The 72,089-nt window shown below is 38.5% G+C and overlaps 3 protein-coding genes across 7 annotated transcripts; 1 reads left to right on the top strand and 2 right to left on the bottom strand.

Moving 5' to 3' along the window:
* Positions 1-19,866: 19,866 nt before the first annotated feature.
* On the bottom strand, positions 19,867-20,832 carry LOC110284169 (olfactory receptor 14J1-like). The gene has a single exon (XM_021149856.1). It carries the CDS (start codon positions 20,830-20,832, stop codon positions 19,867-19,869), a length of 966 nt encoding a protein of 321 aa, XP_021005515.1.
* Positions 20,833-45,551: 24,719 nt separating this feature from the next.
* Positions 45,552-49,573, bottom strand: LOC110284077 (olfactory receptor 2G3-like). 4 transcript variants are annotated; one of them, XM_085832598.1, is made up of 4 exons: positions 49,302-49,573; positions 48,051-48,175; positions 46,922-46,968; positions 45,552-46,628 (listed from the first exon to the last, which is right to left on the bottom strand). In XM_085832598.1, the coding sequence occupies exon 4, from the start codon at positions 46,622-46,624 to the stop codon at positions 45,671-45,673; it is 954 nt and encodes a 317-aa protein (XP_085688724.1). In that variant the 5' UTR covers positions 46,625-46,628; positions 46,922-46,968; positions 48,051-48,175; positions 49,302-49,573; the 3' UTR covers positions 45,552-45,670. The 4 variants fall into 4 exon arrangements, with proteins under 4 accessions (XP_085688724.1, XP_085688726.1, XP_085688727.1 ...); XM_085832600.1 differs by lacking the exon at positions 49,302-49,573 and adding an exon at positions 48,974-49,184; XM_085832601.1 differs by lacking the exons at positions 48,051-48,175; positions 49,302-49,573 and having other exon boundaries at positions 46,922-47,603.
* Positions 49,574-58,462: 8,889 nt separating this feature from the next.
* On the top strand, positions 58,463-59,455 carry LOC110284166 (olfactory receptor 10C1-like). 2 transcript variants are annotated; one of them, XM_029471595.1, is made up of 2 exons: positions 58,490-58,829; positions 59,250-59,455. In XM_029471595.1, exons 1-2 carry the CDS (start codon positions 58,490-58,492, stop codon positions 59,453-59,455), a joined length of 546 nt encoding a protein of 181 aa, XP_029327455.1. The 2 variants fall into 2 exon arrangements, with proteins under 2 accessions (XP_021005513.1, XP_029327455.1); XM_021149854.1 differs by having other exon boundaries at positions 58,463-59,455.
* The last annotated feature ends 12,634 nt before the right edge of the window (positions 59,456-72,089 follow it).

The following is a 72,089-nucleotide window of genomic DNA, read 5'->3' as shown; positions in this document are numbered from 1 at the left end:
GACAAATTTCTAGATGGATACCAGGTACCAAAGTTAAATCAGGATCAGATTAATGTCCTAAAGAGTCTCATATCCTCTAATAGTCTGTCAAAAAAAAAAAAAAAAAAAAAAAAAAAAAAAAAAAAAGCCCAAGACCATATGGGTTTAGTACAGAGTTCTATCAGACCTACAAAGAAGACCTAATTACAATTCTCTTCAAACTATTCCACAAAATAGAAACAGAAGGTACTCTACTCAATTCATTTTATGGAGCCAGAGTTACTCTGATTCCTAAACCACATAAAGACCCAACAAAGATAGAAAACTTCAGACCAGTTTCCCTCATGAATATCGATGCAAAAATACTCAATTAAATTCTCTCAAACCAAATCCAAGGACACATCAAAATGATCATTCATCATGATCAAGTAGGCTTCATTCCAGGGATGAAGGGATGGTTTAATATATGGAAATACATCAATGTAATCCACTATATAAACAAACTCAAAGACAAAAAAAAAAAAAAACCAAAAACCACATAATCATCTCCTTAGATGCTGAGAAATCATTGGACAAAATCCAACACCACTTCATGATAAAAGTATTGGAAAGTTCAGGAATTCAAGGCCCATAATAAACATAATATAAGCAATATACAGCAAAGTAGTAGCCACCATAAAAATAAATGGAGAGAAACTCGAAGCAATCCCACTAAAATCAGGAACTAGGCAAGGCTGCCCACTTTCTCCCTACCTATTCAATATTGTACTTGAAGTTCTAGCCAGAACAATTAGAAAACAAAAAGGAGGTCACGGGTATACAAATTGGAAAGGAAGAAGTCAAAATATCATTATTTGCAGATGATATGATAATATATATGTGATCCTAAAAATTCCACCAGAGAACTCCTAAAGCTGATAAAAAGCTTCAGTGCAGTAACTAGATAAAAAATTAATTCAAACAAATAATTGGCCTTTCTCTACACAAAGGATAAACTGAGAAAGAAATTAAGGAAACAACACCCCTCACAATAGTCACAAATTATATAAAATACCTTGGTGTGACTCTAACTAAGGAAGTGAAAGATCTGTATGATAAGAACTTTAAGTCTCAGAAGAAAGAAATTGAAGAAGATCTCAGAAGATTGGAAGATCTCCCATGCTCATGGATTGGCAGGATCAATATATCCAAAATGGCTATCATGCCGAAAGTGATCTACAGATTCAATGCAAATCCCATCAAAATTCCAACTCAATTCTTCACTGAGTTAATAAGGACAATTTGAAAATTCATCTGGAATAATAAAAAACCTAGGATAGTGAAAACTATTTTCAGCAATAAAAGAACCTCTGGTGGAATCACAATGCCTGACCTCAAGCTGTACTACAAGGGAATTGTGATAAAATCTGCATGGTACTGGTACAATGACAGACACTATTCTATTGGAATAGAATTGAAGACCCATAAATGAATCCACACACCTATGATCACTTGATCTTTGACAAGGGAACTAAAACCATCAGGTGGAAAAAAAAGACAGCATTTTCAAAAAATGGTGCTGGCACAACTGGCAGTCATCATGTAGAAGAAAGCGAATTGATCCCTTCTTATCTCCTTTTTTTTATACAATTGTTTTATTAATTAAAAATAGTTACAAATTTGTCACAATCATTAATAATAATTAAAAAATTGTGTTGAATTATTTTTTAGAGTCTATAAAAATCAGGCCCCTAAGCCAAGGCATCAGGAGCTCTGTATGTAGCATCAAAGATTGCCAGAGGGGCTATTTCTTCTTTTTTTTCTAATTCTTTTTTTTAATTGGGTATTTATTTCATTTACATTTCCAATGCTATCCAAAAGTCCCCCACACACTCCCCCACACATTCCCCTACCCACCCACTCCCACTTCTTGGCCCTGGCATTCCCCTGTACTGAGGCATATAAAGTTTGCACGACCAATGGGCGTCTCTTTCCACTGATGGCCAAATTGGTCATCTTCTGATTCATATGCAGCTAGATACTCAAGCTCCGGGTGTGGGGGGGTATTGGTTAGTTCATATTGTTGTTGCACCTATAGGATTGCAGATCCCTTCAGCTCCTTGGGTACTTTCTCTAGATCCTCCATTGGGGCCCCTGTGATCCATCCAATAGGGGAGTGTGAGCATCCACTTCTGTGTTTGCCAGGCCCCGGCATAGTCTCACAAGAGACAGCCATATCTGGTTCTTTTCAGCAAAATCTTGCTAGTGTATACAATGGAGTCAGCGTTTGGAAGCTGATTATGGGATGGATCCCCGGATATGGCAGTCTCTAGATGGTGCATCCTTTCGTCTCAGCTCCAAATATTGTCTCTGTAACTCATTCTATGGGTGTTTTGTTCCCAATTCTAAGAAGGGGCAAAGTGTCCACACTTTGGTCTTCGTTTTTCTTGAGTTTACTGCGTTTAGCAAACTTTATCTTATATCTTGGGTATTCTAAAATTCTGGGCCAATAACCACTTATCAGTGAGTACATATTGTGCGAGTTCTTTTGTGATTGGGTTACCTCACTCAGGATGATGCCCTCCAGGTCCATCCATTTGCCTAGGAATTTCATAAATTCATTTTTTTAATAGCTGAGTAGTACTCCATTCTGTAAATGTACCACATTTTCTGTATCCATTACTCCATTGAGGGGCATCTGGGTACTTTCCAGCTACTGGCTATTATAAATAAGCCTGCTATGAACATAGTGGAGCATGTGTCCTTCTTACAGGTTGGAACATGTTCTGGATATATGCCCAGGAGAGGTATTGCTAGATCTTCTAGTAGTACAATATCCAGTTTTCTGAGGAACCGGCAGACTGATGTCCAGTGTGGTTGTACAAGCTTGAAATCCCACCAACAATGGAGGAATGTTCCTCTTTCTCCACATCCTCTCCAGCATCTGCTGTCACCTGAATTTTTGATCTTAGCCATTCTGACTGGTGTGAGGTGGAATCTCAAGGTTGTTTTGATTTGCATTTTCCTGAAGATTAAGGATGTTGAACATTTTTTCAGGTGTTTCTCTGCCATTCGGTATTCCTCAGGTGAGAATTCTTTGTTCAGCTCTGAGCCCCATTTTTTAATGGGGTTATTTGATTTTCTGGAGTCTACCTTCTTGAGTTCTTTATATATATTGGATATTAGTTCCCCATCTGATTTAGGATAGGAAAAGATCCTTTCCCAATCTGTTGGTGGCCTTTTTGTCTTATTGACTATGTCTTTTGCCTTACAGAAGCTTTACAATTTTATGAGGTCCCATTTGTTGATTCTCGATCTTACAGCATAAGCCAATGCTGTTCTATTCAGGAATTTTTCCCCTGTGCCCATATCTTTGAGGCTTTTCCCTACTTTCTCCTCTATATATTTCAGTGTCTCTGGTTTTATGTGGAGTTCCTTAATCCACTTAGATTTGACCTTAGTAAAGGAGATAGGAATGGATCAATTTGCATTCTTCTACATGGTAACCACCAGTTGTGCCAAAACCATTTGTGAAAATGCTGTCTTTTTCCACTGGATTGTTTTTGCTTGCTTGTCGAAGATCAAGTGACCATAGGTGTGTGGGTTCATCTCTGGGTCTTCAAATCTTTTCCATTGGTCTACTTGTCTGTCCCTATACAAGTACCATGCAGTTTTTATCACAATTGCTCTGTAGTACAGCTTTAAGTCAGGCATAGTGATTCCACCAGACCTTCTTTTATCCTTGAGAGGCATTTTTGCTATCCTAGGTTTTTAGTTATTCCAGATGAATTTGCAGATTGCTCTTTCTTTTTTTTTAATTTATGTTTGTATTCATTTCTATAAGATATTTTAATATACCAGTTATGCTTTATACACATAAAATATACCCAAAATATAAATTAAAATGGATAAGATGATGCTTTTAAGTAATTATTTCTGTATTGATGAAATCTTAATTAATTAATTAATTTATTAATTTATTAATATTTTTAATTAGGTATTTTCCTCATTTACATTTCCAATGCTATCCCAAAAGTCCCCCATACCCTCCCCCCCCCCACTTCGCTACCCACCCACTCCCACTTTTTGGCCCTGGCATTCCTCTGTATTGGGGCATATAAAGTTTGCAAGTCCAATGGGCCTCTCTTTCCAGTGATGGCCGTCTAAGCCATCTTTTGATACATATGCAGCTAGAGTCAAGAGCTCCGGGGTACTGGTTAGTTCATAATGTTGTTCCACCTATAGCGTTGCAGATCCCTTTAGCTCCTTGGGTACTTTCTCTAGCTTCTCCATTGGGAGCCCTGTGATCCATCCAATAGCTGACTGTGAGCATCCACTCCTGTGTTTGCTAGGCCCCGGCACAGTCTCACAAGAGATAGCTATATCTGGGTCCTTTCAGCAAAATCTTGCTAGTGTATGCAATGGTGTCAGCATTTGGAAGTTGATTATGGGGTGGATCCCTGGATATGGCAGTCTCTAGATGGTCCATCCTTTCATCAAATCTCCAAACTTTGTCTCTGTAACTCCTTCCATGGGTGTTTTGTTCCCAATTCTGAGAAGGGGCACAGTGTCCACACTTTGGTCTTCATTCTTCTTGAGTTTCATTCGTTTAGAAAATTGTATCTTATATCTTGGGTATCCTAAGTCTTGGGCTAATATCCACTTATCAGTGAGTACATATTGTGTGAGTTCCTTTGTGATTGTGTTATGTCACTCAGGATGATGCCCTCCAGGTCCATCCATTTGCCTAGGAATTTCATAAATTCATTCTTTTTAATAGCTGAATAGTATTCCATTATGTAAACGTACCACTTTTTCTATATCCATTCCTCTGTTGAGGGGCATCTTGGTTCTTTCCAGCTTCTGGCTATTATGAATAAGGCTGCTATGAACATAATGGAGCATGTGTCCTTCTTACTGGTTAGAACATCTTCTGGATATATACCCAGAAGAGGTATTGCGGGATCCTCTGGTAATACTATTTGAAATTTTCTGAGGAACCACCAAGCTGATTTCCAGAGTGGTAGTACAAGCTTGCAATCCCACCAAAAATGGAGGAGTGTTCCTCTTTCTCCACAAACTCACCAGCATTTATTGTCACCTGAATTTTTGATCTGAGCCATTCTGACTGGTGTGAGGTGGAATCTCAGGGTTGTTTTGAGTTGCATTTCCCTGATGATTAAGGATGTTGAACATTTTTTCAGGTGGTTCTCTGCCATTAGTTAATCCTCAGGTGAGAATTCTTTGTTCAACTCTGAGCCCCATTTTTAATGGGGTTATTTGATTTTCTGGAGTCCACCTTCTTGATTTCTTTATATATTTTGAATATTAGTCCCCTATCTGATTTAGGATAGGTAAAGATCCTTTCCCAATCTGTTGGTGGTCTTTTTGTCTTATTGACTGTGTCTTTTGCCTTGCAGTAGCTTTGTAATTTTATGAGGTCCCATTTATCTATTCTCGATCTTACAGCACAAGCCATGTTCTTACAGTAAAAGCTTTTCTATGCAGCAATTTTCCCCCTGTGCCCATATCTTCAAGGCTTTTCCCCACTTTCTCCTCTATAAGTTTCAGTGTCTCTGGTTTTATGTGGAGTTCTTTGATCCACTAAGATTTGACCTTAGTATAAGGTGATAGGAATGGATCAATTTGCATTCTTCTACATGATAACCTCCAGTGTGCCAGCACCATTTGTTCAAAATGCTGTTTTTTTTCCACTGGATGGTTTTAGCTCCTTTGTTAAAGATCAAGTAACTATAGGTGTGTGGGTTCATCTCTAGGTCTTCAATTCTGTTCCATTGGTCTACTTGTCAGTTGCTATACCAGTACCATGCATTTTTATCACAATTGCTCTGTAGTACAGCTTTAGGTCAGGCATGGTGATTCCACCAGACCTTCTTTTATCCTTGAGAAGAGTTATTGCTATCCTAGGTTTTTTGTTATTCCATATGAATCTGCAGATCACCCTTTCTAATTCTTTGAAGAATTGATTTGGAATTTTGATGGGGATTGCATTGAACATGTAGATTACTTTTGGCAATATAGCCATTTTTACACTATTGATCCTGCCAATCCATGAGCATGGTAGATCTTTCCATTTTCTGAGATCTTTAATTTCTTTCTTCAGAGACTTGAAATTTTTATCATACAGATCCTTCACTTCCTTAGTGTCATGCCAAGGTTTTTTATATTATTTGTGACTATTGAGAAGGCTGTTCTTTCCCTAATTTTTATCTCAGCCTGTTTATCCTTTGTGTACAGAAAGGCCATTGACTTGTTTGAGTTAATTTTATATCCAGCTACTTCAATGAAGCTGTTTATCAGGCTTAGGAGTTATCTGATGGAATTTTTAGGGTCACTTATATATACTATCATATCATCTGCAAAAAAGTGATATTTTGACTTCTTCCTTTCCAAATTGTATCCCTTGATCTCCTTTTGTTGTCTAATTGCTCTGGCTAGGACTTCAAGTACAATGATGAATAGGTAGGGAGAGAGTGGCAGCCTTGTCTAGTCCCTGATTTTAGTGGAATTGATTACAGCTTCTCACCATTTACTTTGATGTTGGCTACGGGTTTGCTGTAGATTGCTTTTATTATGTTTAGGTATGGACCTCAAATACCTGATCTTTCCAAGACTTTTATCATGAATTGGTTTTGGATTTTGTCAAAGGCTTTCTCCACATGTAACGGAATGATCATGTGGTTTTTGTCTTTGAGTTTGTTTATATAATGGATTACGTTGATGGATTTCCGTATATTGAACCATCCCTGCATCCCTGGCATGAAACCTACTTGGTCAGGATGGATGATTGTTTAGATGCGTTCTTGGATTCAGTTAGCGAGAACTTTATTGAGGATTTTTGCATTGATATTCATAAGGGAAATTGGTCTGAAGTTCTCAATCTTTTTTGGGACTCTTTGTGTTTTACATATCAGAGTAATTGTGGCTTCATAGAATGAGTTGGGTAGAGTACCTTCTTTTTCTATTTTGTGGAGTAGTTTGTGAAGAACTGGGATTAGATCTTCTTTGAAGGTCTGATAGAACTCTGCTGTTGGGAGCTATTAAGACAATAGTATTGTCCTGATCTCTGAATTGGGCCTTTCCCCCCAAGAAGAAAAGGGGGTCAAAAGTGGGCCAACGATGCACCATTCCGAGAAAAACCACAGAATGTTCCAGCCCTAAGTCAGCGCCAGATGTCCTGACCACACCCTGATACCACCAAGTTCCTGCTTCCCTGTGTAGCTACCAAAAGAATAATTTCCACTGCTCCACCCCTCTCGCTGATAAGTACTTGTTTTTTAAAAATTTTTAATATTTTTTATTACGTATTTTCCTCAATTACACTTCCAATGCTATCCCAAAAGTCCCCCATACCCTCCCCCCACACTCCCCTACCCACCCACTCCCACTTTTTGGCCTTGGAATTCCTATGTACTGGGGCATATAAAGTTTGTAAGTCCAATGGGCCTCTCTTTCCAGTGATGGCCGACTAAGCCATCTTTTGATACATATGCAGCTAGAGTCAAGAGCTCCGGGGTACTGGTTAGTTCATAATGTTGTTCCACCTATAGCGTTGCAGATCCCTTTAGCTCCTTGGGTACTTTCTCTAGCTTCTCCATTGGGAGCCCTGTGATCCATCCAATAGCTGACTGTGAGCATCCACTTCTGTGTTTGCTAGGCCCCGGCATAGTCTCACAAGAGACAGCTATATCTGGGTCCTTTCAGCAAAATCTTGCTAGTGTATGCAATGGTGTCAGCATTTGGAAGTTGATTATGGGGTGGATCCCTGGATATGGCAGTCTCTAGATGGTCCATCCTTTCATCAAATCTCCAAACTTTGTCTCTGTAACTCCTTCCATGGGTGTTTTGTTCCCAATTCTGAGAAGGGGCACAGTGTCCACACTTTGGTTTTCATTCCTCTTGAGTTTCATGCGTTTAGCAAATTGTATCTTATATCTTGGGTATCCTAAATTTTGGGCTAATATCCACTTATCAGTAAGTACATATTGTGTGAGTTCCTTTGTGATTGTGTTAGGTCACTCAGGATGATGCCCTCCAGGTCCATCCATTTGCCTAGGAATTTCGTAAATTCATTCTTTTTAATAGCTGAATAGTATTCCATTGTGTAAACGTACCACTTTTTCTATATCCATTCCTCTGTTGAGGGGCATCTTGGTTTTTTCCAGCTTCTGGCTATTATAAATAAGGCTGCTATGAACATAATGGAGCATGTGTCTTTCTTACCGGTTGAAACATCTTCTGGATATATGCCCAGGAGAGGTATTGCTGGATCCTCTGGTAGTATTATGTCCAATTTTCTGAGGAACTGCCAAACTGATTTCCAGAGTTGTTGTACAAGCTTGCAATCCCACCAACAATGGAGGAGTGTCCCTCTTTCTCCACATCCTCGCCAGCATCTGCTGTCACCTGAATTTTTGATCTTAGCTATTCTGACTGGTGTGAGGTGGAATCTCAGGATTGTTTGGATTTGCATTTCAGTGATGATTAAGGATGTTGAACATTTTTTTCAGGTGGTTCTCTGCCATTCGGTATTCCTCTGGTGAGAATTCTTTGTTCAACTCTGAGCCCCATTTTTAATGGGGTTTTCTGATTTTCTGGAGTCCACCTTCTTGATTTCTTTATATATGTTGGATATTAGTCCCCTATCTTATTTAGGATAGGTAAAGATCCTTTCCCAATCTGTTGGTGGTCTTTTTGTCTTATTGATGGTGTCTTTTGCCTTGCAGAAGCTTTGCAGTTTAATGAGGTCCCATTTGCCAATTCTAGATCTTACAGCCCAAGCCATTGTTGTTCTATTCAGGAAGTTTTCCCCTGTGCCCATAACTTCAAGGCTATTCCCCACTTTCTCCTCTATAAGTTTCAGTGTCTCTGGTTTTATGTGAATTTCCTTGATCCACTTAGATTTGACCTTAGTAAAAGGAGATAAGAATCGATGGATTTGCATTCTTCTACATGTTAACAACCAGTTGTGCCAGCACCATTTGTTGAAAATGTTGTCTTTTTTCCACTGGATGGTTTTAGCTTCCTTGTCGAAGATCAAGTGACCATAGTTGTGTAGGTTCATTTCTGGGTCTTCAATTCTATTCCATTGGTCTACTTGTCTGTCACTATACCAGTACCATGCAGTTTTTAATCACAATTGCTCTGTAGTAAACCTTTAGGACGGGCATGGTGATTCCACCAGAGGTTCTTTTATCCTTGAGAGGATGAATTTGCAGATTGCTTTTTCTTATTCTTTGAAGAATTGAGTTGGAATTTTGATGGGGATTGTATTGAATCTGTAGATTGGTTTTGGCAAGATAGCCATTTTTACAATGTTGATCTTGCCAATCCATGAGTATGGGAGATCTTTCCAACTTCTGAGATCATCTTTAATTTCTTTCTTCAGAGACTTGAAGTTTTTACCATACAGATCTTTCACTTCCTTAGTTAGAGTCAAGCCAAGATATTTTATATTATTTGTGACTTTTGAGAAGGGTGTTGTTTCACTTATTTCTTTCTCACTCTGTTTATTCTTTGTGTAGAGAAATGCCATTGACGTGTTTGAATTAATTTTATATCCAGCTACTTCACTGAAGCTGTTTATCAGGTTTAGGAGTTCTCTGGTGGAATTTTTAGGGTCACTTATATATACTATCATATCATCTGCAAAAAGTGATATTTTGACTTCATCTTTTCCAATTTGTATCCCCTTGATCTCCTTTTGTTGTCGAATTGCTCTGGCTAGGACTTCAAGTACAATGTTGAATAGGTATGGAGAGACTGGACAGCCTTGTCTAGTCCCTGATTTTAGTTGGATTGCTTCAACTTCTCACCATTTATTTTGATGTTGGCTACTGGTTGGCTGTAGATTGCTTTTATCATGTTTAGGTATGGGCCTTGAATTCCTGATCTTTCCAAGACTTTTATCATGAATGGGTGTTGGATATTCATGAATGCTTTTTCTGCATCTAGGAGATAATCATGTGGTTTTTGTCTTTGAGTTTGTTTATATAATGGATTACGTTGATGGATTTCCGTATATTAAACCATCCTTGTATCCCTGGAATAAAACCTACTTGGTCTGGATGGATGATTGCTTTAATGTGTTCTTGGATTCTGTTAGCGAGAATTTTATTGAGGATTTTTGCATCAATATTCATAAGGGAAGTTGGTCTGAAGTTCTTTATCTTTGTTGGATCTTTCTGTGGTTTAGGTATCAGAGTAATTGTGGCTTCATAGAATGAGTTGGTTAGAGTTCCTTCTACTTTTATTTTGTGGAACAGTTTGTGCAGAACTGGAATTAGATCTTCTTTGAAGGTCTGGTAGAACTCTGCATTAAACCCATCTGGTCCTGGGCTTTTTTGGCTAGGAGACTATTAATGACTGCTTCTATTCTTTAGGGGATATGGGACTGTTAGATCGTTAACTTGATCCTGATTTAACTTTGGTACCTGGTATCTGTCTAGAAATTTGTCCATTTCATCCAGGTTTTCCAGTTTTGTAGAGTACAGCCTTTTGTAGAAGGATCTGAAGGTGTTTTGGATTTCTTCAGGATCTGTTGTTATGTCTCCCTTTTCATTTCTGATTTTGTTAATTAGGATGTTGTCCCTGTGCCCTCTATTGAGTCTAGCTAAGGGTTTATCTATCTTGTTGATTTTCTCAAAGAACCAACTCCGCATTTGGTTAATTCTTTGAATAGTTCGTCTTGTTTCCACTTGGTTGATTTCATCCCCGAATTTGATTATTTCCTGCTGTCTACTCCTCTTGGGTGAATTTGCTTCCCTTTGTTCTAGAGCTTTTAGGTTTGTTCTCAAGCTGCTAGTGTGTGCTCTCTCCAGTTTCTTTCTGGAGGCACTATTTGGAGTTCTGTAGGCTTCTTGTATGTTCATGGGCCTTTCTTTCTTTAGGTTTGGGAAGTTTTCTTCTATAATTTTGTTGAAGATATTAGCTGGCCCTTTGAGTTGAAAATCTTCATTCTCATCTACTCCTATTATCAGTAGGTTTGCTGTTCTCTGTGTCCTAGATTTACTGGATGTTTTGAGTTAGGATCTTTTTGCATTTTCCATTGTCTTTGATTGTTGTGCCGATGTTCTCTAAGGAATTTTCTGCACCTGAGATTCTCTCTTCCATCTCTTGTATTCTGTTGCTGATGCTCGCATCTCTGGTTCCAGATTTCTTTCCTAGGGTTTCTATCTCCAGTGTTGCCTCACTTTGTGTTTTCTTTATTGTGTCTACTTCCCTTATTAGGTCTTGGATGATTTTATTCAATTCCATCACCTCTTTGGTCATGTTTTCCTGCAATTCTTCAAGGGATTTTTGTGCTTCCTCTTTAAGGTCTTCTACCTGTTTAGTAGTGTTCGCCTGTATTTCTTTGAGTGAGTTATTAAAGTCCTTCTTGATGTCCTCTACCATCATCTTGAGATATGATTTTAAATCTGGGTCTAGCTTTTCAGGTGTGTTGGGGTGCCCTGGACTGGGCAAGGTGGGCGTGCTGGGTTCTGATGATGGTGAGTGGTCTTGGTTTCTGTTATTAAGATTCTTAAGTTTACCTTTCGCCATCTGATAATCTCTGGAGTTAGTTGTTTTAGTTGTCTCTGGTTAGAGATTGTTTCTCTCATGTTTCTGTTAGCCTCTATCAGCAGACTTTGGAGACTAGCTCTCTCCTCTGAGTTTTAGTGGTCAGAGCACTCTCTGCAGGCAAACTCTCCTCTTACAGGGAAGGTGAACAGATATCTGGTGTTCAGACCTCCCTCCTGGCCGAAGATTAAGGCCCAAAACAGGACCTGTCACAGAAGCTGTTAGCTTCTGTAGCCCACACTCTCATACTCTTGGTGGAGTCCCGGAACCAAGATGTCTTCTCCTGATGCTGAGGCAAAGCGCTCCTGGGCTTCTTATTTCCTGTACAAAGCTCAAGTCTAAGAGGATCAAGGAACTCCACATAAAACCAGAGACATTGAAACTTATAGAGGGGAAATTGTGGGAAATCTTTGATGATATGGGCACAGGGGAAGAATTCCTAAACAGAATAGCAATGGCTTGTGCTGTAAGATTGGGAATCATTAAATGGGACCTCATAAAATTGCAAAGCTTCTGTAAGGTAAAAGACACTGTCAATAAGACCAAAAGGCCATCAACATATTGGGAAAGGATCTTTACCAATCCTAAATCCCATAGGAGACTAATGTCCAACATAAACAAAGAACTCAAGAAGCTGGACTCCATAAAATCAAATAACACGATTAAGAAATGGGGTACAGAGCTAAATAAGGACTTTTCAACTGAGGAATACCTAATGACTGAGAAGCACCTGAAAAAAGGTTTAACATCCTTAATCCTCAGAGAAATGCAAATCAAAACAACCCTGAGATTCTACCTCACAGCAGTCAGAATGGCTAAGATCAAAAATTCAGGTAATGGTAGATGCTGGCAAGGATGTGGTAAAGGAGGAACACTTCTTCATTCTTGGTGGGATTGCAAGCTTTTACGACGACTCTGGAAATCAGTTTGACAGTTCCTCAGAAAATTGGACATAGTACTACTGGAGGATCCAGGAATACCTCTTCTGGTCATATACCCAGAAGATGTTCCAACTGGTAATAAGAACACATGCTCCACTATGTTCATAGCAGCATTATTTATAATGGCCAGAAGCTGGAAAGAACCCAGATGTCCCTCAGCAGATGAATGGATACAGAAAATGTGGTACATTTACACAATGGAGTACTTATCAGCTATTAAAAACAATGAACTCATGAAATTCTTAGACAAATGAATCTGAAGGATATCATCCTGAGTGAGGTAACCCAATCACAAAAGAACACACATGATATGCACTCACTGATAAGTGGATATTAACCCAGAAACTTAAAATATCCAAAATACAATTAACAAAACATATGAAACTCAAGAAGAAAGGAAGACCAAAGTGTGGATACTTTTTTCCTTCTTAGAATGGGGAACAAAATACCCATGGAAGGATTTACAGAGACAAAGTTCAGAGCAGAACCTGAAGGAAGGACCATCCATAGACTGCCCCACCCAGAGATCCATCCCATATACAACCACCAAACCCAGACACTATTTCATATGCCAGCAAGATTTTGCTGAAAGGACCCAAAGATAGCTGTCTCTTGTGAGGCTATGCCAATGCCTGGCAAATACAGAAGTCTATGCTTACAGTCACCTATTGTATGAACACAGGGCCACCAGTGAAGGAGCTAGAGAAAGTACCTAAGGAGCTGAAGGGATCTGCAACCCTATAGGAGGAACAACAAGATGAACTAACCAGTAGCCCCCCTTCACCAGAGCTGTGTCTCTAGTTGCACATTTAGCAGAGCATGGCCTAGTTGGCCAACTATTGGAGGAATGGCCCTTGGTCATGTGAAGATCATATGCCCCAGTACTGGGAAATACCAGGGCTTGGACCTGGGAGTGAGTGGTTTGGGAAGGAGGTTGGGTGGAGGTTATAGGGTGATTTGTGGATAACATGTAAATGGAGAAAATATCTAATAAAAAAATTGGTTTGATCCTTAAAAACTAACTATTCCTTTCCACAGAACACAAAGCATTACTTTGTTTTGCTTCAAATAAAATCTCATGACTTCTTGAATGTCTCCAACAGAAATGCAAATACAGAATATTGTCAAAAGCTTTCCCAACATCTGATGGGTTGAATTGTGTAGAGCTTTGCCTAACTTGAAGCATCAGTTAGTTGTAGATGGGTGATAACTAAATCCTTTTCTGAAAACACTGGAATTGAGAGACAAAATGGATCATGATGTTGCTTTTTCTATTACTATTTTTTCCATTGTTGGAGAAGAAGTCTTGCTGTGCTACCAAGAAATAACTCTACAGCCATTCACATTTAGATTTCTACACTGATAAGTGAACCAGGTAGGTGATCTTCACTGTTCTGCCACACCTCCATTTCCAGTTCTCCAATCTTGTCCCCATTGTGCTGCAGGTAGCATGCAGAGGTCTCTCTACCCTCTCTACTTCCCTATGAACTCCACAAATCCTTGGGGCAGACCCAGTTTTCCTCCCTCCTACAGATTTTCTCACCCCCACTCTCCTAGCCTATCCCCATTCATTTTTGTCAGCTCCTAACACCTAGAATATCTTCTCTCTGGGAATCTACAGTGTCCCCATGTTGCAGGGACACAGCTATACTTTATATCAGGCCACCCACAGTCATCACATACTCCTAAAATCCAGTGAAGGCAACAGAAAGTAAGGAGTGAAAAACCCGCCCTACAAAGACAAGACAAGATATAAACACCTAGAATCATAATCAGCTCTAATTTACATGCTTACACATTAGAATAAAACCAGTCAAACAGCCAGCACTAACTGTCATAGCGAGCCTAGCAACCCTATTAGCATAGGTTCTGAGAAATATAACTAAAGCAGAATAAAGGCAGTTTACAGGAAGCACATAGTCAAGATCAATTTAAATGAAGAGAATCTCAAAGAAATTTCATTAAAAAGACAAGGTTTATCATTCTCTCCAGATTTTTTCATTATAGTTTTGGGAGTCTTAGAAAGAACAATAAGACAACTGCAGATGATCAAGGGGAGACAAAATAGAAAGAGAACAAGTCAAAGTTTATTTTAAAATGATATAATTGTATATACAGGTGACCTTAAAAGTTTCACCAGGGAACTCTTAAAGCTGATAAATATTTTCAGAGAAGTAGCAGGGCACAAAACTAAGACATAAAGATTATATCCTATATACAAATGAAAAGCGGACTAAGAATCTAATATATTATTATGATTTCCCGTTTCTCAAAGCCTCCAAGTTCCTTCTCACTTCCCCTCCAATCCAGTTCCACAATCTGTCTCTCATTAGAACAAAATGCCAGACACCGAAATAATAATAATAAAATATAGTATAAAACAAAACAAAAGGAACAGGGGACACACACACACATACACACACACACACAAACTAAAAGCAGAAGAAATACAGACAAAGAACACTCATGTAAAAAACAAGTATATGAAGAGATACACATATTCATCCATTACACCCAGGGATTCCATAAAGAAATCAAAACCAGAAGGAATAATACACATGCAAAGGACCTGTAAGGTTAAAAAAAAATGCCCTGACAAAACCTAAAACAACCTCCAAAGCTGCCATTGTGGGGGTTTTCTCCTTTATTAATTCATATTTTCACTTTATACCCTGATCACAGTCCCCCTCCCTCCTCTCTTTCTAGTCCCATACTCCAATTCCCCTTTCCCTATTTTATCTTCCCTTTCTCTTTAGAAAAGTAGAAGCCCCCTGCCTGCCCCCCCCATGGTACCCACTTTAGCCTACCAGGTTGCCTCAGGGCTAAGTGCATCCTTTCCCATTGAGGCCAGACAAGGCAACCCAGCTAGAGGAATGGAATCCTAAGGCAGCCAACAGAGTCTGAGAGACAGCCCCTGATCCAGTTGTTATGGGACCGCTATGAAGACCAATATATGTGGGAACTAAAAGGGGGGCATGGTTTTAGAGCTTTATTGTAGAAAAACAGGGAGAAAGAGAAAAGGTAAAATAGAGACTGGCCATGGCCAAGAGGAGAGAAGGGGAAAAGGGAGAGAGAGAGAGAAGAAAGGCTAGAGAGTAAGAGAGAGAGAGAGGAAGAGAGAGAAGAGAGAAAAGGAGAAAAGAGTGAAAGGGGAGTAAGAGCAAGAGAGCAAGAGAATGAGGAGGGGCCAAATAGCCTTTCTTACAGTGTGGTGTTGCTAGGTAACTGGGGATGAGTTTAGCCTGAAGGTCAGAAGCTTGGGACATTGCCTACTTGACTACTAGCCACACACTTCTCCTGTGGGGGCTGAAGGGACAGTAACTTCGACAGGAGCCAGGGTCCAGGAAACATGAGAGAACTCCTTCTACCCCATGATTTATCACCACTGGGTCTTGGGGTTCAAAATCTAGCCTCAACTGGAAACCAGGCTGCCTGCACATAGCCCAATGCCCCACAAAGCTTCACATGTGTAGGGGTCCTAGTTCCAGACCATGAATGCTTTGGGTTTGGTGGTACAGACTCTTTGAGCTTTCATCAGCCCAGGTTAGTTGACTTTGTAGGTCTTCTTGCAGTGTCCTTGACACCTCTGGCTCCCTCAATCCTTCTGAGTCTTCCACAAGACTCCCTGAGCCCTGACAAATGTTTGGCTGTGGGTCACCTACATGTTTCCTTCAGCTGTTGGATGAAGATTCTCAGATGACAATTATAATAGGTTCCTACCTGCTAGCATAGCTGAGTATCATTAAGAGTATCAGTGGGGTTCTGTTTGTTTGAAAATTTTTTTGTTTGTTTTCTTGGTTGTTATTATTTGTTTTTAGAGTGAGACTCTGATGGGGGAAAACTAACTTTACATTTGCATATTTATTTCTAGGTTAGGGATGGGAACTGTGTCCACTTTTTTTCTCAGTTCTGGGACCTCATCTGGTGCTCTTGTGTAGGCCCTGTGCATCCTACCACAGTCTCTGGGAGTTCACAAGTACTTTAGTACTCCTGTGTTTAGGATTCACTTCTTTAGTGGCCTCCCTCCCCTCTGACTTTTATACTCTTTCATCCCCTCTGCCTCCTACATTCTTTTTGCCTCCTGTTTTGCGGGATTCTTTGATCTCTGACTGGACAAAATTGATAGAGATAACCCATTTAGGAGTAAGCGAGCGTGTCTAAGTTTTTCATTCTCTGCACACTAATCCACTGTGAATCTTTGTATTTGTTCCAATATACTGCATGTGTGAGCTTCTCTGAAGATGCTGAGCAAGGCACTAGTCTACAAATATTGCAAAATGCTCCAAGGAGTTATTTTATTTCTATATCATCTTAGCAGTACTGAGTATTTATCTATATCATTAATCTAACTAGTCTCAGGTTCTTGGTCATCCAACAGTGTCAGGGATGGGTTCCATTTAGTGGGATGGTTGGTTACTCCCACAACTTATGTGCCACCATTGTATCAATGTATCTTACATATATTTCACCATTGTAGATAGAAAGGTTTGTGTTTGGGTTACCATTTGCTTTTATTCTCTGGAAACTCTTCAGTGTGCTTTATAGTACCACAAACATCAGTCTACAGGGGTGAAATACCATTAAATTAAGCCATTGCTGGTAGTGGAAGGACCATTTGGGGATGAGAGATTAGTTCTGTCTCATCTGTTATTTGCCATTTTTATTGATTGCCTTCATATGTGCATATATTTTATGAAGCTTCTACTACATTAGGTTTCCATCCCACCCCTCAAATGATGAAGAGATTTATCAGTCCTCTTCCCTTTCTCTCTGTGTTTGATATTCCTGTCTCAGTGCCTGCCATATACACCTATAACTATCTATTGTATTTTCCATTCTTAGGTAGATACACCTCCTAGTCTTGTACTATATATCTAACTTCTCTAGCTATTTAGACTGTAGCTGGATTATCAATGACTTAACAGGTAGCATCCAAATACAAGTGAATATACACCATAACAAATTTATCTTTTTGTGTCTGGATTATATTACTCAGGATGAATTTTCCTAACTCCACCCAGATACCAGTGAGTTTCATTATTTAATTTTTTTCAATGACTGAGAAATATTCTATTATGTTAATGTACAACATTTTCTTCATTGATTCATCCACTGACAATTATCCAGGCAGTTTCAAATTTCTGACTAGTATGATAGAGCTTCAGTGATCATATGTGAGTAACAATCTCTGTAGTAGGATTTTTAATCCTTTGTGTATGCCCAAGAGTTGTATAGTTGGATCCTGAGATATATCTATTCCAAACTTCCTGAAACACCCCCACATTGATTTTTGTAGTAGCTGTAAATTTGTACTCCTATAAACAGTGGATTGATGGTTCCCTTTACTCCCAAAGCACAAGCTGTCAGGTCGAGACCCTGTACATATTTGCATTTCAATATATCCTCATTAGGAACAGCAACAGATTAAAAACTAATCATGGAACAATAAAGACACACGGAATTAAGTTATCAGTACTGCATGCTTGTTATTTGTAGACACTGTTAAAGAAAAGAAAGTGTGCTTGAAACAAGTATAGCAGTAATGCTACAATGGGTGTAATAATCATAAGATTGCCAGATAACTGATGTAAAAGTACTTCACATATCTGATATTCAGTTTAATAATTAATATTCCTGTCAGGAAGTGAGATTGTGCAAAATTTACCTCTCACAAAAGTGTACAGCCTAAGACTTGTGACATTTATATAATCACCCAAAAAAGAGGACCAAATCATTACTCAATGTTTCAGGAAAAGTACAGTACACACTAATTCTCTTGCGTTCAGAGTGTCATGAAAGAGCCATGCCCAAGTGTTTGTCCAAGGCAGTGTTTGTGCATGTTCATGTTCTCTGTAGGAAAACCTTCACTCAAAAGTAAAGTTTCTTTAAGTAGGAAAAAATTAAGAAGAGAATAAGGTGTCCTCAAAGCAACAAATGAACAAAACAAAAACCATAAACTTGGAAAATTTAAGACAATTTAAAAAACTAAGAGAGCAGTATGCAGAATGCAGAGGGAAAGAGGAAAAGAGAAGCTGCAGAGAGGGCAGAAGGAACAGGCAGGTTTCTCCTTACCATGGGACAGAACAGGTCTTTTCCTAAGAGCAAGGTAAGTTCAGTCTTATTAAACAGTACAAAGCTTTCTTTTTCCAAACTTGGATTTAATTCATTTAGCATTAATAGGGTAGAAATTTTTTCTTTCTCTATGCAATAAAGATTGGAGACCATTTTTCATCCAGAATGAATGAGTTCTTTCTGCATTGATGCTTGGTCTTTTGCTCTAAATGCATATGTAAGTTTGGATATGTTTGTAATTATATAATTATGAGAATGCATGTAAGCTGGGCCCAGAATGGAGATTAAGAAATTTTTATGCATGATTCTATATATGAATTTATGTGAGTTTAGTCCATATTTGCTTGTATACAATGTTTTTCCCTTGTGCAAGCATGATCCTTTTCTCCTTGTTCAATAGAAATTTACTGCTCCAAACTTCCCCCTAGCCTGACAAGGAAGAGGCATTTGGATAAAAGGGAAAAGTCTGTAACAATTAATCCATTACTTCTTCTCCCACTCTTATGCTACATGTATTAATCACTTAAGGCAGTGGCTTTTAACCCTCAGAAAGAGCCAGAAAGTTTTTAGGACTTTTTAGAAATTATCAACAAGTATTTAGTATAGTTAGCAAGCTTGAGCTTCTGGAGAAAATGAGTCTTTAAAGCTACATTTGAGTCTGACTCTGTGTCTCCTTTCAACACACTACAGGCTGGAATGTTCCAGGCATACTTTGATTAATAAACCTATTTTTTTAGAATTATATAGACAAAACTTGAATTTTTATTATTACTTATAATACTATTGACTATATTTATAAAGGCAAAAGACAGTAAATATATGCAGATAAATTGAAAACAGTACTTTAGGAAAATTATAACAATGTAAGTTTACCTAGTGATATACATTTATATCAATATGTATCTTGATAGTTAAAAATAAATTTAACATAAAAGTTGAAAGATAAAGAGTTGACTTAAAAATTGTGAATTGGTATGTGGAAAAGGAGCTAATCATATTACTTTTATTATTTTTATTATTGTAATATTCCCTCTGCAAAAGTCTTAAGAAATATAATGAGAATGTCAGTGTGTGTGTGTGTGTGTGTCTTTCTGTGTAGATGCATTAGGATGTAAGTAGTGGATCTCTATTTCAAAGCTTTTAATAGTTTTATTAATTTGAAGGAACAATAGCTTTTATATTAAAATGCAAAGTAATAAGACATTGTACTTTTGTAAGGACAATTGTTACATAATGTAGTTTACAGAAAAAAACCAATACATTGTCTTTCATTAACATTAGAATTTGAAAGAATTCTATTCTTGTGTATAATTGATCAATCAGTAGCAACAGGGCAAATAATTCTAACAGTGAATTTTGAACTCAACAGTAACTTCCTTACAACACTCTTTATCGTCTCATTTCTCAGACTGTAAATAACAGGGTTGAGAGTTGGAGGTAGTACTGTGTAAAAGATAGAGAACAAGAACTCTAAAGCAGTTGGAGAGTCTGAGGTTGGGTTTAGATATGCACAGGAGCCTGTAGAAATAAATAATGAGACAACAAAAAGGTGGGGCAGGCAAGTAGAGAAGACCTTAGACCTGCTTTCAGCAGAGGGCATTCTGAGAACTGTGGAGAATATGTGGACATAGGAGATGACAATCCCAACGAAGCAGGCAAAGGCCACTGCAGTCATGAAACCAACCATTCCTATTACTACAAGGTGATCATTAGAGCAGGACAGCTTGAGCAACTGGGGAACATCACAGAATAATTGGTGAATTATTTTGGCCCTACAGAATCTAATAGAGAATATGGGTGCTATATACAGGGTTCCTGTAATTACACTGCTTAGCCATACACTTGTCACTGCCCACTTACACTTTCTGGGACTCATGATGACCTCATAGTGGAGTGGAAGGCAAATAGCTACATAACGATCATATGACATCACTGTGAGAATAGCCACCTCACCCCAGGCAAAAGCTGCAAAGAAAAAAATCTGCAGCATGCACTGTCCATATGAAATGTAGCCACTTCCTGCCAATGAACTGTCAACATACTGGGGAACTGTGACAGAGAGGGATGAGAGGTCCAGAATGGAAAGGTGCTTCAGAAAGTAATACATTGGAGACTGGAGCTGTGGGTCCAGTGTTGTGATGGTGATAATGATGAAGTTCCCTGCTGAGCCGAATAGGTATGTCACCAAGAAGAGCAAAGCATGCAAGATCTGCAGCTCACGGTTGTCAGAGAATCCCATGAGGAGAAATCCGCTCATTGTGGTTATATTTTTTACAGTCATTTTAGTAATAAAAATTATGGTAGGAGCTGGAGAATAAAATAATATATTAAATGTAATAATATTTAACCTTGCAGCATTATTTGTTTATCAATAATTATTTTAATAATTACTCCATCTTCTATCGAGATCTATCACCTATTTATCTATGCATTTTTCTATCATCTATCGATTCTCTATTTATTGAAAATCATAAGTGAGAGCACATTTTTCTCACCTGCATATGCCTCACACTATCTACTCATAAAGCAGTAGCTACAGGTACATGTACATGTGGCCCATCACTGGTCCTCTCAAGGTATGTGGTTGTGTTTGCTCCATGAAAACGTTCTATTCCACTGCCACAGTTAAAACCTGTTAATTTTCTTTAAGTCCTTAATAAACATGCTGTGATAGACTATGGGTGAGGAGTTTTTGAACATTGGATTAAATACCATTGTGACAAATGAAATAGATACTATAAGAAATATACCAGGAATTAAAATATATTTGGGTGTCCACTCAAAACAGCTATTCTCTTAGTGAACAATACTGTTGTTACTGCAAGAGGTTATTGGTCATTGTAGAATGAAGTATAAAAATGATAGTTTTATTAACCTTAAATTACCACACAGGTATTATTAAAATGAAGAACAAAATCACTTGTGCAAGGGCAACACTCACATCCCATTCTCAATTTACATACCCTATTTAATTTTAAGGAGTGTTTTAGAGGTCAAATAGTTTCTCTTTGAATTCTGTTTTTATTTCACTGCAGCCTATACTACTAACCTCAAGTGTAGCCATCAAACAGTTATTAGCACTTACCACAAGCAAAGACTACTGCAAAGACAGATGTTCATTTCTTGAGGTAGTTTAAGATGTGGAGGAAAATGGCCAATAACCAATAAGAGACTGGAAATGTAAAGTCATTTATGTTTCAGATAGAAGTCATGTTTTAGTTCATCATCCTTTGTTTTGATATTTGATGGATTAAACATAATCCATCATTCTTCCCTTGCAAGATGAATGTTAGTGTTTGATGCCTGATGAGAATGGAGTGTCAACTTCCTGCATTTTTTTTTCCATTAGTGAGTTTTGTGCAATGAAAGAAAATATGCTCTGTTGGTCTTTTGAAATTTTAAGTCCTGTGAAATATTATCAGATACATTTTGTGCCTATCTAAAAATTGTGTCCTTAAAAAATGTAATTGCAGAATAAAATTTAGGTCATCCTTTTCAATCTTGAGGCATCATACATTAAGTGGCATCTCTCTTGTGACAGAACAAATTCACTCTACCTCCTTCATAACTCTTTTGCAAGAATGAACTTAATCCAAATATTTCCAAACATGCATCCAATTACTTGCTAGGACATTGTAATTTGATTGTAATTAAAGTGATCTTAGAGCCAACCATGACATGAGAAAATGAGTCCCAGGATCTGTGGCAGCAGCATGCCAAATTCCAACCAGTGTGAACTCCACAGGAAGATCCTCCATCCATAGGAAAACAAAACACTGTTAAATAAACTAAATAACTTTTGTATCATCTGGTACAACTTTTGTGTTTGAAAGTCTTTTGTCTCCTGCTCTATATACCTCAGTCATAACTTGAATCTTTCTAGAATATCCTCTTACCATCTGATTTCTTTAATACCTGATATACACAAAAGAAATCAGAGCAAATCAAAGTTCTCCCTTATGTTTCTCAGAGTTTTCCTTAAAATTCTCACAGAATTTCCATAAAATACTAATATTTCCTCATTCAAGTTTGCCAGACTTACTCCAGAATGTCTTGTTGTGTGTGTAGCTCTTCAAGATGATCTGCATTTCCTAATAGTTCTTGTTTACAATTGCATATTTAAAAACCTTATTATGTCCCTAGAGTACAATCGTGGTGAGCTATCTTCTTGTGGAGAGTGGATGGTCTTGGAGGAATACTTTCTTTTGAAATGGAAGTTTGGACTTAGACCAAGTTACTTCATTTACTTTGACCCTGCGTCACCCGAGACTTGGAATCATTAACATTTCCACGCAGCTGTTGAAGGATTTTTTGAGCTTTAGGTTTGGTTGTCCCAGCTCAGTGTTTTTTAGTTCTTATTAAACCTGTGAATCTCCCAGAGATCCGCGTACAGTTCAGAATTCTGGGAACCACACTGAGTGTTTCTGACTTAGCCACTGCAGGAGGGGCAGCTGAAAACTGTTCATTTCTGGCAGGCCAAAATAATATATAAATTACAATAGAAAAATAATGTAGGAATTTATACATTTGTCTGCCATTGTTCTTTCTAACAGGTAATATCAAAGGATTTATAATTTATCAGTTAGAACAATGGTTGAAATTTATATACAGAAATATTTCTTCTATGTGAAGTTTAGAGTTTGTGTTAAGGAATCATCAGACACAGAAGAGTGTTGAGTGTGGCCAAGTCATAGGTGATGTTATGCCAGGAACCATGACCTCAGCAATGGCATTGTGTATATTTTCTAGCTTACATAAACAATCCTGACAGAACATTCATGATAATAACAGTAAGAATGTTTATGGGTAAAAAGGACAGTGTGATCATTGGTTCCAGGAGCTGAAGATTGACACCTGAATTTCAGAGAGCCCCCGGGCTCTTCCCCCTCCCTTGGAGCCTCCTCTTGCTTATGCTTATATTGCCATTCTTGACTAAAGTTTTTCAGAGCTTGATCAGTATGATTGACTTGCTCTCATTCTTTTTTTTATTTTTATTTTATTAGATATTTTCTTTATTTACATTTCAAATGCTATCACAAAAGTTCCCTATAACTTCCCCTGCCCTGCTCCCCTACCCACTCACTCCCACTTCTTGGCTCTGGTGTTCCCCTGTACTGGGGCATATAAAGTTTGCTAGACCAAGGGGCCTCTCTTCCCAAAGATGGCTGACTAGGACATCTTCTGCTACATATGCAGCTAGAGACATGAACTCTGGGAGTACTGATTAGTTCATATTGTTGTTTCACCTATAGGGTTGCAGACCCCTTCAGCTCTTGGATATTTTCCCTAGCTCCTACATTGGGGGCCCTGTGTTCCATCCTATAGATGACTGTGAGCATCCACTTCTGTATTTGCCAGGCATTGGCAAAGCCTCACAGGAGACAGCTATATCAGGGTCCTTCCAGCAAAATCTTGCTGGTGTATGAAATAGTGTCTGGGTTTGGTGACTGATTATGGGATGGACCCCTGGGTGGGGCAGTCTCTGGATGGTCCATCCTTTCATCTTAGCTCCAAACTTTGTCTCTGCAACTCCTTCCATATATATTTTATTCCCTATTCTAGGGAGGAATGAAGTATCCATATGTTTGTCTTCCTTCTTGATTTTCTTGTTTTGGAAATTGTATCTTGGGTATTCTAGGTTTCTGGGCTAATATCCACTTATCAGTGAGTGCTTATTAAGTGACTTCTTTTGTGATTGGGTTATCTCACTCAGGATGATATCCTCCAGATACATCCATTTGCCCAAGAATTTCATAAATTCATTGTTTTTAATAGCTGAGTAGTGCTCCATTGTGTAAATGTACCACATTTTCTGTATCCATTTCTTTGCTGAGGGGCATCTGGGTTCTTTCCAGCTTCTGGTTATTATAAATAGGGCTGCTATGAACATAGTGGAGCATGTGTCCTTATTACCATTTGGAACATCTTCTGGGTATATGCCCAGGAGAGGTATTGCTGGATATACGGGAAGTACTATGTCCACTCTCTCACTCCCTTGCCCTGGGTCCCTGCTGATTCAGGTTGGTGCAAACTGGAGCCCTGCATGTGGCTCTGGGTTTGGGATCTGAGAGAGACCACTCCTCTCATTGGGTCACTGCTTCATTGAAAGGTGAGTGAAGACCCACACTCAACCACTGCTTAATTAGGAAGTGAGTGAAGGTTCGCATTGGACCACAGCTTCCTCAAGAAGTGTGTGAAGGTTCACACTGAACCACCACTTCATCAGGAAGGGAGTGAAGGTTCACACTGAGTCGTCCCTTTGTCAAGAGGTGAGTGAATACCAGCACTGGATTGCTGCTTCATTAGGAAGTGAGTGAAGATCCACACAGAGATCTCTGCAGTGTATCCTGCACTGTGAGACCTATCCAAGAAAGGTCGGAAGAGTGGCTAGACTATGGGACAAGCATTAAGTAAACATGAATTGTTTTTAAAGGGATCTAAAGGAATTCCTCAAGACACGAGGAATATGGGTTAAGAAAATTTATTCACAGCCAAGAGCTGCTCCAGGTGGGAGGAATAGGGTTTAAAATAAAATAAAGTAAATAAAAAGAGTAAAAAATAAAACTACAAAAACAAAATAACAGATGTTAGAAAAAAATTGTAACTCAAGTACATTTATGTTGTTCTTAATTACCAGAAGTAGGAATGGTAAATATATAAATGAAAGAATTTGACAAGTTAAGGAGTAATAAGGAAAGTTAGAAAACCAGGGCACTGAGGAACAACTATCAGTAGCTACCACTGTGCCTCCTCTCCCTTCTCTGGCAGAATTCCCAGAAGAAGGAGATAAAGAATTAGACTTTGAACATGAGAGGGAGAAAGAGAGAGAGAGAATAGGTTTCAGAAAAGCAGTTATCCCCTGTTCGGGACCTTTTAGCAAAAGAGAAGGAAAATAGAAATAAGCTATTTCAGAGCTCTCCTAGGGACAGGAGGAAATCCGGAAATGTCCTGCTTCCTCTCTGGCTCCTATGGAGATATTCTTAGCTCTGGTTAGGATATCTGGGTTGCTTTGAGACATCAAGCTCTATTCCCTCTGTCTATTGTCTGTCCTTGGTGTACCATTTGTCCGTATGTCTGTCTATTTATATTTGGTTTTGTTTTGTTGTTTGAATGATTGTTGTTCTGTGTTTCATTTTGAAAGAAAAAAAATGGTAAAGTTTTATCTGTTGGCTGTTCATCCTTTGATTTAGTTTAACTTGTTTAAAAGGCATTGTCAATTTGCACAGTAGAAACTGATAAGTTACACTGCATTGTGTCCGGGAGTAAAGTACAGCTGGAAAAGCACAGCCAGAGGCTGATTATCTACACAAGCAGCTCTTGAAGGGGCCAACAGATTTTTGCTTGTAACAGAAAGTTAGCTTAAAATTGGTAACTCAGGGTTGGAGTCATTCTAGACAACATGTGGCATGAGCCAACCCAGGAAAACCGGTCTTTAATGATACTTCTAATTTTGGATAATATTTTGTGTAATTCTTATTCTAGAAACTAGATTTATAAGGATAGAATTTAAAACAATGTCTCTTCAATGAGGTATTAAAAGCTGCACTGTCATGCATTCATATATAAGAGCTGGCAGCCAAACTTTGTAACATGAAACTGATGATTTTGTTATTGATTTTAAAGAGAATAGATTGTTTAAAATTGAGTTTTGCTTTCCAAAAGTTATGGATATATTATAATATTGCAAAAGAAACTTAAAAATTTTGGTTAAAATTGACAGTGTTCCATTGACTGCAGTTTGCAATTTGATCACAATCTCAGGATTTTTAACTCACCCATATATTGTAATTAGGGTGATTATAAGAGTTTATCTTATGAGATCAGTAACGGGGCTCCCTGCAGCCATCTGGTCATATAAAGCAAAGTCACACTTCTTTAGATATGTTCATCTTTGTGCAGAAATTGGACCCTCACACAATCAGTTTGGCTATGGCTGCTGCCTTGCAGGGAGCTACAGTACTAAGGTTATCGGGAATGTTTTAAGTATAAATCTTCTGAGGAAAGACTGTCTAAAAATTAGAGGCATAGACAGTGGTAGAATTGTTTCTGTGGAATCTGTCCACACTGCAGAAGGGATAATATTTGAGCCAGGACTCTGGCAGTATGCTCAGATCATATTTGAGTTAATGCAAACCTCATAGCAGACTCAATGAGCATTGTGTGGCATTTCTTTTTTTTTTTTACTCTTTTTTATTAATTAATTAATTAATTAATTTATTTTTTATTACGTATTTTCCTCAATTACATTTCCAATGCTATCCCAAAAGTCCCCCACCCCCACCCCCCACTTTCCTACACACCCATTCCCATTCTTTTGGCCCAGGCATTCCCCTGTATTGAGGCATATAAAGTTTGCAAGTCCAATGGGCCTCAATTTCCAGTGATGGCCGACTAGGCCATCTTTCAATACATATGAAGCTAGAGACAAGAGCTCCGGGGTACTGGTTAGTTCATCATGTTGTTCCAACTATAGAGTTGCAGATCCCTTTAGCTCCTTGGGTATTTTCTCTAGCTTCTCCATTGGGAGCCCTGTGATCCATCCAATAGCTGACTGTGAGCATCCACTTCTGTGTTTGATAGGCCCCAGCATAGTCTCAAAATAGACAGCTATATTTGGGTCCTTTCAGCAAAATCTTGCTAGTGTATGCAATGGTGTCAGCGTTTGGAAGCTGATTATGGGATGGATCCCTGCATATGGCAGTCTCTAGATGGTCCATCCTTTCATCACAGCTCCAAACTTTGTCTCTGTAACTCCTTCCATGGGTGTTTTGTTCCCAATTCTAAGAAGGGGCACAGTGTCCACACTTTGGTCTTCATTCTTCTTGAGTTTCATTCGTTTAGAAAATTGTATCTTATATCTTGGGTATCCTAAGTTTTGGACTAATATCCACTTATCAGTGAATGCATATTGTGTGAGTTCCTTTGTGATTGTGTTACCTCACTCAAGATGATGCCCTCCAGGTCCATCCATTTGGCTAGGAATTTCATAAATTCATTCTTTTTAATAGCTGAGTAGTACTCCATTGTGTAAATGTACCATATTTTCTGTATCCATTCCTCTGTTGAGGGGCATCTGGGTTCTTTCCAGCTTCTGGCTATTATAAATAATGCTGCTATGAACATAGTGGAGCATATGTCCTTCTTCCCGGTTTGAAAATCTTCTGGATATATGCCCAGGAGAGGTATTGCTGGATCCTCTGGTTGTACTATGTCCAATTTTCTGAGGAACCGCCAGACTGATTTCCACAGTGATTGTACAAGCTTTCAATCGAACCATCAATGGAGGAGTGTTCCTCTTTCTCCACATCCTCGCCAGCATCTGCTGTCACCTGAATTTTTGATCTTACCCATTCTGACTGGTGTGAGGTAGAATCTCAGGGTTGTTTTGATTTGCATTTCCCTAATGATTAAGGATGTTGAACATTTTTTCAAGTGCTTCTCTGCCATTTGGTATTCCTCAGGTGAGAATTCTTTGTTCAACTCTGAGCCTCATTTTTTAATGGGGTTATTTGATTTTCTGGAGTCCACCTTCTTGAGTTCTTTATATATATTGAATATTAGTCCCTTATCTGATTTAGGATAGGTAAAGATTCTTTCCCAATCTGTTGGTGGTCTTTTTGTCGTATTGATGGTGTCTTTAGCCTTGCAGAAGCTTTGCAGTTTCATGAGGTCCCACTTGTCAATTCTAAATCTTACAGCACAAGCCATTGCTGTTCTATGCATGAATTTTTCCCCTGTGCCCATATCTTCAAGGCTTTTCCCCACTTTCTCCTCTATAAGTTTCAGTGTCTCTGGTTTTATGTGAAGTTCCTTGATCCACTTAGATTTGACCTTAGTACAAGGAGATAGGAATGGATCAATTTGCATTCTTCTACATGATAACAACCAGTTGTACCAGCACCATTTGTTGAAAATGCTGTCCTTCTTCCACTGGATGGTTTTAGCTCCCTTGTCGAAGATCAAGGGACCATAGGTGTGTGGCTTCATTTCTGGGTCTTCAATTCTATTCCATTGGTCTACTTGAGTGTCACTATACCAGTACCATGCAGTTTTTATCACAATTGCTCTGTAGTAAAGCTTTAGGTCAGGCATGGTGATTCCACCAGAGGTTCTTTTATACTTGAGAAGAGTTTTTGCTATCCTAGGTTTTTTGTTATTCCAGATGAATTTGCAGATTGCACTTTCTAATTCGTTGAAGAATTGAGTTGGAATTTTGATGGGGATTGCATTGAATCTGTAGATTGCTTTTGGCAAGATAGCCATTTTTACAATGTTGATCCTGCCAATCCATGAGCATGGGAGATCTTTCCATCTTCTGAGATCTTCTATAATATCTTTCTTCAGAGACTTGAAATTTTTATTATACAGATATTTCACTTCCTTTGGTAGAGTCACGCCAAGATATTTTATATTATTTGTGACTATTGAGAAGGGTGTTGTTTCCCTAATTTCCTTCTCAGCCTGTTTATTCTTTGTGTAGAGAAAGGCCATTGACTTGTTTGAGTTAATTTTATATCCAGCTACTTCACTGAAGCTGTTTATCAGGTTTTGGAGTTCTCTGGTGGAATTTTTAGGGTCAGTTATATATACTATCATATCATCTGCAAAAAGTGATATTTTGACTTCATCTTTTCCAATTTGTATCCCTTTGATCTCCTTTTGTTGTCGAATTGCTCTGGCTAGGACTTCAAGTACAATGTTGAATAGGTATGGAGAGAGTGGACAGCCTTTTCTAGTCCCTGATTTTAGTGGGATTGCTTCCAGCTTCTCACCATTTACTTTGATGTTGGCTACTGGTTTGCTGTAGATTGCTTTTATCATGTTTATGTATGGGCCTTGAATTCCTGATCTTTCCAAGAGTTTTATCATGAATGGGTGTTGGATCTTGTCAAATGCTTTTTCCGCATCTAACGAGATGATCATGTGGTTTTTGTCTTTGAGTTTGTTTATATACTGGATTACGTTGATGGATTTCTGTATATTGAACCATCTCTGCATCCCTGGGATGAAACCTACTTGGTCAGGATGGATGATTGTTTTGATGTGTTCTTGGATTCGGTTAGCAAGAACTTTATTGAGGATTTTTGCATCAATATTCATAAGGGATATTGGTCTGAAGTTTTCTGTCTTTGTTGCGTCTTTTTGTGGTTTAGGTATCAGAGTAATTGTGGCTTCATAGAATGAGTTGGGTAGAGTACCTTCTTTTTCTATTTTGTGGAATAGTTTGTGAAGAACTGGGATTAGATCTTCTTTGAAGGTCTGATAGAACTCTGCACTAAACCCATCTGGTCCTGGGCTTTTTTTGGTTGGGAAAATATTAATGACTGCTTCTATTTCTTTGGGGGATATAGGGCTGTTTAGATCATTAACCTGATCTTGATTCAGCTTTGGTACCTGGTATCTGTCTAGAAACTTTTCCATTTCATCCATGTTCTCCAGTTTTGTTGAGTATAGCCTTTTGTAGAAGGATCTGAAAGTGTTTTGGATTTCTTCAGGATCTGTTGTTATGTCTCCTTTTTCATTTCTGATTTTGTTAATTAGAATGATTTCCCTGTGCCCTGTAGTGAGTCTGGCTAATGGTTTATCTATCTTGTTGATTTTCTCAAAGAACCAGCTCCTGATTGGTTGATTCTTTGAATAGTTCTTCTTGTTTCCACTTGGTTGATTTCGCCCCTGAGGTTGATTATTTCATGCAGTCTACTCCTCTTGGGTGAATTTGCTTCTTTTTGTTGTAGAGCTTTTAGGTGTGTTGTCAAGCTGTTAATGTGTGCTCTCTCTAGTTTCTTTTTGGAGGCACTCAGAGCTATGAGTTTTCCTCTTAGAAATGCTTTCATTGCGTCCCATAAGTTTGGGTATGTTGTGGCTTCATTTTCATTGAACTCTCAAAAGTCCTTTATTTCTTTCTTAATTCCTTCCTTGACCAAGGTATCATTGAGAAGAGTGTTGCTCAGTTTCCACGTGAATGTTGGCTTTCTATTAGTTATTTTGTTATTGAAGATCAGCCTTAGTCGATGGTGATCTGATAGGATGCATGGGACCATTTCAATATTTTTGTATCTGTTGAGGCCTATTTTATGACCAATTATGTGGTCAGTTTTGGAGAAAGTACCATGAGGTGCTGAGAAGAAGGTATATCCTTTTCTTTTAGGATAGAATGTTCTGTAGATATCTGCCAGATCCATTTGATTCATAACTTTTGTTAGTTTCACTGTGTCCCTGTTTAGTTTCTGTTTCCATGATCCGTCCATTGGTGAAAGTGGTGTGTTGAAGTCTCCCACTATTATTGTGTGAGGTGCAATGTGTTCTTTGAGATTTACTAAAGTTTCTTTAATGAATGTGGCTGCCTTTGTATTTGGAACATAGATATTCAGAATTGAGAGTTCCTCTTGGAGGATTTTACCTTTGATGAGTATGAAGTGCCCCTCCCTGTCTTTTTTGATGACTTTGGGTTGGAAGTCAATCTTATCAGATATTAGAATGACTACTCCAGCTTGTTTCTTTCTATGATTTGCTTGGAAAATTGTTTTCCAGCCTTTCATTCTGAGGTAGTGTCTATCTTTTTCTCTGAGATGAGTTTCCTGTAAGCAGCAAAATGTTGGGTCTTGTTTGTGTAGCCAGTTTGTTAGTTTATGTCTTTTTATTGGGGTGTTGAGTCCATTGATATTAAGAGATATTAAGGAAAAGTAATTGTTGCTTCCTGTTATTTTTGTTGTTAAAGTTGGCATTCTGTTCTTGTGGCTGTCTTCTTTTACGTTTTTTGAGGGATTACCTTTTGGTTTTTTCTAGGGTGTGGTTCCCGTCCTTGTATTGTTTTTTTTTTCTGTTATTATCCTTTGAAGGGCTGGATTCGTGGAGAGATAATGGGTGAATTTGGTTCTGTAGTGGAATACTTTGGTTTCTCCATCTATGGTAATTGAGAGTTTGGCTGGGTATAGTAGCCTGGGCTGGAATTTGTGTTCTCTTAATGTCTGTATAACATTTGTCCAGGCTCTTCTGGCTTTCATAGTCTCTGGTGAAAAATCTGGTGTAATTCTGATAGGCTTGCCTTTATATGTTACTTGATCTTTTTCCCTTACTGCTTTTAGTATTCTATCTTTATTTAGTGCATTTGTTGTTCTGATTATTATGTGTCGGAAGGAATTTCTTTTCTGGTCCAGTCTATTTGGAGTTCTGTAGGCTTCTTGTATGTTCATGGGCATCTCTTTCTTTAGATTTCTGAAGTTTTCTTCAATAATTTTGTTGAAGATGTTTGCTGGTCCTTTGAGTTGAAAATCTTCATTCTCATCCACTCCTATTATCTGTAGGTTTGGTCTTCTCATTGTGTCCTGGATTTCCTGGATATTTTGAGTTAGGACTTTTTGCATTTTCCATTTTCTTTGATTTTTGTGCTGATGTTCACTATGGAATCTTCTGCACCTGAGATTCTCTCTTCCATCTCTTGTATTCTGTTGCTGATGCTTGCATCTATGGTTCCAGATTTCTTTCCTAGGGTTTCTATCTCCAGTGTTGCCTCACTTTGGATTTTCTTCATTGTGTCTACTTCCCTTTTTAGGTCTTGAGTGGTTTTATTCAATTCCATCACCTGTTTGGTTGTGTTTTCCTGCAATTATTTAAGGCATTTTTTTGTTTCCTCTTTAATGTCTTCTACCTGTATGGTTATGTTTTCCTGCAATTCTTTAAGGGATTTTTGTGTTTCCTCTTTAATGTCTTCTACTTGTTTAGCAGTGTTCTCCTGCATTTCTTTAAGTGATTTTTAAGTCCTTCTTGATGTCCTCTACTATCATCATGAGATATGCTTTTAAATCCAGGTCTAGCTTTTCAGGTGTGTTTTGGTGCCCTGGACTGGGCGAAGTGGGAGTGCTGGGTTCTGATGATGGTGAGTGGCCTGGTTTCTGTTAGTAAGATTCTTACATTTACCTTTTGCCATCTGGTAATCTCTGCAGTTAATTGTTATAGTTGTTTCTGTTTAGAGATTGTTCCTCTGGTGATTTTGTTATGCTCTATGAGCAGTCCTGAGAGACTAGCTGTCTCCTCTGAGTTTCAGTGGTCAGAGCAGTCTCTGTAGGCACGGTCTCCTCTTTCAGGGAAGGTGCACAGTTATCTGGTGTTTGGACCTCCTCCTGGCCGAAGATGAAGGCCCAAAACAGGATCTTTCCCAGAAGCTGTGTTGCTTTGGCCTGTCACAGAAGCAGTTGTTTCAGTGGTCCACACTCTCACCTGTGTAGACTACTTTCCGCAGAGTCCCAGAACCAAGGTGGCTCCCGCGGAACCTGAGGCAGAAGCCTCTCGGGCCAGGTGGACACCTGTGCTCTGACCAGGAAGGTGGCCGGTTGTCTGGAGCAGAAAATGGTGACGTCTCAGAGGCTCTGTGGCTCTCACCTGTCCCAGAGACTGCTGACCTCTGTATTCCACACTCTCACCTGTGCAGACTGCCCTCCGTGGAGTCCCGGAACCAAGCTAGCTTCTGCAGAACCTGAGGCTGAAGCCTCTCGGGCCGTGCGAACACCTGTGCTCTGACCAGGAAGGTCTACCTTTCAAGTTTTAACTTCAGAAGGATTGTTGGCCTTACAACAAGTAGAAAGAGCTACTGAAAAAACAATTTGTTACTTATATAGTTTATTCTTTGCCTTTACATTTGCTGATTTTTAATAGAACTCATATGCCTACAGGACCTTTTGTGGTCAATTACCTCAGTCTGTGGAACTTGTCACACAGATCCTACAGGAGGTGGTGTAGCACAAACACCATTCTTGCTCAAAAAAATCCTATTTATATTGGTCATATAAAAGCTCATTTTGATCTTCCCAGACCTTTATATGCAGGCAATGCTTGTATTGATAAAGCTTTGATAGGAGCAGCTTTAGTTTCAGATCTTATTGTTTTGGCTAAATGGGGTCACAATAAAATTCATATTTCTAGTCATACCTTAAGGCTCCTACATAAGATCACAAAGGAGCAAGCTAGAATGATTTTAAAGCAATGTCTTGATTGTCTTGCTTTGTCTCAAGTTCCTCGTTTAGTGGTTAATCCATGAGAACTTATGCCCAATCATATTTGTCAAGTAGATGTAACTCATTATTCAGAATTTGGAAAATTAAAATTTATATACATGTTTGTATTGATACTTGTTCAGGACTCATTTTTGCTTCTCTACATACAGGAGAAACTTCTAGAAATGTAATTGATATTGCTTACAGGCTTTTACTGCTATGGGATTGCCTAAAATCATCAAGACAGATAATGGCCCTGCTTATAATGGAAACAACTTTGTACAATTTTGTATAAAATTTGGAATTGAACATAAAACTGGAATTACTTATAATCCATGGGACAAGGAATTGTTGAACTGTGCATTGCACTCTGAAAAATTGGCTTTTGAATACAAAAATGGGGGAATCATATCCCCGTACACCACAAAGAATTTAAAATTTCAATTCCAAGGAACTCTCTGTGTGTGGGGAAGAGGGCATGCTTGTGTTTTTTTCTGCAGGATGCTGAAGGAGCATACTAACTGCCAGAATGGTTAGTAAGACATGCTGATGATGGGACAAAGAATGATGCTGACCATGAGTTTGTAGAGTGTCCTAACAATGATGATAGAGCAGTTGTATTGGGTCTTCATCCCTGATCCACCCTTTATTACATCCAACGTATGGGAAGGCCTAGAAGTTTTGGTAATGGTAAACAACACTAAGTTGATGGATATGCCTGCTGGAGGAATTTCACTATCAATAGAGAAATTAATTACTAAAGATTGAGAGCTGAAGTCTCCATAGGCTTTTGTGGAAAGTACAGCTAAAGGGGCTTCTGCCCTAGTTTTGCAAGGAAAAAAAATATGAGCTTCTTAGAACAACAATAGATACAGAATAAATAAAGGACACTGGGTATACAGCTCTCCACATTGTCCACACATCACCCTTTTTCCTGGCTATCTCTCCTATGAGAGGGCCTGATACTTGCCAATATTACTGGATTAGGAAATGTCTCAATGTGCTTCCTTTGTGCTGCATTAGGACATCTTCCACTGACAGCTGTCCCTTATCCCATCCCTTTTTAAATTTCTAGTGCCAGTCCTAAAATATTTTCCCTAATTTTTGAAGTACCCCTGTTCTTGATCCCTGAACAACAGCAATTTAAATTCTGCTATACTAGTCCCAATGATAATTTGTGAAATCTAACTAGCTCGCCTAGTCAGGATATGATTGCCTCTGAAGGTTTTATTTTTTATATTTTTGGTGTAATGGTACCCTTACTAAAACTCTTTCCAAAAACATACATAAAGAATTGCTGTGTCTTCCTATGACCCTAGTTCCTCAGTTGACATTGCTAACTCCCACTGAGATTTGAGCTGGAATAGCCCCCAGATATTAGAATCAAGCTAGCTGTTTCCCTCTCTGTAGTGGCCGCAGTCTCCCTGGTCACCTCTGTTGTGGCTGCTGGTTTGGCTGGAGGATCTTTAACCCATTCTCTTCTCACCACCACCAAAATATTCTCAACAATTTGAGTTGGCAGTGGAAGCCTCCATTGAATCATTAGCCTATTTACAGAGACAATTAACTTCCCTTGCCCAAGTTGCCTTACAGAATCGAAGAGCACTTGATTTGCTGACTTCTGAGAAAGGTGGCACCCGTCTCTTTATGCAAGAAGAATGTTGCTTTTATCTAAATGAATCAGGTATAATGGAAACATGAAACCAGCAGGTACATAAACTTAAGTTGAAGCTCCAGAGAAAACAGTTTTCAGCCGCTACTGGTAACTGGTGAAAGTCCTCTATGTTCACTCTCTTGATGCCCCTCCTTGGACCCTTAATAAGCATTTTATTATTAGCAACTTTGGGGCCTTTTATTTTTAACAGAATTACTGGTTTTATAAAATGGCAGATTGATTCCTTAGCATCGAGACTCTTGCAAATTCGTTATCATATATTTGATTTGGCTGACAGAGGACTTTCTGAACCTGAGGCTGATAATTCTTCAGGAGCTGGATAGGATTCAGACCTGTGCATACTGATTCTTGATAAAATTAACCCAGTATGGGCACCAGCGAGGGTTGCAAGGCTAAGCACTGCAAGGGAAGGTCTAACACAGACCATCTCTGTATTCCCCATGAGACAAACGTGGTTTGCAAGGAGGTTGGTATCTGTTTTCAGCCTTATCCTAAGGATTTTTCTAAGGCTCTACCTACCCTGCCCAAAAAATACCAAGAGTCATGACTATGGGACATCATGGTACCCATGGAAGGATCAGGTCAATGCTCCCCCTGCTGGTTAATGCCTACTCATCCAAGGATGAGATGACTATTGAACACCCCAGCTCTGTGGGGCCTTATTGAAAATAATTAAAAGGGAGGAGATGCCAGGACCATGTCTCAGCCATGGTCTTGTGGATATTTTCTAGCTTACATAAACAATCCTGAGAGAACATTCATGGTCATAACAGTAAGAATGTTTGTGGGTAAAGAGGACACTGTGACCATTGGTTCCAGCAGCTGAAGATTGCCACATGACCTTTAGTGAGCCCCTGGACTCTTCCCCCCCTCCTTTGGAGCCTCCTCTTGTTTATGCTTATATTGTCACTCTGGAATAAAGTTTTTCAGAACTTGGTCCATATGGTTGACTTGCTCTCATTCTTTCTGTCTCCATCCCTCCCACTCTCTTGCCCTTGCCCTGGGTCTCTGCTGATTATCCCTGCAGGTAGAGGCAATATTATAGAAAAATTGGTTCACTCCATAAAAATCAAATTCTTTTCCACAGAAAATGAAGAATTCCTTTGTTTTGCTCCCCCAAAACCTCATCATTTCTTGAAAGTTATCAGTAGAAATTCAATTATATTTTTCCAAAAGCTTTCTGCACATCTGATGGGTTTCATTGTGTATAGATTTTACTAATTTGAACCATCAATTCATTGTCGATTGGTGGCCCTCAAATCCTTTCCTGAAAAAAAAATGGAGTTCAGGGACAAAATGGATTATAATATTTCTTTCTTATAAATTTTCCATTTCTCTACTAGTAAGCTATATATCTACAACTATTTATATTTGGAATTCATTTACTTGTTTTTATGTGTAATATGCAGATGTTTTGTCTGAATGTATGTAGCTGTGTTCTATGTGTGTGTCTGGGATCCCTGGTGCCCAGAAAGTGTACCAAAACTCCTGGAACTGGAGTTATAGAAACTTGTGAGTCATGTGGATGATGGAAATCTAAATTGCCTCCTCTGGAAAAACTGTGCTTTTAAACATCTCTCCAGTCCCAGCTATTAATATTTTAAACAAGAACAAAATTACCTTTGTGACAAAAATAGATCTAACTTTAAAATTTGTTGTCTAATTTTATATTATGATATGTCTTTGGTATGAATCAACTAGCATTTGAATTTTCATTTTTTTTCCTGAATTTTCCTGTCATTTGTTTTCAGTGGAAGTCACCAGATACTTACTTTTGGCTTACTTCCAGGAAAGACTCTTTTTGGCAGAGAGAAAGTGATTATATAGAGGAAGATTTAATGTGGAGAAAATATTCACATGTTTAGTACAGAATTCGAGAACAGACTCCAACTATATCACAGATAAGAGTGACTTCAAACTTAAGGGTTTGATTTTTCACTGAAAGAAAATAAGTATTCATCAATGTGTATATCATAGCATATGGGGGTGTGAAACCCCACAGGATTATTTGTGTATGTGTGTGCATGAGTAAATCAATTTCCTAGAAATGATTTCTGTGAGAGTCTAAACCTTTAGGACAGCACTCTGTCCTCCTCTGCATCAATTTCAGAGACATTTCCCATCCAGTGCTACCTTTCCTGTATTGCTCTCTCACATCTCTTTTGCAAAGAACAAACAAAATACTATCTCCTCTCAGGTTATTGGGTTTTGATTACAAGAAAATTTGCTTTTAAGGTCAAGCAAATCTGTTGCTCAAGAGGCTATAGCAAAAGAACTGTCAGTCTACACTGACATGGGCAGACAACTCACTGTCGAATGGAAAAAAAAATGGTAATAATTTAGCTGTTTTGAGCTTCTGCTTTCATGGGCACATTTGAAAGCTACCTTGTCTCGTGTTCTTTGTGTTGGAATAATAATTTGATCTTTCTAAAATACTTTAGATTTATTGGTTCCTTTAAAACCTTATGCCATGTGAAAGGAAGCAGGAATCAGAGCCCTCAGTCAAGTTTACCATGTAATGTGTCTATTTCAAATTTTGTTTTTAGTTTCTTTTCTCCTTGAGGTTGATAAAATAATAAACCTAATGATCATTTGTAGTAAATTTTTACATTGATTGATTTAAAAATTTATCATACTTTGACAAATTAAATAGTTGTCAAGGATTCGAATGCAGCAGTAGGTCCCAGGGTCCCCAGAGGACTCTCCATGCTGCAGATGCCCTAGCACACCCAGGATGTTAGGATCACTGAGAAGAGTTCGCCTCTAGAGAGGGCTCTGACTCCTGGACTCAGGTTAGAGCACAATCTTGTATCCTGGGTCTTTCAGAGACCAGTCCACACAGGACAGCATGTGGGCCACAGAAGCAACAGAGCTTCTTGGACAGGATCCCTTCAGGCCTTCATCTTCAGCCAACACGTGGATCTGAGCTCCAGACCTTTGTGCACCTTCCCTGCAAGAGGAGAGCTTGCCTGCAGAAAGTGCTTTGACCACTGGGACTCAGGAGAGTTGGACTCCCAGGAGTGCTAACAGAGACTAACAGAATCACAGGAGGTACAAGCTCCAGCCAGAGACAGCTAGGACATCTAACACCAGAGATTACCCGATGTCGAAGGCAAACTTAAGAAACTTACTAACAAAAACCAAGACCACTCAGCATCATCAGAACCCAGAACGCCCACCACAATGAATCCTGGATACCCCAACACACCCTTGAAGCAAGGTTTGGATTTAAGATCATATCTCCTGATGCTGGTAGAGGATTTTAAGAAGAGCATTAATAACTCACTTAAAGAAATACAGGAAAACACTGCTAATCAGGTAGAAGCTCTTAAAAATTAGCACAAAAATCCCTCAAAGAGTTATAGGAAAACAGTGCTAAACAAGTAGAAGACCTTAAAGAGAAAACACAAAAATCCCTTGAAGAATTACAGGAAAACACAACCAAACAGGTGATGGAACTGAACAAAACCAATAAAGAAAACCCAAAGGGAGACAACTCTGGAGGTAGAAATCCCAGGAAAGAAATCAGGAACCATATATGTGAGCATCAGCAACAGAATACAAGGGATGGAAGAGAGAATCTCAGGTGCAGAAGATTCCATAGAAAACATGGACACAACTATCAAAGAAAATGGAAAATGCAAAAAGATCCTAACTCAAAACATCCACGAAATCCAGGACACAATGAAAAGACCAAAACTAGGGATAATAGTTATAGATGAGAATGAAGACTTTCAACTTGAACGGACAGTAAATATCTTCAACAAAATTATAGAAGAAAACTTCCCTAACCTAAAGAAAGAGATGCCCATGAACATACAAGAAGCCTAGAGAACTCCAAATAGACTGGACCAGAAAAGAAATTCCTCCCGACACATAATAAGCAGAACAACAAATGCACTAAATAAAGATAGAATATTAAAAGCAGTAAAGCAATAATAGTGGGAGACTTTTATACCCCACTCTCATCAATGTACAGATCCAGAAAACAGAAATTAAACAGAGACACATTGAAACTAACAGAAGTTATGAAATAAATGGATTTAATAGATATCTCCAGAACATTTCATCCTAAAACAAAAGGATATACATTCTCAGCATCTCAGGGTACCTTCTCCAAAATTGACCATATAATTGGTCCCAAAGCAGGCCTCAACGGATACAAAAATATTGAGATTATCCCATGCATCCTATCTGATCAACATGGACTAAGACTAATCTTAAATAACAACATAAATAATAGAAAGCCAACACTGGCATGGAAGCTGAACAACACTTTACTCAATGATAACTTGGTCAAGGAAAAATTTGAGAAAGAAATTAAAGACTTTTTAGAGTTTAATGAAAATGAAGCCACAATATATCCAAACTTATGGGATACAATGAAAAAAATTTTAAGAGGAAAACTCACAGCTCTGAGTGCCGCCAAAAAGAAGCTAGAGAGAGTATATACTAGCAGCTTGACAGGACACTTAAAAGCTCAAACAAAAGGAAGCAAATTCACCCAAGAGGAGTAGACAGCAGGAAATAATCAAACTTAGGGCTGAAATCAACTAAGTGGAAACAAAAAGAACTATACAAAGCATCAACCAAACCAGGAGCTGTTTTTTTGAGAAACTCAACAAGATAGATAAAACCTTAGTCAGACTAACTAGAGGGCACAGGGACAGTATGGTAATTAACAAAATCAGAAATAAAAAGGAGACATAACAAAAGAACATGAGGAAATCTAAAACATCATCAGATCCTACTACAAAACTGTATTCTACAAAACTGGAAAACTTGGAGGCAATGGACAATTTCGTAGACAGATACCAGGTACCATAATTAAATCAGGATCAGATTAACAATTTAAACAGGTCCATTTCCCCTAAAGAAATAAACGCAGTCATTAATCATCTCCAACCAAAAAAATATCCCAGGGCCAGTTGGGTTTACTGGAGAGTTCTATCAGACCTTCAGAGAAGACCTATTCCCAATACTCCTCAAACTATTCCACAAAATAGAAACAGAAGGTACTCTACCCAATTCAATCTATGAAGCCACAATTACTCTGATACCTAAACCACAAAAAGACCCAACAAATAAAGAACTTCAGACCAATTTCCCTTATGAATATCCATGCAAAAATACTCAATAAAATTCTCACAAACTGAATCCAAGAACACATCAAAATGATCATCCAACATGAACAAGTAGGCTTCATCCCAGGGATGCACGGATGGAAATCTATCAACAAAATCCAGTATATAAACAAACTCAAAGACAAAAACCACATGATCATCTCATTAGATGCTGAGAAAGCATTTGACAAAATCCAACACCCATTCATGATAAAAGTCTTGGAAAGATCAGGAATTCAAGGCCTATACCTAAACACAATAAAAGCAATATGCAGCAAACCAGTAGCCAACATCAAAGTAAATTGAGAGAAGCTGGAAGCAATCCCACTAAAATCAGGGACTAGACAAGGCTGCCCACTTTCTCCCTACCTATTCAATATAGTACTTGATGTCTTAAATGGCAGATTTGTGGGGAATTTTCTTGTCTTTAATTTATGGAGGAGAACCAAGAGCACATAGTTGGTACCATTCTTAGGCAGATGAGCCTGTGTTTGTAAGATTATGAGCCTAGAAAAAAGCCAGCAAGCAGCATGCTTCTGGGGTTGCTTCAGTTCCTGTCTATAGATTCCAGATCTGAGTTTTTACTATGCCTTCCCTTTATGACTGACTCTTAGCTTGAAGTATAAGATAAAATAAAAGATGCAAATTATACTTTTATTTCCTCAGATGACAACCTGAGATGAGTTGTGTACCCAAGCTGTGTGAAAACATTGATTGGTCTGAGCCCAGAGCACTTCATTTTCTATTTTCACTGTCCCTAGGCCTAAGCATGAAAGCTTCTAGCCTCCATAAAATCTATTCTTCCAAGGTGACTGGTTGAATCCAGATTCTCTCAGCTTCTGACTGAATTGCTCTGCTTGACTTCATACTAACTTTGTCAATATGTTCTAAACTTCTATCTCACTCTCATTTTCTGGCTCACTCTGCCTTCACCTGTGTCTAGCTTATTCTCTCTGCAACCTGTCTCTGTGAAAGTGTCCCAGAAATACTTCTGAACACACATACACCACACCACTACTACCTTTCTCTCTTACTGCTCTGAAGTAGCCTCTTTCCTTGTCTGTTCTCAGAAGAGTTGGGTGGATCCCATTTTGGACTCATTCTATCAGAAGTTTCTATGATTTGTCACCTTGTCTGTCTGTTAATAGACATCATTGTCTCAGATTAAAGGTGTGTACTAAGGATGTGTCTGTATTCCATCTGGATCACACAGACATAGGTCTTTGGATGTGATCCACAGCCAGAGTAGTCATGTTGCTGGATTAAAATTCCTCTACATGCCCACATGGAAGCATTAGCAGGCCATATCCCAGAGATATTAAAGACAGATAGTTAGAAAGCAAGTTGAGTGAAGAGGCAGCTGAAGAATCAGATTCTAGAATTTGGAATCAAATCTTGTGGGTGGCAGAAGCCAGTTCATAGCACTTGGTACCAGCATAAAACAGACAAATAAAGAAACAAAACAAACAAACAAAAAACTCTTGAGAAACAGCATGTTGATAAATTCATGATATGCTTGAAATCTCTAGAAAAATATTAATACCCAAAAAATAAACATCAACAAACAAGGAAACAGAGGGAAGGAATCTATGAAATAAAAAACAAAACAGAAATCAATATAAGGATTCAATGAAACAAGAATTAGTTCTTGGAAGAAATCCTTGAGATTGACAAACTTTTAGCCAAATTAATCAAAAATGTAGAGAGAAGATCCTAATTAATACAATTAGAAACAAAACATTACAACAGACAACAAGGAAATTCAGAGAATCATAAAAACATATGTTAAAAATCTGCATTCCACCAAACTTAAAAACCTAAGATAAATGGATAGGTGTTTTTATGTGATCTACCAATGTTAAATAAAGATAATATGACTACCATAGGACCTATCAGTACCTCTCCTGGGCATATACCCAGAAGATGTTCCAACTGGTAATAAGAACACAGACTCCACTATGTTCATAACAACCTTATTCATACAGCCAGAAGCTGGAAAGAATCCAGATGTCCCTCAGCAGAGGAATGGATACAAAAAATGTGATACATTTACACAATGGAGTACTACTCAGCAATTAAAAACAATGAATTTATGAAATTCTTAGGCAAATGGATGGATCTGGACGGCATCATTCTGAGTGAGGTAACCAATCACAAAAGAACTCACATGATATGAACTCACTGAGAAGTAGATATTAGTCCAGAAACCTAGAATACCCAAGATACAATTTGCAAAACAAATGAAACTCAAGAAGAAGGAAGACCAAAGTGTGGATACTTCATCCCTCCTTAGAATGGGGAACAAAATACCCATGGAAGGAGTTACAGAGACATGTTTGGAGCTGAAATGGAAGGAAGGTCCATTCAGAGACTGCCACATCCAGAGATCCATACCACAATCAGCCACCAAACCCAGACACTATTGCATATGCCAGCAAGATTTTGCTGACATGACCCTGATATAGTTGTCTCTTGTGAGGCTATGCCAATGCCTGGCAAATACAGAAGTGGATGCTCACAGTCATCTATTGGATGGAACACCGGGTTCCCAAAGGAGGAGCTAGAGAAAGTACCCAAGGAGCGAAGGGGTCTGTAACCTTAGAGGAGGAACAGCAATATGAACTAACCAGCACCCCCAGAGCTCATGTCTCTAGCTGCATATGTAGCAGAAGATGGTCTAGTTGGCCATCATTGGGAGAAGAGGCCCTTGGTCTTTCAAATATTATATGCCCCAGTACAAGGGAATGTCAGGGCCAGGAAGTGGGAGTGGATGGCTTGGGGAGCAGGTTGGGGGAGGGTATAGGGGACTTTCAGAATAGCATTTGAACTATAAATGAAGAAAATATCTAATAAAAAATGTTTTAAAAAAAGATATACTGCAAATGAAAAGCCTGACCATGATTTGGTTTAATAAAATTTTATACTTCTAAAAATAAAAATAAAAATAAAAATAAAAATAAAGATAATCTGCATTCCACCAAACTTGATAATCCAAAATAAATGCATGGATTTTTTGATATGTGATCTACCAAATTTAAATCAAGATACAGTAAACAATTTTAAAAGACCTATAATCCCTGCTGTAATAGAAAAAGTAATTAAAAACCTCCTCTGTGTGTGTGTGTGTGTGTGTGTGTGTGTGTGTGTGTGTGTGTGTGTGAGGGCAAATGAATTCAGAACAGAATTTTCCCAGACATTCAAAAACCTAACGCCAATATTCCTTAAATCATTGCACAAAAAGAAAATGGAAGAAATATTTCCTAATTCTTTTTTAACCCACTATTACACTACTCCTAAATCCACAGAGATGCCTCAAAATGAGAAAACTACAGACTAATTTCCCTTATGAATGGATTCAAAAGTTCTCAGTAAGATAGTTACAAAGTCTATTCAAGAACACATCAGATTTATCCACTGTGATCAAGTTGGCCTCATCCCAGAGATGCAGACATGGTTCAACATACATAAATCAATTAACAGAATCCACCCTGTATACAGATAAAATATAAAACCCTCCGAATCATCTCACTAGATGAAGAAAAGCTCTTTGACAAAAATCCAATATCCTTTCATGATAAAAGTCCTGGATAGATAAGGGATACAAAGGACATACTTCAACATAATTAATGCAATTTGCCCCAAGTCCATTACTAACACTAATCTAAATGGAGACTCAAATCAGTTCCACTAAAATCAGCATCAAGACCAATACATACACTGTCTCCATATCTATTCAGTATAGTACTTGAAGATTTAGCTAGAGCAACTAGACAGCTGTTAGAGATCAAGGGACAAGCTCATCAATAACAAGTGGTCACAATCAGGCTCTGTTTTTCTTGCTGGATGAATGAGGGCTGTAGGTAATCCTGCTATAGACCCAAGGACTGGAATGTGGTAAGATCTGCTTTCACCTAAACCAAGATCCACCCTTGCTCTTGTTCTCTTACAAGAACCTTCTTTACTGTCCCTTTGACTTCCTGGTTCCTCAAGGTATAGATAAGTCAGTTCCTTATTGGGGTTATGAGACCATAGAAGTGTCCCCTGCTCACCAACACACCCACTCCCAATTCCTGGCCCTGGCATTCCTCCACACTGGGGCATAGAACTTTCATAGGACAAAGGGCAGGAACATGGCAGTATCCAGGCAGGCATGGTGCAGGAAGAGCTGAGAGTTCTACATCTTCATCTGAAAGTTGCTAGCAGAATACTGACTTCCAGGCAGTTAGGAAGAGGGTCTTATAGCCCACACCCACAGTGATATTCCAACTCCAACAGGGCCACACCTTCTCTAATAAGGCCACACCTCCCAATAGTGCCACTTCCTGGGCAGAGCATATATAAACGATCACACCTTTGTTACACCAGTTTCTTTTCTCAGATATTGACAAATATTGGGCCTAAAATGGATATTCATTTTTAAAATTTTGGTATGACGGAGAAGGGTGGTGATCTTTATCATTAGTGAGATTAATCATAGTGCAAACACAAAGACACAGAGAAGAGTCCATTAAAAATCAATAAGACAAATAACTCAGAATCTCTCAATCCTACATCTTCCATAGAAAAATGTATTTGCTACAGACATTAGAGTATTACAAGGGACACACACACACACACACCAAATCAATTAGGCCCAAATTTCATGTCTGATTTTGAGTGGAATGAATTCAATTTCTAAGATCACATGATAAAAATTACCTAATATTCTGAATACAAAAATCAAAGCTCAGTAATAACCATCCAATATAAATACTTAGATATAGAAACTTGAAATTTTAGTGAAAATCTCACTTAGCAAATGTACCAGATGTAAAAATCAATAAAATCCACTATGAGACCCACTGGAACAGACCAGTGAGGGAGAGCCCAGGCATATATTTTTGACTAGGACATTATCAGAGGACATTGGTCTAAGGATACAGGGGGCTCTATTTCACTGGGTTAACAGAAACACACCACTAAAGAATACCTCAAAGACGTCTAGCTAGCTGTAAACACACTTTATCTTTATACAAAAGAAACAAACCAGTAGACATACTTAATCTAATAAGAACCTGGATTCTTAAAAAAAAAAAAAGAGTGATAACTTAAAAAGAAAACAATTGCAGGAGTCTTGACAACAGCAAATGTTGCTTTCAGTTCATTAGATAATCTGATTGTCAGGACTAAATGGGACATCTCTGACTATGATAATTAGGGGAGTGGTTTCCTTGCTTATAGTTTCCACAGAGCCCTGTGAGTTTAGTTTTGGAGCATCTATGTCAGGACGACCCTGGATAATTCATGTGGATCAACACCTTCATTATTGTGAGGACAGAGAGAACTATATCTCTACTTCGAAAGAATTTTCTTTCCAGTGCTAGAATCTTTCCTTACCAGTCTCTTCAAAGCTCCCTTTACATCTTTGTTTCTTAAAGTGTAAATGAGGGGGTTTAGAGTAGGAATAACCACAGTATACAAAAGGGTGATAAACTTCCCCTGACTCTGTGCATAGGAGCTGTTAGGATGAATATAGACAGCAGTGCTTGTGCCATAAAATAGTACTACTACAAGTAGGTGGGATCCACAGGTTCCAAGAGCTTTACCCCAGGTTAGAGCTGACCTTAACCTCATCAGTGCTTGGGCAATGTACCCATAAGATACCAAGATGAGTGTCAGGGGAAGGAGGAGCAGCACCAAGGAAGCCATGAATAGCTGCACTTCATTGGCATGAATGTCTACACATGCTAACTTGATCATGGCAGGAACTTCACAGATGAAGTGATAAATCTTGTGGTTCCCACAGCGAGGCAGGCGAAGGGTGATGGTGCCCTGAATCAGAGTGTTGCCCAATCCACTCAGCCATGCCACTCCTGCAAGAGATTGGCAGAGCCGTGGGTGCATAACTGTAGCATAGTGAAGTGGTCGGCAAACAGCAGCATAGCGATCAAATGCCATAACTGCGAGGAGGACACATTCAGTGGACCCCAGAGCCAGAGACACATAAAGCTGAATAGCGCAGCCTGTGGCAGTAATTGTCTTGGCTGGACCATGGAGGTTCCACAGCAGCTGAGGAACAATGCTGGTGGAAAAGCAGATATCAACGAAAGAGAGGTTGGTAAGGAAATAGTACATGGGCGTTTGGAGCGCAGAATCCAAACAGGAAACGAGGATGATCGCTGTGTTGCCTACCAGTGTCAGGAGGTAGGAGATCAGCACCACCACAAAGAGGATCTTCTCAAGTTGTGGTTGATCAGAGAAGCCCACCAGGATGAAATCACCACCTGAGCTCTTGTTAATTGTCATCACTCTTTTCACAAAAAAAGGAGGGTGACAAGTGCAGAAATACATGTTAGATAAGGAGGAATGTAATGGGGTCAGAAATCCCCTTGAGAGACATGGACCCTAAAGGTGGAAGATGGGTTATGTTTTATACAGGAGAGAGAGAGAGAGAGAGAGAGAGAGAGAGAGAGAGAGAGAGAGAGAGAGAGCGAGCCTTCCAGGAGGAAAGTCAAAGAATACAGAGTGCACTGAGAACTGTTAAAGGTACAGAGCTACACGTAGAACTACAAAAAACAATGAGGGTGAGAGAAGTAGTCTTACCCTGGGAAGTGGACACCAATTGGTAAAGCAATCCAAAATGGTCCGTCCTAAAAACACATAGAGTAACATTATACAAACTGAACAGAACACACACATGCACACACACCCATTCTTAAATGTGTACATGTAACAATTAATGAGAAAGGCCATGGACTGGAAAGAGAGCAAGAGGAGTATATTGGAGGATATGAAAGAAGGAAAGAGAATGGGGAAATGATGAAATTCTATTACAATCTCAAAAAGTAAAGAAAAAAATGTTTCAGAAAGATTCTGAGCTATAAAACAGATCATGTAGAAAACTACTCAACAGTCAATATTGCTCAGTTCTTCCAAGTTGCCTCAGTTGTTCTTTCAGGAAATTTACCTTCTTCTTCCTCAACAGCCCTTGTAAAATTATCAACAAAAGTTAGAAAGAGAGATTGCAAACATATAAATAAGGTCTTGGAAGGTATCCAATTATGTCAGAAGGAAAAGTAACAAAGATGCATATGCAGAGAAAAAAATAAAAGGACATGATACTTCTGTACCTGGAATCTGTATTTTTAAGCTATTCTATCTCTCTACCTAAATGTATAAATGTATAAACACCATGCTAAGAACAAAGTACACAACCATAATGACTTGAGTATTAGATATCATGCATGGATTGTTTTTCAGCCAGAATTTTCCTTATAATATGGAAAAGGCATTCTGGAATATTTTAATAGTCAAGGTAGACTACTCTTGTTAGTTTTGTATAATTTTAGAGCCTTGTAAAATTATTTTAGGCTTGTACATTTTATTTTTATGTCACAGTAACTACAACTCAATTTTTCATCTCAATAGGAAGACTTATAGGTGATTACTTATCTTTTGGCTATAACTCTTCATTACATGACCTCTTGTGGCCATAAGAATAATATAATAATAGGACATTCATCAACATAAAATTATTTCTAAAAATATTAACTTCACATACTATCAATTTATTCAAGGTTATGTACAATTTCTATCCTCCTTTCTGTTTTCAGAGTGATATCTCACTTGTGTTACTTCTTACCAAATCAAGTTTTAACTTCTTTATTTATCCTGTGTCTTTTTCTAATACTATTTCAATTATACCTTACAACTTCTGTCCACATGTCAATACCTATTTCCAGTTGAACATTTTCCAAGCAGCACTGTCCTGAACATTCCTCCTGAAACCCTTAGCTGCTTTGTTTGTAACCATGTAAATTGGTGCATAAGCCCATTTCACAGAGCAGATCAAATGTCCTAAAAGAAGAAGGGAGTGCTTAGTGAGTATAATCTTTTAAAATCTATTTTTTATTATCAAAAATGAGTGACTATTTTTAAACAACAGAATAGACGTGATATACTTTAATAAGTTGATATCTTTACTATATTTTTAAATTCTTATTTTCCCTACATTCCTCTCTTAACCTGAAAATGTTGTTTAAAGCTTCTTTTAAATATGTGGTGTGGTAAAATAATGTTTCTTAAATCATCTAATTCAAAGCTAACATATGTATGGTAATATATTCACATTTATTGAAAAAATAAATTTACAAATTGAAATTTTCAATCAATTTATAAAAATTGAAGAATGTGGTTAACACTATCAAAATTGCTACTATAATTTCTTTCCAACAGAATCCACACATAAAATCCATCCCTGAATTTTTCAATTCCACCCATACATATTTATTTAAAAAGATATGTGTTCATTCCCTAATGTTGTGCTCTCCATATTGTTTAGTCAAGGTATTTGAATGTCCATAGGAATTGTGTGAATCCATATTTTAGTATTATAACGCTGTAAAATAAACTTTCTGAGACATGTTAGGGTATGTACTATTATATATTGTATTTTAAAGTTTTCCCTCAGATATAGTCATCTTGTCCAAATGTATTTATTTAATTCAATATTGTTAAGGAAGTAGAAGGCATGAACATCTTAGTTTACTCATATTTGAAATATAAGTATTTAATATGAAAGTCATGTTTTTAATTCTGTATATTTTCCAAAACCACAATGATTCACAGATAAGGGAACAGAAATAGTTACCATACCTGTACATGAATGCAGAGAAGCATAGACTGTCTTCTCAGTACCACATGTATATCAATACTATCACTGTATCAGAAAGAACTTCACATTTTTAGTTCTTCAGAAAACTGAAAACTTCAGAAAACTTGTAAAGATTTTAAGACAACTAAGTCATAGAGAAATCCTTCCAAATATAAAAGTGGTATCTTTTTGCTTATCTATCTTTGCTTTTTTCCTTATTGTTGAAAGTTCTTCAAGTTTTAGGTAACTGTAAAATATGAATTATTTTAAATCCAATTTTATATTGAAATTTAGTTTACTATATCATCCAAAAATACTTTAAATGCTTACCATGATAAAAGGCCATGTGAATTATTAACTGAATCATTTTAAAAAATGACTTGGCAGTTGATAAAAATAATATTGTTTTCTCAGCTAGAGAGTTTGTAGTACAGTGAGATGAGAAAAAGAAAACTTTATGGCTATTATTTCCTCACTTCTGAAAATTTTGTCTGCTCACTCTTTCAATTATTTCCCTAGTTTGAGAAGATTATGAGTTCCAGAAGTAATATATTCTGAAAATGAATCTTAGAATCCAAGACCAAATATCAGATGTGAGTGCTTTGCCCAGAGCCAGGGGATACTGAAGTGTATCACTGCAGAAGGAAATTATATCAGCTCAAAATGGGACCTGGAGGTCCCTATATTCCCAAGAGAACAATTATCACCAGGCATGAGAGTGACCAAGAGCAAAATCTTCTGGGAAGCTGCATTGTAATCACTGCTGCTGCACAGGTAGGTCTTTAATATGAGAAAATTCTAGGCTGTCAAGTCACATTCTGGATATGGATTTTGAAAATTAAAATAAATGTCTTACTCTGAACAAGTCAAGATTAAAGACCTGATTCTCATGGAATAGTTGCCTTCACTGGTATCTCTATATAATTAGAATACAATTTCAAGCTCTCCTAACATGAATGTAGGTGAATATATGTATCAACTGTTGTCATAGGGATAGATTTTCACATGTGGAGTCTGTTGGAGAGAAATAAGCGTAGGTATTCTGACAGTGTTATCCAGATTCTTCAAATTTATAAAAGATCTTGTGGTCAATTAGGCGGAGAGGCTTCACATATAAAGCTCTTCAAAACTCTCAAAGTCCATTGGTACTTCCTTCAAGTTCACAAAGCAAAGCACATAGGCTAAGTTGCTTGAGACCACTTTCTTGCAATTCATTTTCTTAAAAGCCTTTACTTGGGTAACATATCTTAATAACTTATATAAAGAAGATATTAAAGCAAATGCAGAGAGACTTCATTACAAAAGCATGCCTTTAGGAATAGAGAGGGCAAACACTTGACATCAGTCATAAATCACAGCTGATAAACACACAACAGCATAGGTTTCATGAAGAACATTGACATGAACACAGATAATTCTTTCAGTGATAACGTTCGGAAGATCTGGAAAAAAAAAGCTTAGTTCATTCAGGGTCATCTCTAAAAACAAACTGAAAATATATAGATGATGACAATTTCACAATAAAAATCTGTCATGTTGAGACATATAAGAGATGTACCAGTCTTTATGCCTTCAGGCAAAGTTGAAACATAATTAGATCAGTTTTATATAGGCTCCAAGTAAGCAGTAAGTCTTTAATGCAAAGGGAGGATTTGACTCATTGAATAATAGCTGTTAGATATGCTCCTGTTGCTCCTGGGTTTCTTAAGTGAAAAATTATGCTGGTGAGTTTTATATCAATTTGACACAAGCTAGAGTTATTTAGGAACAGGGTTCCTCCTTTGAGAAAATAGGTCGAACAGATTAACTGTGGTCAAACTATTTATTTTCTTGATTAATTGATGTGGGAAGACCCATTACTTTATGGATGGTATCACCTCTTGACTAGTGGTCCTGGGTCCAGACAGAGCAAACTATGATTGAATAAGCCAGTAAGCAGCAGTCTTCCATGACATTCTGCATCAATTCTTATTTCAAAATTCTTGTTTTGACTTCATTCCCTGAATTATCTGGATGATGTACTAACTAAAAATTGTAAGATGAAATAAACCTCCTGTTTTCTAAGTTGCTGATGGTACAGTTGTTTGATTTTAGCAATAAGAGCCTAACTAAGACAAAGAAATTAAGCCACGCAACAAACTGGATAGCCATGATGTCAAAACTGGATGCTGCAACACTAGCGCCCTAGGAAGCCACCAAAAAAAAAAAAAACAAAACAAAACAAAAACAACAAAAAAGAAAACAAAAACAAGCAAACAAACAAAAAACCCTAGTTAGTGTTGAATACAATATCAACTCCAGAAGGGACTCTCTCAGCCTTGGTTGCCTCAAACAATTTCAGCCAGACCTTCCCATTAAAAGACTTGATGAGGTTCTCCAGTTTTGTTGAGTATAGCCTTTGGTAGAAGGATCTGATGGTGTTTTGGATGTCTTCAGGATCTGTTGTTATGTCTCCTTTTTCATTTCTGATTTTGTTAATTAGGATGCTTTCCCTGTGCCCTCTAGTGAGTCTGGCTAAGGGTTTATCTATCTTGTTGATTTTCTCAAAGAACCAGCTCCTTGATTGGTTGATTCTTTGAATAGTTTTTCTTGTTTCCACTTGGTTGATTTCACCCCTGAGTTTGATTATTTCCTGCCGTCTACTCCTCTTGGGTGAATTTGCTTCCTTTTGTTCTAGTGCTTTTAGGTGTGTTGTCAAGCTGCTAATGTGTGCTCTCTCTAGTTTCCTTTTGGAGGCACTCAGAGCTATGAGTTTTCCTCTTAGAAATGCTTTCATTGCGAGGATGTGGAGAAAGAGGAACACTCCTCCATTGTTGGTGGGATTGCAAGCTTGTACAACCACTCTGGAAATCAGTCTGGCGGTTCCTCAGAAAATTGGACATAGTACTACCGGAGGATCCAGCAATACCTCTCCTGGGCATATATCCAGAAGATGTCCCAACCGGTAAGAAGGACACATGCTCCACTATGTTCATAGCAGCCCTATTTATAATAGCCAGAAGCTGGAAAGAACCCAGATGTCCCTCAACAGAGGAATGGATACAGAAATTATGGTACATTTACACAATGGAGTACTACTCAGCTATTAAAAAGAATGAATTTATGAAATTCCTAGCCAAATGGATGGACCTGGAGGGCATCATCTTGAGTGAAGTAACACAATCACAAAAGAACTCACACAATATGTATTCATTGATAAGTGGCTATTAGCCCAAAACTTAGGATACCCAAGATATAAGATACAATTTGATAAACGCATGAAACTCAAGAAGAATGAAGACCAAAGTGTGGACACTGTGCCCCTTCTTAGAATTGGGAACAAAACACCCAGGGAAGGAGTTACAGAGACAAAGTTCGTAGCTGTGATGAAAGGATGGACCATTTAGAGACTGCTGTATCCAGGGATCCGTCCCATAATCAGCTTCTAAACGCTGACACCATTGCATACACTAGCAAGATTTTGCTGAAAGGACCCAAATATAGCTGTCTCTTGTGAGACGATGCAGGGGCCTAGCAAACACAGGAGTGGATGTTCACAGTCAGCTATTGGATGTATCACAGGGCTCCCAATGGAGAAGCTAGAGAAAGTACCCAAGGAGCTAAAGGGATCTGCAACCCTATTGTTGGAACAACATGATGTACTAACCAGAACCCTGGAGCTCTTGTCTCTAGCTGCATATGTATCGAAAGATGGCCTAGTTGGCCATCAATGGAAAGAGAGGCCCATTGGACTTGCAAACTTTATATGCCCCAATATAGGGGAATGCCAGGGCCAAAAGAATGGGAATGGGTGGGTAGGGAAGTGGGGGGCGCTATGGGGGACTTTTGGGATAGTATTGGAAATGTAATTGAGGAAAATATGTAATAAAAATATTAAAAAAAAGAACTCAGAACAACAATAAGAGGGGCTTTTTTCTTTCAGAAATAAAAAGGAAAGTACTTTTTTCTTTCACCAAAAAAAAAAAAAAAAAAAAAAAAAGACTTGATGAATTTCAGATACTACTTATTCTTCAGTATTCTCAATTCAGGCCACTGTGGTGAGCACTTCCCTGTGTGCCTAACAGAAGTCTCATAATTAATTCATGATTCATCAGTTCTTTTTATGCAAGGTTCATCTGAGAATTTTCTCTCAACAGTGCATTTGTGTGTTTGTAAAAATTAGTGAAAGTTGTGTGTTCACGAATTTAATTCTAGGAACTTTAAAGTTACTTCCTGATCTTTTCAATGATTGATTAGGCTCTCCAAAGTTTCCTGTTGGACTTCAAGTGTTTTTGTAATTTCTGTACTCTCCTTATTCTGATTTCTAGTTTGGTTATACTATTATATGAAAAGTAGAATAAATTAATTTTGTTCTTTTATGGTAATATTTCCCTTATGTCATAACATTCACAATGTCCTAGAAACAAATGATATCAAAACTGTTTCATGTAGAAACACAAGATCTGAATTTACCTAAAGTAGTTATGAAAGACTAAATCAGTGCTCATGAAATATAATCCTTGAAAAAAATGAATGTTTTCTATGTCTTCACCTAGGTTTGGCTGTTGTGCACCAGTGGTCTCAGAATGCTCAGAGCAATGAGGGATCAGGGTCTCTGGTGGTGGTGGGTATGATTGGTATAAAAATCCCAGGAGACTATATCAGAGGACAGTTTGTGAACTGAAATGGCAGGGCTAGTTTACATAGGTTCCGTAGGTCGAGGTAGGGGCAAGGGGAGGAAAAAAAAAAAAGGGAGAAAATGTACCTAATGTGAATGAAAACTTTACTCAGTTATCACTAAGAAGATAAGAATATAATATTAGCCGGGCGTGGTGGCACACGCCTTTAATCCCAGCACTCGGGAGTTAGAGGCAGGCGAATTTCTGAGTTCCAGTTCAGCCTGGTCCACGAAGTGAGTTCCAGGACAGCCAGGGATACACAGAGAAATCCTGTCTCAAAAAAAAAAAAAAAAAGACTATAAAAAAGACTATAGTATTCATCACCTTAACTTGAAACTCAGAGTGCCTAGGCATGAATAAGTGCTGTGGTTTACAGACTTATTTTCCAGGAGACCATATGTCAAATCTTTGTCATCAGTGTGGCAATTTTGATTTAGTAGAAAGATGATTAGCTTACTGTAGTACTTCATTGTAGATGGAATGATTCAGATTTTTATGATAGCACTATTTCTCAGGGGAAAGGGCTGTTGCAGAATTCAGCACCTCTGCACAGAGCTATTGTCCTATCCATAAGGACTCTCAGGAGGGCAATGAGAAGCCTCCTGAAAATCACTAGTGAGAAGAGATTGTGAGCCTCCTGGGAAGAGTAAAAGAAAAAGGACTTAGAAGACAGAAAATTTTTAGTATAATATAAGCTCATTGTTTTCCAGGAAAGGAAAAAAAATGCATATACTGAGAATAGTGAAGTAAGTGTGCGTGTGTGTGTGTGTGTGTGTGTGTGTGTGTGTGTGTGTGTGTGTGTGTCTGTGTGTCTGTGTGTGATATTGCAGGTTGCCTTAAAGAACATGGTGCTTTCTCATGAGACACACAATTTCCTTGACATCAGGCATGGTTTCTGACTGTAACGAAAGCTTTTTAGTACAATGTTGAGATGAAGATGGGGATGGTGTGTGTTTCATGTAAGGAAAGGATGAACCCAGGAATTGATAATCAGAAGTAGAAACCACCTATCATATCTTCATATACCGTGATTTGAGGTAGGTGCCACATTTAATTTATTAAGAATAGGCCTGAGAAAAGTGAAGTATATAAAAGGACATCAAATACTCAAAACATTTTTCCATTCTTGGTATTCTAATTAATTAATTCTTTGAAGGCTGTTAAAGTTTACACAGACTCCAGTTCTCCTCTCAGAAATCAGATCTGTGTTGTGTTAATGACTTATTTCATAGTAAATTAGAATTCACTTTTTACTGTCCTACTCAGGTTACACGGTACATTGTAATCTAGTCAAGTGATTGTACAGTCTCTATTTTATTGAGGTAAAGTATCACTCAGATGTATAAATGTTACTAGGTGAATGATGTAAGGAAACTGGGAAGTCAGGGGTGAGCCTTCTGATAATCCTTTCCTGAACAATGTATACAAGTTGTGCATGCTGTTACAGAATTTTAGAAGTAGTCACCACATAGTAGTGAACATGAATACTTCCTGAAAGTTCCTTTTACCCACATGGCAGTCTTTTAGAAACAGTTTCTAACAATGTGTGGCAGCCATAAATATCAGAAAAGGCACTGAACCTACCGATGATCCTTTCTAACCTTTTGACACCAGGGGAAAACTGTGCGTTTTTTCCCACTGTACCATTCATAAAACAGAGCTCTTTAAAGTGGGGTCTAGGCTATGTGAGGTATCATAAAAAGCCAATACAGTAAGATTTCAAGGTCCTCTCATATCACACATAATCTCTTGCATATATAGAGTTGCCAAAAACACACCTTGTGGTATGAACCTTCAGATTCTTGCAAGGGCTTACTGCACATTTGACTATAATAACACTGAAGGTCTATGTATAAAATAGAACTGAGTAATGGTAGGAAACCAGTTCAAACAGCTCAACTAGAAAGATGCTGAGGACATGCAATGGTCACAAAGAAGTAGTGAATCAAAAATTAGGTCAAGAAAATGTAAGACATGAGAGGCAGATGGGATCCATACATCACAGTGTTCTGACACTAGTTTCTCAAGAATCTTGATACACTTTCTGAGAAAATCCTTCTTATGACACATATAGAAATGAAAATGTAAGATTCTGAGTCTTTAGCTGAGTTTCTGGAAATTTAACTTAGAGAGGCAAGACCACATTCTCGAGACCAATTAGAGAGCTACCCAAACAAATACAGAAACTACTAATGAAAGACAAGGTGCTGAAAAAATATTTCAAACTAAAAAATAGGCATTTCTGTGTTGGTTTTTTGGGGACATTGTTTATTTGGAGGTTTGTTTTGTTTTGTCTTAATATAGTACAGCAGACTGTATAAGTATAAAATGCATCACAACAGAATTGTCAGCATTTCAGCAAATTTTTATAAGAACAGAGTCTACTGAGAGGTCATAGTTGTCAAAGCTTTAAGTCAGTCCTCATATCTTTAGAATTTATTCCTGAATTCATGCATATCTAATCTAATATATCCAATAAGCTATTATATACAGCTATATCTCCCTAGGATAGAAAATTATGTATGCTTTTTTGTTTGTTTGTTTTCCACTATCCCTAACAGAAAAATAATCTTGTGGTCAATTACTGAATAGGAACAAAGATTATGGATTATGGTGTGAAACTCCTCAAATTAGATAGAGGGTACACAAACATAAATCTAAAGTGGCTTGGGTAGACATACACACATGTTCATGTCCTATGTAGCTGATAAGCTGATCAACTTGAGTGATTTGGGAAATTAACTTAATTGTCACTGCAGTAACCTCATGGGAAATACTTTTTTTTCCCCCTCAACCCTTTTTATAAGTGACCAAATGGAGAAGAAGAGTGCGTACAAATGCGTAACAACCCTGCATTGTTGTTTCTACTAATATTTTAACTCATACACCATCTCCCCTGATTCTACTCCATTGTGCTTCTCTGTATCCATGTTTCTGTATGAATATACAGGCACACATGTTTATGTGTCAAGCATATAGTTACATGTCATTTATGCGTTCATGAACATGGGTAGCATGTTTATATTAATTTGGAAACACTGAAGCCCACATTTGACTCGTTCATCAACCATGATCAGGTCTACTCACAGAACCTGTGATATTTTATTATGTCAAGAGAATAGAGGGAGGGTCTAACAGGCTGGTGATATCTCTTATTCCACCCTTGTCAGAAAAAAATATGGAGCATTCAGATTTTTGATAGGAAAACCCAAACTTCAGCAAAGACACATATACCCTACAAAAAAAAGAAAAGGATCACCTCATTTGAAGGGAAAAGTTATCAGACTGAGAGAAAAATAAGTCATCTGCATCTTCAAAATTTGAGGGGCATGAGACTGAACTTCAGAGGATACAATGGGCAAGGACAGATGGAATATCTAAGGGGACAGAGTAAGCTAAACACTGGAACTTCTTATTACAAGAGAACTTATGGACTGGTAAAGATGGTAAACATAATGATAAGAACATTGACGTCCATACTCAGGTCCATACTCAGTCTCTGTACAAGGCAACACTGTGAAAGAAATGAGTAGTCACCACCAGATGGCTAACGGATATTTTAGCAGTTATAGTGTGAAAAGCTTAGAGTGTAACAGTAGCCAGAAGAGATGTATGATATCCAGAAAACAGACAAGTTGTGCTGGGAATGACCAGTTTTTCATGTAAACAGCCAAGCGAGCACACAGCAGCTGCACTGTGAAAAAAATGAACAAAGAGAAATGAACTATACATACACTATATGTATAGAAATACAGGTAATTTGATGGGATAGCAATGTAAAGTCTGTCAAGATAGAAGGTTGGGAAGAAGTTTCTATCAAGCCAAGCACCATGGCTTTCTCCTAGATTTCAGGCATACAAAAGATTGAAGAATGGAAATTATGAATTTGAGGCTAGCCTGGACTACATGCCAAGATCCAATCACTTTTAGTCTTTTTTTCTTTATTCAACTTAATAGCCTGAATCATAGAATATCAGGAATAATATTGGAAAACAGAAATTTAATGTTCATGCAATGATACTCTCATTAAGGAAACATAATAAGAACTATTATGTTACACAAATCAGCTGCCCTGTGAGGTTTGTGGTATGAAGTGCTGGCCATTATTGTGTTTGGTTGACCCTGCATCTCTCCAATGTCTCAGCTTATTCATCTTAAGAAGCTTCTCTTATCTCACTACTTCCCAGATATCAATATGTACCTTACCTTTAAATATATGCATTACAGAAGTCATTTATTCATTGAATTGTTACGTTATTTTACTTACCTTTCACAAAAATATGAGTCTTACTTGAGGAAACAATAATTTTAATGCCTGGATCTAAATTCTGGCAAGAGCAATAAGAGTAATTTGGACCCAAAACACAAAGAGAATGGGTGAAGAGACTGTATCTGTGGCAACAGGAAAGCATAGAGATGAGTGGGTAGATCAGCTCTTCTGGGTAACATTGAGAACTAGTTAGTGAGAAAACTGGGTAAAAATAGAGCTATAGTTAACGTTGCTTTTCTTATTTTATGATAGCTTACTCAACACATGTAGCTGAATTCAGGCACATGGTAAGTCTTCTGCCTGAGCTTCATCAGTGCTGAGATTACAAGTATATACCATCTTCTGCAAATCCTTGTACACTTTATACAATGCTCAGTACACTTCAGAAAATCACCTGATGTAAACAGAGAAAGTATAAGCTATGATAATTGCTGAGGATGAATCACTTTCTCCAAGATTTGATTTTTTTTTTTTGACTGCAGAGAAGGATTCTGTCTCTGATGTAACTGATGCTCCTACTGTAATAAAAGGATAAATTTCTCTCATAGGCAAAAATGGTTCTAATGATTTGCTGTCCTTTCTTTCAGGAGATGAGTATCAACTGCTCTCTATGGCAGGAGAACAAGTTGTCTGTCAAACACTTTGCATTTGCCAAGTTCTCTGAGGTTCCTGGAGAATGCTTCCTCCTGTTTACCCTCATCCTCCTCATGTTCTTAGTATCAGTTACAGGAAATGCACTTATAACCCTTGCCATCTGCACCAGTCCAGTCCTACACACCCCTATGTACTTCTTTCTGGCCAACTTGTCTCTCCTGGAAATTGGCTACACTTGTTCTGTCATACCGAAGATGTTGCAGAACCTTGTAAGTGAGGTCCGAGGTATCTCTCGGGAAGGGTGTGCCACACAGATGTTTTTCTTTATATTCTTTGGTATAACTGAGTGTTGCCTACTGGCAGCTATGGCCTTTGACCGCTACATGGCCATATGCTCCCCACTCCATTACTCAACCCGAATGAGTCGTGAGGTATGTGCCCATTTGGCATTAGTTTCATGGGGAATGGGATGTATAGTAGGGTTGGGACAAACCAATTTTATTTTCTCCTTGAACTTCTGTGGACCCTGTGAGATAGATCACTTCTTCTGTGACCTTCCACCTGTCCTGGCACTTGCCTGTGGAGATACATCCCAAAATGAGGCTGCAATCTTTGTGGCAGTAGTTCTCTGCATATCTAGCCCATTTTTGTTGATCATTTATTCCTATGTCAGAATTCTGGTTGCAGTGCTGCTGATGCCTTCACCTGAGGGGCGCCATAAAGCTCTCTCCACCTGTTCCTCCCATCTACTTGTAGTCACACTGTTCTTTGGCTCAGGATCTATTACCTACTTGAGGCCCAAGTCTAGCCACTTACCAGGAATGGACAAACTCTTGGCCCTTTTCTACACAGCAGTAACATCCATGCTCAACCCCATCATCTATAGCTTAAGGAACAAGGAAGTGAAAGCAGCACTGAGAAAAACTCTGAGTCTGAAGAAATCTCTGGCAATAAATAGGTAACAGAACATTGCAGAGCTGCCGGCCAATGAAAATGTGCAATGAGCGAGATTAAAAAAAAATTAAAAAATGGTACTTTCTTCTCTTTTCCTTACATTGGAGTCTCTGCAATTTTGAAGGTACCTCTGTACTCAGCTGTATTTTCTAACAGCAAATTCTAAAATGAAATAAAATACTAATGAATCCAAGTAAAGAGTACAATGTGACAGATTTTCCATTATGTTTAATTCTCAGATGTCAATCTAAATGCCAATTTATATCTCAGAAGTCTTACAAATTCAAGACTTGGTGTCCCTATACTTTCTGGTCTTTATTCAGATATATCTCATATGACTGTTCCATAGTAACTATATAAACTATCTTATTTTAGTAATATTTGTATTTTTATTAAATAATGGCCCATATCACAACTCTCTGAATTCTTTGTGACCTATGTATACCAAAAAAATGAACAAATGCTACAATACACTGAACTGTTCAGATTTGACATTATTTGTTTTAAATTTTTAAATATAACATAAGAAATATTTTTAAGAGTTTCTATGGCAGTTCTTCAGACTTTTAATCTTTATTCTTCTTGTTATTATTTTATGTATTCACTTTATATTTTGCTCATAGACCCCGACTCAGTCACCCCTCCCACAACTTTTACCCCAATCCCATCTTTCCTTCTTCTCCGAGTTGGTTGTGTCCTCCATGGGAATTCCCAACACTGGCAGTTCAAGTATCTGTGAGGCAAGGGAAATATCCCAATGAGGTAAAAAAGGCATCCAAGCTATAAAAACACCCCAAATGCAGGCAACAGCTTTGGGGATAGCCCCTGTTCCTGTTGTTCAGGATACACATCAATACAAAGCAACACATCAGTTACATGTGTGCAGGGAGGTCTAGGTCCAGACCATATATGTTCTTTGGTTAGTGGTTCAGTCTCTGAGTACACCAAGGATCCAGGTTAGATGACTCTGTTGGTCTTGCTGGGGAGTTCCAATCTTCTTACAGGATGCAATCCTTGCTGTGATTTTCCATAGAAATTCCCAAGCTCAATCCACAGTTTGTCTGTGGGTGTCTGTATCTGTCTGAGTCAGCTGCTGGGTAAAGCCTCTCAGAAGACAGATATGTTAGACTCCTGTCTGCAAGCATAGCAGAGTATCATGAAGAGTGCCAAGGATTGGTGTTTGCCAATGTGATGAGTCTCAAATTGGGCTGGTTATTGGTTGGTCATTCATTCAGCCTCTGCTCTACCATTCCCATGACAACATTCCTTGAAGACAGGATAAATTTTTGGCCAAAATTTATATGGGTGGGTTGCTGGCCCTATGGCTCCACTGGGGTTCCTGCCCAGCTATAGAGCATGGCTCCTTCAGGTACCATATCCTCAACATAGTGAGTCATAATTAAGGACACTTCCATGGATTCTGTGGCACCTCCCTTATCCCAGTTTTCTGTCTCTTCCTGGAGAGGCCCCAACCTTCCTACCTCTTTTAGTTGTAGATTTCCATTCATACTCATGGCTATCTGGTCATGTCTCCTGTCCTTCCCTACACCTGACCTGGAACACACACACACACAGACACACACACACAGTGCTTCCCCACCTTATTCTTATCTCACCCAGTTTCTTCCCTCCATCTGCTTTTTATGACTACTTCTTAGTGAGATTCAAGCATCCTTGCTTGTGTCTTTCTTCTTGTTTACCTTCTTTACCCAGCTTGGTTGATTGTGTTCTTTCATGGGCCTTTAGCTTTCTGGATGGCTTTGGTTCCTGTATGTTCTTGTTGTAGTTGGTATTGGGAGGGGGTTTAGCCTCAATGGTCTTGATGTGGCAGGCCTCTGATGGGTATCCTTGTGTTGGATCAATCCACATATAGAGGTCTGTGTAGTTTAGTATCTGCAGGTGTGTATGGTTCAGTTGCTGCCAATCTGATGAATTTCAGCAGTTTGCAGGAGAATGGAGGTCTACCTCGGCTATCAGTCTGCTGTGGGCAGCATGGCATGTCCAGAGGACTCAAGGAAGGAAAGCTAACTTGTAGAATTCAGTGTGTCTGATGAAGGTAGGGGGAGAAGTGTACAAATAATGGAGGTTCCCCTGGGATAGCAGGCTGCTCAGGACAGCTCAGCTTGCTCCAGAGGATTCAGTAAGCCTGTATTAGGTTTGAAAATAATGTTTAAAATATTAATATTCAAGAATACATGGGTAACTCAGGACAGAAAACCAGGTAGGTTAAATGCAGATCATTGTGGGGGATATGGAAGTCAACCTTGTGAAGAAAAAAGTGGATTTGAGATGGAGGCACCACAGGCTCCTTCAACTCCTCGAAGAGTCCTGATCTGGTGTACACAACACTAGATCTAATATGGTCCCAGGAACAACAGTGAGAAAGCAAAAAGGAACCAAAGCCTGGATAGTGGCTGCTCCCCCTGTATTTCTGTTGTTGGTGGTGGTTTTTTAAAAAGATTTATTTATTATATTTATATGAGTACACTCTAGCTGTCTTCAGACACACCAGAAAAGGGCATCAGATTCTACTACAGATGTTTGTAAGCCACCATGTCGTTGCTGGGAATTGAATTCAAGATCTTTGGAAGAGTAGTCAGTGCTCCTAACCACTGAGAAATCTCTCTATTCCTATTCCCCTGACTTCATAGTAGTCTTATCCCACCTCGGATCCTTCTGAGTGACCTCATCAGGTAGACCTTTCATTGGGACATAGTGAAGGTGTAGCATGGTACAATTGACTGTGGATTTAGAGAATTTAGATCGTCTCAAACACTGTATATATTCAAGTATATTGCATAATAAATCCAGATATGCACATACTATTGGTTCCTGGAGCCGGTTTCTTGGGATTCATCATGCAATTCTGTCACCTCTCAACCCTATCCTTTGACTTGAAAATCAACACATCTACCTCCATTCCTCCAAGTTCAAAACCCCATCCTCATTTTTTTGTATCAGAACACATCCTGCAGTTACTGACAACCAACTCAAACAGATCATGTAGACCTCCAATCTTCCTTTTCCCAGCTCATTCCACCCAGCTTCCAACATCATCAGTAATTCTCTGGGATTCTGCAGGTTACTCCTGCCGGGGAAGAAGATACACTAATTGAGAATCTTCAAGGCTCTCTCATTTCCACCAAATCCAATTCTCCAGTCTCACTCCCATTTCTGTAGCAGATCACTTCCATTCTGACCCCATCTCCAGCACACCATGTAGATGATCTTCTTAATCTTCCTCCGTACTTACCTTCTTATCTTAGACCCAACTTCATCTGGATTTTTCTGGGACTATGCAAACCTAGACTGACTGTGATCCAAATAGGCCAGAGAAGCAGGGAGTTGAAGTTCAGATGTTCACACTCCTTCCTTGTCTACATAGCCAATCACCTATCTCACTCCCTGCTTGTGAGAACTAAAAAGGGGCCCAGGGGAAGAGGGGAAGGAAGGACCCTTGTCCCGCCAGAGGTCCACCTATGTTCTGGATAGGCAGATGTGGGAGGCCTGCCATATGCTTTCTACTCAGCCCCTTGTTGGGCATCCAAGGCTTTGACCTATTCTTCAGGGGGTGGACAAGGGGTAGAAAGAGAGAGAGAGAGAGAGAGAGAGAGAGAGAGAGAGAGAGAGAGAGAGAGAGAGAGTGAGAGAGAGAAGGCTAGAGTGAAAGAGAGTAAGAGTAAGAGAGGAGAGGAGAGAGGAGAGGAGAGGAGAGGAGAGGAGAGGAGAGGAGAGGAGAGGAGAGGAGAGGAGAGGAGAGGAGAGGAGAGGAGAGGAGAGGAGAGGAGAGGAGAGGACAAAGAGAAAAGAGAGAGGAATGAGGAGAGAAAACAAAGAGAGAGAGGAGGGAGAGGGTGATAGTGAGAAGTAAGAGAGAGGTGAGGAGGGGCCTAACAGCCCATTTTATGGTCTTTACTGTTGCTAGCTAACTGGAGAGGAATTTAGCCTGAAAATCAGAATCTTGGGAAATTGCCTATGTGACTTCTAGACATGATTCTCTTGTTGGGGCTGGGGGGGGGCAGTAACTTAGACTGGACCCAGAGTTCCAGGAGCATGAGGGAACACCAAAGGTGTCATACAGGTGGATTATCAAGATTCTAGGGTTCAGACCTCAACTCAACTGGAGACCAGCCTGTCTGTGCATAGCCCAATGCCCCACACCAGCTCTGTAGCAGACTACCTGTTTTGGTCTCTCCTCACTCTGTCACTGTTCCTAGGAGACTGGGCCTATCCAGGTAGAACAGCATGCTTTCTTCCTTTCTCGAGGGCCCTCTCCTTCCACCTAGCCTATACCCCTTCCTAAGTTTCAGGTCCAAAAACCTAGAAACTTATTTTACCTGAAACATGTAGTAGCCACACATATCAGACTCACAGGAGATTTTCTTACTTCGCAAAACACAGCCACCATACTGTCCTAAGGACCAAAGAGGGAAAAAGAAACCAAAGAACAAAGCATCCACCCAGCACAATCAAGACCAGATGTAAGCACCCACAATTACAATCTTTCATGGAATTACAAGTTATTGTAGAACACAATAAATAAAAGCCAAGACAATATGTTTCTACAGTCTAGCAACCGTAGTACAGAAGGCCTTGAGTATTTCAGTGTAGCTGAACCACAAGAAAAAGAATTAAAAATGGCCTTTATGAATAATATAGAGGTCCTTAAAGGGAAAATGAGTAAATCTCTTTTTAAAATCTGTGAAAATACACACAGAGGAAGAAAATGAGTAAAGTAGTTCAAGACCTGAAAGTGGACAGAGAGTCAATAAGGAAAATCTAAAATGAGGAAAATCTGGACATGAAAAAATTAGGAACTCAAAGAGGAAGTTCAGAGACAAGAATCACTAACAGAATACAAGCGATGGAAGAGAGAATCTCAGAAGGCATTGTTGAAGAAATGGACACCCCTTTTAAAGAAAATATTAAATCTAAAAACATTGAGGACAAAATATCCAGGAAATCTAGAGCATTGTGAAAGGAACAAATCTAAGAATAATAAAATTAGAGGAAGGTTGGGGGAGACTAGAACAGGAGGATTGCATGGAGAGAGGAGTGAAGAGAGAGATGAGGGAGAGAATATGGCAAAAGACGGCTACATTTGAGGGACATTTGAGACCCCATACATAGGCCTCTAAAACCTAATACAACAGTCGCTTCCAAAATGTATACATATATGATAGTTATCTAAAAATATCACCAAATAATTGGGGGGAAAGAGCCCAGAAGGCCATCTCTTGTCACCAAACAAAGCTTTCAGTAATGGGATTGGTTATGTCTACTTGAGTTGTTGGTTAAAGGTGTCCCATGGGAATCTCCAAATAACTGTGCCAGGACTATATGTTAATCTCCTCAAATGACAGCAAGGCCCATTTTCTGGAGACAATACATACACAGTTCACTTAACAAGAATGTGAGACGATGCTTACAATGAACCTTTACCCCTGTGTACTTGAGTCTTTGCTATAGGAAGGTTCTGTCTACACTACCAAAAGAGAAGCATAAACACTAAACCAGCCACAAGCTCATTGATCTATAATGCTATTCTATCTGCAAGATAAGCTAGAGCAATTGTGCTGGCTAATGTTATGTCAGCTTGACACACTTTAGAGTCATAAGTGAGAGAACCTCAGTTTCAACTGTGGAGACCATATCGAGAGCTTAGGCATGGGCCCCTGGTTGAGGGATGGTGCAACCCACCCATCTCCAAAATTTGAACCCAGAATTGCTCCCTTCTAAAGGAAATACAGGGATAAAGAGTGGAGGAGCAACTGAAGGAAAGGCCATCGAGACACTGTCCATTTAGGGAGATATCCTGTGCCTTGTACTACATTTTTTATTTAAAAACTCTGGAGAGTAAAAGTGTCTGTCATGCAGGATGATTCCTTTTCAACTCTTTTCTTTAACCCATCCACAACCACCTCAACTTTCCCTTCTTTACCTCCATCTGAATTTAATCCTATACCCCAGCATTCCTCCTCTTCTTTCATTTTATATGACCCTCTCATTATTTTAAATTGAGTTATGAAATGGCAGGCTTCCTTATGTTTTAAATGTTCTTATTTTTTTGGTGAACCATCCAACCCATTTTTTTAAGACTCCCCAACTCCTTCCTGCTTAATCTTTTCTATCCTTTTATCAACACTTACATGTAATGTACTATTCTCCTGCATTAACATGTTGTCACAAAAGAGACCCATTTCTCTTTTTCTGGCTTCCATGTGTGGTCCAAGTAAAATGCACAAGATACACTTTTCTTTCTTTCTTTTTTTTTTTTTTTTGCTAGAATCCACACATGTAAAAGAAATTACAGACTTTGTTAATCTATTTACCTGTTGCTTTCATGATATTATAGTTTTCTTTATAGGTGAATATTTCATTGTGTATTTTCCTATACATTCATTTGCTGATGGGCATCTAGGATGATTCTACTTTCCATTATAAATATAGCATTAAACAATATAGATGTATGAGTGTCTCTGTAGTAGGTTATAAAGTCCATCAATCATTTGCTCAGGAGAGTTACATCTAGGCCATATAGTAGTTCTATGTTTGTTATTTGAGGAAACTCCAAACTTGAAGTAGCCTCACTAGGCTATGCTCTCACCATCAGTGTATAAATGCTCCTATTTTGTCATATCCATGCCAAGTATCTGCTATTACTATAAGCAGGACAGGAAAGCAGATGTTCATCTGCCGTGACACTTTCAGACAAACAAGCTTTCATAGAAGTAGGCAAAAATGGCTCCCAACAGGGTAGGCTTTCTCACATGGCATAGATCTCAAGTTGGTCCTGTCATTGGTTGGCCATTTCCTCAATTTCTGCTCCATCCTTATCACTGTACATATGGTAGGCAAGAAAAATTTTGGGTTAAAGATTTTTGGGTGGGTAGGTAGCCCCATTCTTCTATTGGAAGTCTTTTCTAGTTACAAGAGGTGGCCATTTCAAGTTACATATTCTCTATTGCTAGTAGTCTTAGCTAGGGTCACCCTTATAGATTTCTGGGTGGGTGGTTCCATTAACCTAGGTTTCTAGTTTGTCTCAGAGATGCTTGCTTCAGCTCTCTTTCTCAGTTCTCTCTCCTTCCATCTTCCTCAGACTTCCTTCTGTTCTTTACCTATACCTTCTCCCACCCTGTTTCCTCTCTCCATCTATTTCCAACATCTATTCTAATCCCCCTTGTATTAGTTAGGGTTCTCTAGAGTCACAGAACTTATGAATATTCTCTATATAGTAAAGGAATTTATTGATGACTTACAGTCTGCAGTCCAATTCCCAAAAATGGTTCAGTAGTAGCTGTGAATGGAAGTCCAAGGATCTACCAGTTAAACAGTCACACACAACAAACAGACAATGGAGCAAGAACGAGACTCCCTTCTTCCAATGTCTTTATATTGTCTCCAGCAGAAGGTGTAGCCCAGATGACAGGTGTGTTCTACCACACCTTTAATCCCAGATGACCTTGAACTCAGAGATTTAATCTTCTAGAATCCATAGCCACTATGCCTTAAGATCTCCATACCAGGATCCAGATCAGAAACTTCTATCTCCCAGCCTCCAGATAAGGGTCACTGGTGAGCCTTCAAATTCTGGATTGTAGCTCATTCCAAATATAGTCAAGTTGACAACCAGGAAGAGCCACTACATCCCTTCTCAGTGATATTATAGTATCTTTCCATGTTAGTTGGCTTCTTTGAATGTGTGGATTATAGCATGGTTATCATGTTCTTTATGGTTAATTTCCTCTTGTAACTGAGGACATGTCACATTTGTTTTTCTGGATCTGTGTTACCCCATTGAAATGATCTTTTCTAGTTCTATCCATTTGCCTGCAATTTTAATGATGTCATTGTTTTTAATAGCTGAGTAAGATTCCATTGTGTATATGTACCACATTGTTCTTTATCCATTCATTGGTTGAGGAGCATCATGTGTATTGTCAGTTTTTGGCTATAATGAATCCACTATGAGCATAGCTGAGCAAGGGTCCTTGTTGTGTGGTGGAACATCTTTTGTGTAAATGATAGTTAATACTGAGGTAGAGTTATTCCTGAGAATTCTCCAAATTGACTTCCAAATTGGTTGTACAAGTTTTCACTTCAACCAACAATGGAGGATTGTTCCTATTGCTCCACATCCTCATCAGCATGTGAAGTCACCTGAGTTTTTGTTCTTGGCCATTCTTACAGGTATAAAATGAAATCTCATAGTCATTTTGATATGCATTTCTCTGATGAATAGGGATGTTGACCATTTCTTAACGTCCTTCTTAGTCATTAGAACATCTTTTGTTAAGAATTCTCTATTTAGACCTAAACCCCATTTTTTATTTATTAGGCATTTTCTTCATTTATATTTACAATGCTATCCCAAAAGTCCCCCATACCCTCCCCCTGCCATGCTACCCTACCCACCCACTCCCATTTCTTGGCCCTGACATTCCCTTGTACTGGGGCATGTAAAGTTTGAAAGGCCAATGGACCTCTCTTCGCAATGATGGCCGACTAGGCCATCTTCTGATACATATGCAGCTAGAGACACTAGCTCAGTGGGTACTGGTTAGTTCATACTGTTGTTCCACCTATAGGGTGGCAGACCCCTTTAGCTCCTTGGATACTTTCTCTAGCTCCTCCATTGGGGGTCCTGTGATCCATCCAATAGCTGACTGTGAGCATCCACTTCTGTGTTTGCTAAGCCCCGACACAGCTTCACAAGAGACAGCCATATTAGGGTCCTTTCAGCAAAATCTTGCTAGTGTATGCAATGGTGTCAGTTTTTGAAGGCTGATTATGGGATGGATCCCCAGGTATAGCACTCTCTAGATGATCCATCCTTTTATCTCAGGTCCTAATTTTGTGTCTGTAACTCCTTCCATGGGTGTTTTGTTCTAAGAAAGGGCAAAGTGTCCACACTTTGGTCTTCATTCTTCTTGAGTTTCATGTGTTTTGCAAATTGTATCTTGTATCTTGGGTATTCTAAGTTTCTGGGCTAATATTCACTTTTCAGTGAGTGCATATCATGTGAGTTCTTTTGTGATTGGGTTACCTCACTCAGGATGATGCCCTCCAGGGCCATCCATTTACCTAGGAATTTCATAAATTCATTCTTTTTAACAGATGAGTAGTACTCCATTCTGTAAATGTACCACATTTTTTGTATCCATTCCTCTGTTAAGGGGCATCTGGGTTCTTTCTAGCTTCTGGCTATTATAAATAAGGCTGCTATAAACATAGTGGAGCATGTGTCCTTGTTACCAGTTAGTTGGAACATCTTCAGGATATATGCCAGGGGAGGTATTGCAGGATCTTCTGGTAGTACTATGTCCAATTTTCTGAGGAACTACCAGACTGATTTCCAGAGTGGTTGTACAAGCTTGCAATCCCACCAACAATGGAGGAGTGTTCCTCTTTCTCCACATCCTCGCCAGCATCTGCTGTCACCTGAATTTTTGATCTTAGCCATTCTGACTGGTGTGAGGTGGAATCTCAAGGTTGTTTTGATTTGCATTTCCCTGATGATTAAGGATGCTGAACATTTTTTCAGGTGCTTCTCTGCCATTCGGTATTCCTCAGGTGAGAATTCTTTGTTTAGCTCTGAGCCCCATACTTTATTGGGGTTATTTGATTTTCTGGAGTCCAGATTCTTGAGTTCTTTATATATATTGGATATTAGTCCCTTATCTGATTTAGGATAGGTGAAGATCCTTTCCCAATCTGTTGGTGGCCTTTTTGTCTTATTGGCTATGTCTTTTGCCTTACAGAAACTTTGCAATTTTATGAGGTCCCATTTGTTGATTCTTGATATTACAATACAAGCCATTGCTGTTCTATTCAGGAACTTTTCCCATGTGCCCATATCTTCAAGGCTTTTCTTCAGTTTCTCCTCTATAAGTTTAACTGTCTCTGGTTTTATGTGGAGTTCCTTGATCCACTTAGATTTGACCTTAGTACAAGAACATAGGAATGGATCAATTTGCATTCTTCTAAATGATAACTACCAGTTGTGCTAGCAACATTTGTTGAAAATGCTGTCTTTTTTCCACTGGATGGTTTTAGCTCCCTTGTCGAAGATCAAGTGACCATAGGAGTGTTGGTTTATTTCTGGGTCTTTAATTCTATTCCACTGGTCTATTGTCTGTCACTATACCAGTACCATGCAGTTTTTATCACAATTGCTCTGTAGAACACCTTCAGGTCAGGCATGGTGATTCCACCAGAGGTTCTTTTATCCTTGAGAAGAGTTTTTGCTATCCTAGGTTTTTGGTTATTCCAGATGAATTTGCAAATTGCTCTTTCTAATTCGTTGAAGAATTGAGTTGGAATTTTAATGCGGATTGCATTGAATCTGTAGATTCCTTTTGGCAACATAGTCATTTTCACTATATTGATTCTGCTAATCCATGAGCATGGGAGATCTTTCCTTCTTCTGAGATCTTTAATTTCTTTCTTCAGAGTCTTGAAGTTCTTACCATACAGATCTTTCACTTCCTGAGAGTCACTCCAAGGTATTTTATATTATTTGTAATTATTGTGAAGGGTTTTCTTTCCCTAATTTCTTTCTCAGCCTGTTTATCCTTTGTGTAGAGAAAGGCCATTGACTTGTTTGTGTTAATTTTATACCCAGCTACTTCACTGCATCTGTTTATCAGGTTTAGGAGTTCTTTGTTGGAATATTTAGGATCACTTATATATACTATCATATCATCTGCAAAAAGTGATATTTTTATTTCTTCCTTTCCAATTTGTATCCCCTTGATCTTTTTTTTTTTTTTTTTTTTTTTTTTTTTTGTTGTTGTTGTTGTTGTTGAATTGCTCTGGCTAGGACATCATCAAATACTATGTTGAATAGGTAGGGAGAAAGTGGGCAGCCTTGTCTAGTTCCTGATTTTAGTGGGATTGCTTCCAGCTTCTCACCAGTTACTTTGATGTTGGCTACTGGTTTGCTGTAGATTGCTTGTATCATGTTTAGGTATGGGCCTTGAATTTCTGTTCTCTCCAAGACTTTTATCATGAATGGATGTTGGATTTTGTCAAATGCTTTCTCCACATCTAGCTAGATGATCATGTGGTTTTTTTGTTTTTTTTTTTAGTTTGTTTATATAATGGATTACGTTGATGGATTTCCATATATTAAACCATCTCTGCATCCCTGGAATGAAACCTACTTGGTCAGGATGGATGATTGTTTTGATGTGTTCTTGGATTCGGTTAGAAAAAATTTTATTGAGTATTTTTGCATCAATATTCATAAGTGAAACTGGTCTGAAGTTCTCTATCTTTGTTGGGTATTTCTGTGGTTTAGGTATCAGAATGCTTGTGACTTCATAAATGAATTTGGTAGAGTACTTTCTGCTTCTATTTTGTGGAATAGTTTTTGAAGAAGTGGTATTAGATCTTTGAGCGTCTGATAGAACTCTGCAGTAAACCCATCTGGTCCTGTTTTGTTTTGTTTTGTTTTGTTTTGTTTTGTTTGTTTGTTTGTTTTTTGGTTGGGAAACTATTAATGACTGGTTCTATTTCTTTAGAGGATATAGGACTGTTTAGATCATTAACCTGATCCTGATTTCACACTGGTACCTGGTATCTGTCTAGAAATTTTTCCATTTTATCCATGTTTTTCAGTTTTGTTGGGTATAGCCTTTTGTAGAAGTATCTTATGGTGTTTTGTAACTCTTCAGGATCTCTTGTTATCTCTCCCTTTTCATTTCTGATTTTGTTAATTAGGATGCTGTCCCTGTGCCCTCTAGTGAGTCTGGCTAAGGGTTTATCTATCTTGTTGATTTTCTCAAAGAACCAGCTCCTCCTTTGGTTGATTCTTTGAATAGTTCTTCTTGTTTCCACTTGGTTGATTTAGCCCCTGAGTTTGATTATTTCCTGCCTTCTACTCCTCTTGGGTGAATTTGCTTCCTTTTGTTCTGGAGCTTTTATAGTGTTGTCAAGCTGCTAGAGTGTGCTCTCTCTGGTTTCATTTTGGAGGCACTCAGAGCTATGAGTTTCCCTCTTAGAAATGCTTTCATTGTGTCCCATAAGTTTGGGTATGTTGTGGCTTCATTTTCATTAAACTCTAAAAAGTCTTTAATTTCTTTCTTTATTCCTTCCTTGACCAAGGTATCATTGAGAAGAGTGCTGTTTAGTTTCAACATGAATGTTGGCTTTCTATTATTTATGTTGTTATTGAAGATCAGCCTTAGTCCATGGTTTTGAGACCAATTATATGGTCAATTTTGGAGAAGGTAACATGAGGTGCTGAGAAGAAGCTATATCCTTTTGTTTTAGGGTAAAATGTTCTGTAAATATCTGTTAAATTGATTTGTTTCATAACTTCTGTTAGTTTCACTGTGCCCCTGTTTAGTTTATGTTTCCATGATCTGTCCATTGATGAAAGTGGTGTGTTGAAGTCTCCCACTATTAATGTGTGAGGTGCTATGTGTTCTTTGAGCTTTACAAATGCTTCTTTAATGAATGTAGCTGCCCTTACATTTGGAGCATAGATAATCAGAATTGATTGTTCCTCTTGGAAAATTTTACCTTTGATGTGTATGAAGTGCCCTTCCTTGTCTTTTTTGATAACTTTGGGTTGGAAGTAGATTTTATTCGATATTAGAATGGCTACTCAAGCTTGTTTCTTGGGACTATTTTCTT

The sequence above is a fragment of the Mus caroli genome, unplaced genomic scaffold (genome assembly GCF_978045245.1).
Source record: "Mus caroli unplaced genomic scaffold, Mus_caroli_1 scaffold_18, whole genome shotgun sequence".
Classification (NCBI taxonomy): domain Eukaryota; kingdom Metazoa; phylum Chordata; class Mammalia; order Rodentia; family Muridae; genus Mus; species Mus caroli.
The sequence above is the reverse complement of the archived record's forward strand: the minus strand, read 5'-3'. Positions and strand labels throughout refer to the sequence as shown.

Coding starts and splice junctions, on each gene's coding strand:
- LOC110284169 (XM_021149856.1), bottom strand. CDS start 20,832: ATGACTGTAAAAAATATAACCACAATGAGCGGATTTCTCCTCATGGGA.
- LOC110284077 (XM_021149675.2), bottom strand. CDS start 46,669: ATGTATTTCTGCACTTGTCACCCTCCTTTTTTTGTGAAAAGAGTGATG.
- LOC110284166 (XM_021149854.1), top strand. CDS start 58,463: ATGATTTGCTGTCCTTTCTTTCAGGAGATGAGTATCAACTGCTCTCTA.